At 43.1% G+C, this 60,948-nt stretch overlaps 1 pseudogene; it reads left to right on the top strand.

Moving 5' to 3' along the window:
* The first annotated feature begins 650 nt into the window (after positions 1–650).
* LOC122037431 lies at positions 651–39,851 on the top strand (annotated as a pseudogene).
* Positions 39,852–60,948: the final 21,097 nt, after the last annotated feature.

Genomic DNA, 60,948 nt, shown 5'->3' with positions numbered 1-60,948 from the left:
AAGAATGTGCCTTAAATGTTACCTTAAGGTTTGCCTTAGCTCCCCCTATCGACGTGCTCGCTCTCTTGTCCTTGTGAGATTGCCTCCCCCTTGGACATTGACTCCGATAATGTCCCCTTCGCTTGCATTGAAAGAACACCACGTGCTCTTTGCCTTTGCGTATCGGGACTCCGGCTTTCTTGACCTTTGGTGCCGGTGGAGTCTTCCTAACCCTCTTTGGACATTTACTCTTGTAGTGCCCAAATTCCCTACACTCAAAGCACATTATGTGTAATTTGCTAGAAATTAAAATGCTTGAGTTACCTAGGTTTGAGGATGGATGAACGCTCTCTCCTTCATCCCTTCCGGAGGTAGAAGCTTCTTCTTCTTGCTCCGAACTTGAAGAAGAACTCTCCTCTTCTTCTTTAGATGTTGAGTGGCCCTCAACTTCTAAATCCATTCCTCCATGATGTGAACTCCTTGGCTCACTTGACTCCTCTTCATGACTTGAAGTGGAGTTCTCCTCATGGAACTTTGCCAAGTTATTCCACAACTCCTTGGCATCGTTATATCCACCTATCCTACACAAAACATCATTAAGTAAAGAGAATTCAATGATTTTCGTTACCTCATCATTTCGTTTATTCAAACTTAGCTATCATTTTGCAACGATGGACTCAGTTTCACAATCTTTTCCTCAAGCTGCAGTGGCCATGGACAAGGATAAGAGCAGCCAAGGAGCCTTGAAATGGGCCCTCGATAATGTCGCAGTCAGGGGCCAAACCCTCATCCTCATTCACGTCAACACTCATGCCGTTTCACGTAAGCTGTTTGTCTTATTGCTTCATTCCACAACTTCTCTAGAAACTAAAAACAGAGTAAGATCTAATGCCAAAATTCAACATAATTAATGCAGCGGATAGCATACGCAGGGAAATACTTACTCCTTTTCGATGTTTCTGCACCAGAAAAGATGTGAGTCACTAACTTCATATATTCCTCTAAATGCATGAACAGAAAAAGAATTTGCAATTAATCATCTCTGCTGATCAACAGATCAAAGTCATGGATATGATCTTGGAGGGCACTGACGTAGCTAAGGGCGTAGTGGAGTTCATCTCTCAGTCGGGGATCAACAAACTAGTCGTCGGAGCATCGAGAGGAGGCTTTGTGAGGTATCTTAAAATTCTTCTAAAGCACTGCTCGAACGAAGTTTCTCACTGTCTGCATACTACTACCAGATCATTCAGAAACTTGGACATCAGCGTTGATACGGTTGGTAATGGAGGGGCCCATGAGGAAAGGGTTAGAAAAGTCAAGGCTATATGGCGGTCAAAAGTCAAGAGGACGTGGTGGTCAATAGTCAAGATGATGTGGCAGTCAATGGTCAGACTGACGGGGCAGTTAAAGGCAAGCAGGTGTGATAGTCAGAGGTCAGGCAGGCTGGTCGATCAAGGGGGCAAAGCAGCCGGAAGACGAGGAAAGACGTCAAGCGGAACACAAGTCACGGGTCGGCATCGGTAGGGCTGTTTAGGGGAAGTCCGATCTATAGGCCGGCGATTCAAAGAACGGGGAGTATAGGCCAATGGGTCGGAAGCGGCAGAGCTGATCAGAAGCAGCCCAAGCTACAGACCTGCGGTTGAGGACCAGGAAATACAGAGCGCAGGATACAAGTCGGCATCGGCAGGGTTGTTTAGGGGAAGTCCGATCTATAGGCCTGCGATTCAAAGAACTGGAAGTATAGGCCAATGGGTCGGAAGCGGCAGAGCTGATCAGAAGCAGCCCAAGCTACAGACCTGCGGTTGAGGGCCAGGAAATACAGAGCGCAGGATGCAGGTTGAAGATCAGCGTAGCTGTGTCTAGACAACTAGGGCTGCAGGGCTGCGATTTGGAGGCCCGGAAATGCAAACCACGGGTGTAGGCCGGTGTAGGTCACAGTGAATCGGGGGAGCTAAGTAGTACGGGTGCGGAGAATCTCAACGGTCCGTCAAGGAGAATCATTACATATCAACAATGCGGGCGAAGGCGGAGGTTCCTAAGACGAAAAGATGCCCTCATAACCAGTAGTAGCCTGCCAGCTGTCCCTCACTACAAGACAAAATCCATGTACGAAGGCGGAGGTTCCAAAAGGAAAGATGCTTGCACAACAAATGGCAGTACGACAGGTGTCCGGAACTAGGCGACAAAGCCCAGCGTCTAACGTTTTTTCTGACAGGATGGCAGGCTCCAAAAGGAGGAGGCATAAAAGGCGAGAAATCCCTCGTATGCAGGTACGCGCACACACTCCCTCGTCACTTTTTTCCACAACTGTCTTTTCTTCTTCTTCTCTCTGCTTTTTTCTGGGGAAAAAGGACCTGACTTAAGCGTCGGAGGGTCTGATCCGGGGACTTTTTCCCTGGGTTTCGGTCTCTAACGTGAAGGGGGAGATCGTCTGAGTGTGTGCAGGGTCCTGCGGCAGCGTCAGCCACCCGTGGGAGCCGAGTCATCTTCTACGACCTTCCGTCAACCATCGGGACACCTCGACCAGCCTCCGTCCGACTCAGCCTCCGGACGGGATCAAATTTGGTGCCGTCTGTGGGATATCATCAGATACCCTTGGCCAGGGAGGACCAGGAGAAAGTCAGCTTCATAACGGCCGACGATATTTTTTGCTATACAGTCATGTCATTTGGACTCAGGAACGCTGGGGCTACCTACCAAAGGATGATGGACAAAGTCTTTCGGAGTCAGATCGGGCGGAACGTAGAGGTTTATGTTGATGACATCCTGATCAAGTCCCCCCTGGCGTCCAGTCTGATAAAAGATGTAGAAGAAACCTGTGGGACTCTGAGGCAATATGGGGTGAAGCTGAATCCCCTGAAATGTTTGTTCGGGGCCAAAGGAGGGAAGTTTCTGGGCTATCTGGTGACCGGACGAGGGATAGAGGCCAACCCTGAGAAGGTGCAAGCACTTCGGAACATGCAGATCCCTCAGAATCTGAAGGAAACGCAGAAGCTGGTCGGCAGGATAACAGCACTGTCCCGATTCATCTCTAGATCTGCAGATAGAGCGGCGCCCTTCTTCAAAGTGCTCAGGAAAGCGGCCAAGTTTCAGTGGACGGAAGAATGCACATAGGCCTTTGAGGAGCTAAAGCAGTACCTGGAGTCCTTACCATCACTGTTCAAGCCTGTTGTGGGAGAGCCCCTTTGGGTCTACTTGTCAGCTACCCCCGAGGCCGTGGGGGCCGTGCTGGTTAAGGAGCAAGACAATGTACAACGGCCAGTGTATTTTTTCAGTCATCTATTGAAGGGGGCTGAGTCTCGGTACACGGCCCTGGAAAAGTTGGTTTACGGACTTGTTCTCATGGCTCGACGCCTCCGACCCTATTTCTTGGCACATCCTATTACTGTCTTGACAAACAGCACAATGGGGCGGGCTCTCACCAAAGTGGAGGTAGCAGGTCGGCTTATCAAATGGGCAACTGAGCTAGGGGAATATGATATACAGTATCAGCCCCGAACCGCGATCAAAGCACAGGCTCTGGCGGATTTCTTGACAGAAGTTTATCAGGCCGACTCGAAGGAGGTCTGGAAGATTTATGTAGACGGATCAGCTACCCATCGGGGAAGTGGTGTAGGCGCACTTCTAATATCTCCACAGGGAGATATTATGCAGCTGGCTGTATGGCTGAATTTCAGAGCCACCAACAATGAGGCAGTATATGAAGCCCTATTGGCAGGTTTGCAAGTAGCTCGGCATGTGGGGGCGAGCAAAGTCGTAATACATTCAGATTCGCAGCTAGTAACTCAGCAGGTGACCGGACACTTCGAAGCAAACAACGAAAAGATGCAAGTTTACAAGGAAGCCTATGAGAAGATGAGGAAAGATTTCAAAGAAGTCACAGTTACCAAGATTCCCAGGGCTGAAAATGAAAGGGCGGATGAACTAGCTAAAATGGCCAGCTCCCTGACTACTTGGGTACTGGATAGATCTATAGCGCAGACCTTCCTTATAGCTCAGCTCAACCTGCAAAATAATCAGGGAGGAGTAATTGATTGGAGGGTGCCCATAATGAGTTTCCTCCAGCAGGGGATTATACCCACCAACCTAGAAGAGGCACGTATGCTCAGGAGGCAAGCCCATTCTTATATCATGATTGGAGATCAACTCTACAAAAGGTCTTTCTCTAGACCTCTGCTCAAGTGCTTGAATATGGAAGAAGCGGATCAGGCCTTACGGGAGATACACTTGGGATGCTGCGGTAATCACACGGGTGGGAGAACGCTGGCTCGGAAAGTACCATTGGCCGGATATTTCTGGCCTACCTTGCAGAAGGACGCACAGAAGTTGGTGAATACTTGTCTGTCATGCCAAAGGTACCAGAATCTGACGCACCGACCTACAGAGCTGCTGAGAACTTCTATAGTATCTTGCCCGTTTGACCAGTGGGGTATGGATATAGTAGGTCCTTTCCCGATGGCTACGGGGCAAAGGCGTTTCTTGCTGGTAGCAGTGGATTACTTCTCCAAGTGGGTGGAAGCGGAAGCTCTGGCCAAAATCACCGAAGATGCGGTGATCCAGTTCCTATGGAAAAATATCTTTTGCAGATTCGGCTTGCCTCATAAATTGGTATCGGACAATGGCAGACAATTTCAAGGACGCAAAATACAAAAGTGGTGCGAAGGGTTCGGCATAACTCAGGCCTTCACTTCGGTGGCTCATCCGCAAAGCAATGGTCAGACAGAGGTAGTCAATCGGGAAATAGTGCGGGGGCTCAAAGTCAAGCTGGATCACATGGGAGGCAGTTGGGTGGATGAGCTGCCGAGCATCTTATGGGCCTATCGTACGACACCCCGAGAAAGTACAGGTCTGACACCTTTCCATTTAGTGTATGGCAATGAAGCAGTGGTGCCTCTGGAGGTCGGGATACCGTCCGTGAGAAGAATGATGTACGATGAAGGGAACGCGGAGCGACGGATGGTTGAGCTAGATTTTATCAGCGAAATCCGTGAACAAACAGCGGCCAGGTTGGAGGCCTATAGACAGAGAATGAGGCAGAACTATAATAGAAGGGTGACCCCCCGATTCTTCGGAGAAGGAGATCTCGTTTGGAAGCAGATAAAGCCCTTAGGAGAAGTGACGAAGTTGGCTCCTCAATGGGACTGACCGTACAAAGTTATCAAGAAATTGGCATCGGGAGCCTATTAATTGCAGGATGCTCAAGGAAGGAAGCTGGATCGACCTTGGAGTGCTAACTACCTACAGCCCTATCGAGTTTGAGGGGGCTGGCTCTGTGGACGTAGGCCGGATCAGACGAAGGGCGTGGAGACAGTAGGACAGTTAAGTGAAAACTCAAAAAGACATGTGTACATGTAACAATTTCCCAGTTTAAGTGACTAGTACAGATCATTTGAAAGGAGCAAAAATCTCATCCGGAAAGCCTTGAATGATTTGGTCGTGATTCAAGAAGTCTGCCGGGGGGATAGAGCTCAAGAAGCCCTGTGCGTGCAGTTGCCTGATAACTCCAGCCGCCGTATATGGCACGGTCGTAGCAAAGCGTGTTAGGATCGATGATCGCGGCTAGAGAGGGGGGTGTGAATTGCCGCCCCAAATTCTTTCGTTTTCTTCCTACGATTAGGGTTAGCGCAGCGGAAATAACTAAATAGAAACGAAAAAGGAGAAGCAAACCTCAACACGAAGATGTAACGAGGTTCGGAGATGATACTCCTACTCCTCGGCGTGTCCGTAAGGTGGACGAGCCCTATCAATCCGTCGGTGGATGAGTCCCCGGAGAACCGGCTAATAAATACTCCTTGTGGGTGGAGAAACCTCGCCACAATATCTTTGCAACAGCAATAAGGAGTACAACAGAAGAGAAAGCAAACAAGAACAATCGAAATGTAAAACCCTTTGCTTGCCTTCTCGTTGTCGACTGGAATCCTGATGAAGCAGCAACTTCTCGGATCCAAGCTCAGCTAGAAAACCAGCAGGGAAGCTCACGCGAAGCTTCAAGAATAAGGAGCTCAGCAAAGCTCAGTAAGTACAGAAGGAACCAGGAAGAAGAAGAGCGAGAGCCAGCCTTGGTGTAGAAGCCCTCGATCTCGTTTATATGGCCTCTGATATCCTGAGTCAACCTGCGAACCTGCAAGCAAAAAGGCCAGAACACAGAAGCCCGAAATAGCCTAGCCGTTGAGTCACAACGGCTAGGCCTGGACCGATTAGGCTCCACCCTGATCGGTCCAGAGCCTATCTGATCGGTCATGGGGACCGATCAGGCCCTAGGTTGATCGGTCCCCAGACCGATCAGCTGTTCCTTCCCGAGCCTGTTGCCTCCTTCTGATCGGCCTTCTGATCGGTCTCCAGACCGATCAGATAACACACAGAAGCTCACTGTGTGGTTACTGATCGGTCACCAGACCGATCAGCCGTATCACTGGATCGGTCCCCAGATCGATTCAGAGCTTGGTTTTTCCCAATACCAAGTCCCAAGTCTCCCTCACCAACATCCGGTCAACCTTGACCTGTTGCTACATCATGCTTAGCGTCCGGTCACTCCCTTGACCTGCTAAGACTCCCCACCAAGTGTCCGGTCAATCCCTTTGACCCACTTGGACTTTTCTCTTCGTGCCAAGTATCCGGTCACTCCCTTGACTTACTTGACCTTCTCAACACCAGATGTCCGATCACCCTTGATCCATCTGAATTTTCCCTTGCCCGGCTTCACTCACCAGGACTTTCACCTAGCTTCACTCACTAGGGTTTTCACCTGGCTTCACTCACCAGGATTTCCAACTGCCTGGCTTCACTCACCAGGACTTTCCAACTGCCTGGCTTCACTCACCAGGACTTTCCACATCCGGTCCAGAGAACGAGCTACCGAGCCCTCTCTGACCACAGTCCGGAGAACGAGCTACCGAGCCCTCTCCGACTTCCATCCGGTCCAGAGAACGAGCTCCCGAGCCCTCTCTGACCACAGTCCGGAGAACGAGCTACCGAGCCCTCTCCGACTTCCCATGTGCCAAGCTTCCATACTTGGACTTCTCCGTGCCAAGTCTCCATACTTGGACTTTTCCCGTGCCAAGCTCCCTGCTTGGACTTTTCACCATGCCAAACTCCCTGCTTGGACTTTTCCCATGCCAAGCTCCCTGCTTGGACTTTTCCCGTGCCAAGCTCCCTGCTTGGACTTTTCCGAGTCAGGTCAACTCACCTCGGGTCAACCAGGTCAACCTTGACCACGGGTTGCACCCACAATCTCCCAAGCTTGTTCTCGTCAAACATCAAAATACAACTCGAGTCAAGTCAACTCGAGTCTGGTCAACCAGGTCAACCTTGACCTAAGGTTGCACCAACAATCTCCCATCATGTTCTCGTCAAACATCAAAATACAACTCGAGTCAGTTCAACTCGAGTCGGGTCAACCAGGTCAACCTTGACCTAAGGTTGCACCAACAATCTCCTCCTTTTTGATATTTGACAAAACCCATAATCAAACTCATAATCAAGTTAGCTTAACCCGATAACCTAACTTAGGTTTTCTAATGTTCTTCCCTGAATATTCTCTATTCTCCTCAAACCTACACTCTCCCCCTTTTTGACACACATCAAAAAGAGTGAGTCAAGGTCAAGAGTTTCTTTCTAATGAAAGTCTCATACCTTTCATTAAAACTCTTAATTTCCCCCTTGATACTAAGGTCAACAATTAATTTAGTGATAATCTCATATCACTCAAGTCTTTAGGAGTAGAAACTCCCCCTAAAAGTCAACTCCCCCTTGACTAATAGGTAAAACTCCCCCTAAAGGTCAACTCCCCCTTGACCATTGCACCAACAATGTCTTGGAGAGTTTCAAACCTTTAGAACTCTAAAACACCACTTCCATAGCTGCAATTCAGCAACTTGGCACGCCCTGATCGGTCACCAGACCGATCAGGGATTCCCTGGATCGGTCACGGTGACCGATCTAGGCACCCCTGGACCGATCAGAAACCCTTCTGATCGGTCCACAAACCTGATAAAGGTCTGATTTCTCTCCACGAAATTCAGAAACCTCTAGAAAATTACAGAAAATTCCAAAAATTGTGAAATTTTGAGGATACATTCCTCATAACATATACTATCATGGAAAAATAGTTTTCTATGAAAATAACTTCCATTTTTCAATCTTGATACAAAGTTCACAAGTCTTTGAAATACCTCAAAGTTAACTTATCTTTGTATCAACTTGTTCAATGATGAATGCTATCACTAGAAAAGCTTCATCAAGGTTTTTCAAATCAATTTTGAAATGATTTTAAAACATTTCAATTTAGGACCATAATCTTTGGGCTAAATGTACATTACTTGTACATAAGCTTTCCCTATGATCCCCAATTTCGAATTAGGCTCATCTAGGTACACGAACTATGCACCTTGATCCTAACTCATGATCCTAATATCTCACACACATCTAAGGTGTATCAAACACATCTAAGTCAATTTTGATGTGAGATATGGGTTTAGGTTAGCTTATTCTAAGTTCTCATGCATTTTTCTAAACAACAATTTGATCTCCATATCAAATTGTGTTTCTTATCCTTAAATCAAGTTAATTGATCATTAATGCACAAGATGATGACATGGCATATAATTGTATCATAAATGGAAACATGTGCCAATGTCATGATGTCATGGCATAAAGTATGAAACTTAAATAAAGCATGACATTTGACTAACCTAAGCATTATCATGACATTTTAAATTATCATAAAATAAATATGATGTCATGACATGGCATATGGCAAACAATATATGGCAAATAGCACATAAAGGTATAGAAAATACCTAATTCTAGCCTTAGTTGCCATTTTTGATAATTTCGATCATTTTGCCATAAATTCTATATTCCTAAGTGTGATAGACCTCAAATCATATACCAAAGATGTTTAGATCACTATGTGCCAATTAGATTGACTCTAGACAACTCCTCAAATTTGATTGGCACATTCTAATCACCTTAGGAATAATTTTCCATTTCATTTTCAAGGCTTGATTACACCTTGAAAATTCCCAAAGTGCCACATTTTGCCATGATTAGGTTAACTACCTATTCAAGTAAGGTTGGCACACTCTAATCCATCTAGCGTGATGGAATCATGCTCTTAGGAACCCAATACCTATTGGAGCTCATTGGGTTCACTAAGTATTCACTAGGGATGACTTCCCTAGCAACCCTTCTAATGACCCTCCTAGGCTTTGAAGCCTTGGTCATTTGGGACTCATCAAGATCAACTCTAGGGGTGACTCCCCTTGTGACCTTGGTGATGGTCTTCCTAGCCCTAGATTTTGTTCCATAATCGAATGGAACATTGTGATAAGTGGGCTTGACCATTTGGGACTTAGGTTTGTGACCTAAACCTTTCTTGTCCTTGGACATTGGTTTTTGACCCTTAAACCCTAGAGATGACTTCTCCAAGTTCTTAAGAGTCTTTTCCAAAGTATCAAGTCTTGACCTCAAGACTTGATTCTCCTTCTCTAATACCTCAATTTTTACTTTTTCATTTTTCTTTGAGGTATTCCTAGGCATGTGTCTAGTTGTTTTGGGATTCCTACCTAGGTTTTCCTTAGCCTTAGATGAGTTAATCCTAGGGTTGACTTTCCTAGTGTTATCCTTATCTAGGCTCACATGTTTGGCACCTAAGCATGTGTATCGATTTCTATAATTATCATGCTTATCATTATTGTCAATTGCAATCAAACTACTAGCATGCATCTTACTAGTATTGCAATAATATACCTTAGAGATTACCTTAGGGTTTGCCTTAGCTCCCCCTATTGACGTGCTCGGTCTCTTGTCCTTGTGAGGTTGCCTCCCCCTCGGACATTGACTCCGATAATGTCCCCTTCGCTTGCATTGGAAGCACACCACGTGCTCCTTGCTCTTGCGTATCGGGACTCCGGCTTCCTTGACCTTTGGCGCCGGTGGAGTCTTTCTAACCCTCTTTGGATATTTACTCTTGTAATATCCAAATTCCCTACACTCAAAGCACATTATGTGTAATTTGCTAGAAACTAAATGGCTTGAGTTACCTAGAGTTGAGGATGGATGAACGCTCTCTCCTTCATCCCTTCCGGAGGTAGATGCTTCTTCTTCTTGCTCCGAACTTGAAGAAGAACTCTCCTCCTCTTCTTCTTTAGATGTTGAGTGGCCCTCAACTTCTAAATCCATTCCTCCATGAAGTGAGTTACTTGGCTCACTTGACTCCTCTTCATGGCTTGAAATGGAGCTTCCCTCATGGAGCTTGGCCAAGTTGTTCCACAACTCCTTGGCATTGTTATATCCACCTATCCTACACAAAACATCATTAGGTAAAGAAAATTCAAAAATTCTCAATACCTCATCGTTGACTAGGGATTGGTGGACTTGTTCCTTGGTCCACTCCTTCTTCTCTAGGGTTTCTCCTTTCTTGTCCATCGGAGGCTTGAAACCTAATTGAACACAACTCCAATTTTCAAGGTTAGTCATAAGAAAGTACTTCATTCTTACCTTCCAAAACGCGAAGTCGTCGCGATCGTAGAAGGGTGGAATCGTGACATCTTCTCCAAATTGATCCATCTCTAGCTTGTGCTCCCTCGGATGTTAATCCGGCGAAGAGCGACCTCGCTCTGATACCACTTGTTAGGATCGATGATCGCGGCTAGAGAGGGGGGTGTGAATAGCCGCCCCAAATTCTTTCGTTTTCTTCCTACGATTAGGGTTAGCGCAGCGGAAATAACTAAATAGAAACGAAAAAGGAGAAGCAAACCTCAACACGAAGATGTAACGAGGTTCGGAGATGATACTCCTACTCCTCGGCGTGTCCGTAAGGTGGACGAGCCCTATCAATCCGTCGGTGGATGAGTCCCTGGAGAACCGTCTAATAAATACTCCTTGTGGGTGGAGAAACCTCGCCACAATATCTTTGCAACAGCAATAAGGAGTACAACAGAAGAGAAAGCAAACAAGAACAATCGAAATGTAAAACCCTTTGCTTGCCTTCTTGTTGTCGACTGGAATCCTGATGAAGCAGCAACTTCTCGGATCCAAGCTCAGCTAGAAAACCAGCAGGGAAGCTCACGCGAAGCTTCAAGAATAAGGAGCTCAGCAAAGCTCAGTAAGTACAGAAGGAACCAGGAAGAAGAAGAGCGAGAGCCAGCCTTGGTGTAGAAGCCCTCGATCTCGTTTATATGGCCTCTGATATCCTGAGTCAACCTGCGAACCTGCAAGCAAAAAGGCCAGAACACAGAAGCCCGAAATAGCCTAGCCGTTGAGTCACAACGGCTAGGCCTGGACCGATCAGGCTCCACCCTGATCGGTCCAGAGCCTATCTGATCAGTCATGGGGACCGATCAGGCCCTAGGTTAATCGGTCCCCAGACCGATCAACTGTTCCTTCCCGAGCCTGTTGCCTCCTTCTGATCAGCCTTCTGATCGGTCTCCAGACCGATCAGATAACACACAGAAGCTCACTCGATCAGCCGTATCACTGGATCGGTCCCCAGATCGATCCAGAGCTTGGTTTTTCCCAATACCAAGTCCCAAGTCTCCCTCACCAACATCCGGTCAACCTTGACCTGTTGCTACATCATGCTTAGCGTCCGGTCACTCCCTTGACCTGCTAAGACTCCCCACCAAGTGTCCGATCAATCCCTTTGACCCACTTGGACTTTTCTCTTCGTGCCAAGTATCCGGTCACTCCCTTGACCTACTTGACCTTCTCAACACCAGATGTCCGATCACCCTTGATCCATCTGAATTTTTCCTTGCCCGGCTTCACTCACCAGGACTTTCACCTAGTTTCACTCACTAGGGTTTTCACCTGGCTTCACTCACCAGGATTTCCAACTGCCTGGCTTCACTCACCAGGACTTTCCAACTGCCTGGCTTCACTCACCAGGACTATCCCGTCTGCCTGGCTTCACTCACCAGGACTTTCCATATCCGGTCCAGAGAACGAGCTACCGAGCCCTTTCTGACCACAGTTCGGAGAACGAGCTACCGAGCCCTCTCCGACTTCCATCCGGTCCAGAGAACGAGCTCCCGAGCCCTCTCTGGCCACAGTCCGGAGAACGAGCTACCGAGCCCTCTCCGACTTCCCATGTGCCAAGCTTCCATACTTGGACTTCTCCGTGCCAAGTCTCAATACTTGGACTTTTCCCGTGCCAAGCTCCCTGCTTGGACTTTTCACCGTGCCAAACTCCCTGCTTGGACTTTTCCCATGCCAAGCTCCCTGCTTGGACTTTTCCCGTGCCAAGCTCCCTGCTTGGACTTTTCCGAGTCAGGTCAACTCACCTCGGGTCAACCAGGTCAACCTTGACCACGGGTTGCACCCACAATCTCCCAAGCTTGTTCTCGTCAAACATCAAAATACAACTCGAGTAAAGTCAACTCGAGTCTGGTCAACCAGGTCAACCTTGACCTAAGGTTGCACCAACAATCTCCCATCATGTTCTCGTCAAACATCAAAATACAACTCGAGTCAGTTCAACTCGAGTCGGGTCAACCAGGTCAACCTTGACCTAAGGTTGCACCAACAAAGCGTGCCCCAGCCTGGGATAAAAATTCGGGAGAAGTCAGATACGGCATTCGGCTTCGCAGGCAACGGTCCTCCTCTCCTTCTTGATAGACAGTCAAGGCGGTGGATACTCCAGTTAATGCTGCCCGGGACTGTGACAGTTCTGCTTTCAGCGCCCTCAATTCTACTGCTTGAGTTTCCAGTTGAGCTGCCTGAACTTCCAATTTCTCGCTCCTCTCTTGCATAAGGGTATCTCGGGACTGTATCACCTGAGCTTGATGGGCAAGTTGCTGCTGATACCCTGCCTCAGATGCAGCTCTCTCCTCCCTCATAGCTCGGAGCTCATCCTTCACCTGTATCAGGGACCGTTTCTGTCGGTCGGTCTGATTGGTTAGGGCCTGAATCTCCGCACGCAAGGCATAACTGGCTTGGGCGGGATCGTTCAATTGCAACTCTAATTCGGAGACTCTCTCCTGGAGTTCCTTGCTTTCATGATGAAAGGTGTGGAAAGATTGGTTCAGCACTAGGGATTCTGCATGAGTCTAGAGGAAAGATATAACCCTCAGTTAAGGCCAACCACTACCCAGTATAAGGTGAAGAGTACTTACTTTAGCCCAGGACTTCGAGAACCTGTCCATCTGGGCTAATGGAGGTGCGTCACCCATTTGGTCCATACTCTCTGCCCACAAATTGCTGAGGCAGCCTTTCATCATCAAAAGGCTTGTAGGGGCATCAGGCCGCCGAGCTAGAGCAGCTTCAGAGGGGATGGTGGTCCTGTAACGACGGCGGGCGGAGAAGGAAGGTTGAGAAGGGCCGGAGTCAGCACCAGGAGGGGCCGCAGGTGGTTCGGGAACGGGCTCAGTGGGCACCGGGTTTTGATGATCGCCGGGGCTGTCTCCCTCTGCAGCAGTAGGAGCAGAGCGGAACGCAGCTGGTCGCCCCCTGTAGGGGTTAGAGCATCCACATCAATTACCCAAAACTTAACTTTTACCTTAAATTTTACATTTTGCATTAAAAAAGCATCCGCATCAGCTACCCCTACCCATTCCCTAAATATACATTTCATGAATAGTAGTTCTTTAAATTTAGGAAATGGATTCCATTCCCTAAACATTAAAATGCTATTTCTCTCTCCTCCCTCTAATAATAAAAAATTTCTCTCTCCTTCATCTCTCCTCCATCTAATAATAAAGAATATGGAGGAAAGAGAAAAAATAATAAAAAAATAAATATATGGTAAATTATAGGGAAGCTGATGTATTATATAGTGAAAAATGGATATCTAAATTTAATAAAGTAGTTCTTTTACCTTAAATTTTAGATTTTGGATGAGGATACTGATGTAGATGCTCTTAGGAGAGGCTGCCAGATAAGGGGAACAGAAGTAAAGAGGGAAGTAATGTCAGAGTCAGTCACGACAGTAGCAGGAGGCAGCATGGTCATATGAAAAAACAGAACCAAGCATTAATGAAGTCAGACCTGGTCTTCGGCGCTGCCTGTGAAGCAGGGGCTGGTTATCCGAGTCAGAATCATTAGAGCGAGGCTGACCCTGTGAAGAGGCCGCCGCACCCCTATCTGTGGCGCCCCGGCCGGATGAGCTCGGACCTGCGCGATGAAGAGCTGCGCGACCATGTCCGGATGCCCGCGAGGCTCCTCGGAAGGCGCTTCTGGCCGGGCGAGTAGCTTGGCCCCGACCTCGACCTCGGCTCGAGGCGGCAGGGGAAGGAGAAGCGGCGTGTGAGGCAGGGCTGGGAGTAGGCTGAGTCGCTGCCCCGACTGAGGCAGACCCAAGGTGAGGGAGTAGCCTCCTGCCCAAGATTGCCCGACCGCGCCACATTATCTCCAGGTCATCGAGGGGCAGAGGCAGAACCTCTGACGCACGATACAAAACTTCAGCTGAAGGCACCAACACGAGAAGTCACTCTCACAGGGAAAGTGATCGAAAAGGAGGCATTCAACACGGACTTACCTAAGGAGCGCGGTGTGTCAGAGGTACAGCGGCTTAGCCTAAAGAAAGAAAGTAGATCTTCAGATAGTAATCTCGTCAGATTCAAGCGCCAATCCTCCAGTCGATCAGCAGCTGTGGCATAGGGGAGGTCCATGTGGAATTCGTCCAGCGCTGGAGTCAGAGGCAGTTCAGGTTGCCAGTGCATGGGCCAGTCAGTTTCCTCCGGAAACCGGAGAAAAAAGAACTTTTTCTTCCAGTTAGCACTGGGAGGAGGAAGAGGAGAAAAGAAAGCGGTTTGGCTGCGGGCTTGGAAATCAAAGAGACCATCGGCACGCCGAACGAGAGTGAAGAAGCAATGAAAAAGGGGAGCTGACCAGGAAACCTCACAAACTTCGCAGAGTACTACAAAGCCACATAAAATCTTTATGGAATTGGGGGTTAGCTGACCTAAGGGAATCTTAAAGTAGCGGCACACTCCAGACAAAAAAGGATGCAGGGGTAGACGAAGGCCAGATACGAATTGCTCAGTAAAGAAAGTACAAGAACCCGACGGGGGATCGAAGTACAAGTTCACACCAGTAGGAATGACGGGGCGAAAGCTAGTAGGGATTTCGTAAGTGTACCGTAGGTCATCCCAATCTAACTCAGCGAAAGTTGAAGCGCCTGGGAAATGCTCCGCTAGCAAGGAAGCCCAAGAAGGAGAAGCCATTGCAAGGAAGATTATCTCAGGCGGAAGAAGGAACAGACGAAAAGGGGAAGCTTGGAGAAAAAAGAAGAAGCGCGGCGCAGTCTCAGAAACGATCAGTCGGCGGCGGCGACGTTTGAGTACTTCGTGGCGATGGCGAATCATAACAAAAGGGAGAGAGGAAGAAGATACTTATAGGTATGGTGGAGGAAGGATATTTTCGTAAGTCCGCAACGGACGGTGGATGCAGGAGCGGAGGCAGGCAGGGAGCGCTCTGTGATGAGCCCCGAAAATATAACCAGAGGGCATTATGGGAAATGCGAGGGCTCGAAATATGAAGCGTCTCCTAAAGGAGTCGCTCCAACCAAGACAAAAGTGTACGGAAGAGCCAGTAAAGAAACAGGCAGTGCAGGTCAGCAGGCTTCAGGGACATGCGAGGCAAGAGTTGGCCCGGGCCGGGCTAGGTACAAAGGCAGCTATCGGAGGAAGAGCTACATAGTCGAACAAAGCGTGCCAGATAAGCAAGGGCAAACAAATTAGCGGAGATCTAACAAGGACAAAGGCGACCTACTAAAGAAAGAAACAAGCTAAGGACGTATAAAAGGGAAGCGAGATAATTTTCCGGAGTTCAGAACGACCATAGCAATAATTACAATCACAGAAGGTTCGGCGTCAACACATAGAAGGAGAATATGGCAGTACATCACTCATCATACTACATCCGGGGGAGAAGGCACTGAGTCAACGGAAGCCGAAGGAAGGAGCCCGGGGTCGGCTGGTGTTGTGTCGGGAGATGCAGGATCAGCAGACGTGTCAGAGGCAGCAACGGAAGGGGCCTGGGCAGAGATACCCTCGGGAGCTGGATCGGCCACAGGGGGAGGAGCCTCCAAGAGGAAGAGTCCCTCATCCGCTTCGAAGGAGGGGAAGGTTTCCTGCGGCAATTCTCTGGTTAGGCGCGCTGTGTCCAAGAAGGTGGCAGGAGGTGCCGAGCGTAGGAAACCCTGCTCAAAGGCTTGTCTGACCCCACCTGCGGCCCCATGACAAAGCAACAAGACCATCCAGCGTCCCAGCTTATGGAGGAAGAAAGAAGAACGGACGTAGGCCAGCCTGTAGGCCTTCAGCCGCTCTGATTCGCCAGCCCGGTATTCCTCCAAACTATTTTGGGTCGCCATAGCCTCTGCTCGCGCCATAGTTAAATCGCCCTGGCCTCGAGACACTGCTTCCTGGGCCTTCAAGAGATCCGCTTGCAAGGATTGAAGAGTGGCTTGGCACACTTCCCATTGAGCCCGCATGGTTGTTTCTCGAGCAGCAGCAGCACTAGCCAGGGCCTGGGCATCGGCCAACCTCATTTGCAAGAGCTCCTGACCTTGCCGTAGAAGCGTTAACTCCTCCGAGTGGGAGAGCAGCTCTGCCTCTTTGGCTTTCAGCTCAGAAACTGTCGCTTGGCGACGATCCACTTCAGAAGCCAGGGTAGACTCACTTGTCTTCAAAGCCGCCTCCAGCTGTTAAAGTTTATCAAAGGCAGCATGGGAAATGGTCCGAGCAGAGGCCGCCGACTCCCCGATGGCACGCAAATAGGCATCCAAGCTTCCCAGAGAAGGCTCAGGAGGAGCGGAGGAAGCCGCAGGGTGCTCTAGTTCTTGAAGACGTGCCTTGAGCACCGCGTTCTCTCGCTGAAGCTCGGTCGCTCGTTGCACGGCACTCAGACTCGCGGAGCAGGTCTACGAGTGGCCGGAAGAGGAGAAAGGGGGTTACGGAAATACACGGATACCAAGGAAAAGAAGAGAAGGAGCTTACCGCCACCAGGGAACGAGCAATTTGATCGAATTCCCCCAAAGGGGAACTGCTCTCCCAGAACTGCTGACTGGCTGATTGCCAGGAGATGGCCAGGTCCCCATAGAAGTTGACCCTACCAAAGATAGGCGGGGAATCGGCAGCGGGCGTGTGGGCCGGGTCGGTCTCCGAAGGGAGCCTCCATAGCGCTTCAAAGGCTGGGTCTGTAGAGGGCAGGTTCAGGATCGGCGTGGCCGAGCTCGGAGGCGCGTGAAGAGGAGAGGCGGAGGGAGTCAGTGAGTCCGGGGGCTGGTCGCCAGAGGGCGCAGGCGGGGCAGGGAGCATACTCTGGATTTGCGCCGAAGCAGTCAGGTCCAACGGTGGGTCTGCCACCTCCAGATCAGAGGCCTTCTCCTGGACCAAGCTTGCCTCTTGAACCGAGCTCGTATCCGAGGACCTGGTGGGGGAAGAAATGCTCACTACGCGTTGACGACGGAGAGGTGGAGGAGAAGTTGTGGTGGCTGGGGCTGTTCTCTTGCCCTTGCGCGTAAGGCGCAGCTTCATAGTTGGCGGGAGAGAAGACACTGGCTCTGCGAGCGATGGCTCGGCCACAGGTTGATCAGCGATGCGGGATAGGGCTGAGTCTGCAAGGCTGAGAGCTGGTGGCTCAATAAGCAGCGGGGCGTCCTCTGCCTCATAAGTCTGGGGTTCCGAAAGCGGCGAACCGGAGGCGACAGCGGGATCAGAAGGTAGACCTTGCGTCAGCTCTTCGTTCAAAGCTTGCAGAACGGCCACCGCAGGTGTCTCTTTGCTAGCAAAGGAGCGGAGTAGGGCGGCCACTACAAGAATAAGGGGGAAAAAGCACCTCAGTTAGCGAAGAGCGGCAAATAAAAAGTAACATCTTACCAAAAGGAGCTCTGATTTCTGTGGAGACAGGACTAAGACCAAAAGCGTGCAGAATGCCTTCCAGCATCAGCACGGACAGGCGAACAACAACACCTCTTAGCTTGTCCGCAGCTGCGGAGCAGGCAGGTTCGTGGACATGCGAAGGGAAGTCCGAAGCGAGGAGAGAACGCCATTGAGAAGGCCCTGTTAAGGGGGCAGGGGGCTTAAGGAAGAAAAAGCGAGATCTCCAGCCTTTATTGGAAGAAGGTAGGTCGTCAAAAAACTTAAGGCCCGGCTTGGCCTGAACATTGAATACCCTCGCCTCAGCTCGCCGGAAGGAATAGAAGTGATGGAATAGTCTTGCGGTCAAGGGGATTTGGTAAATGCGGCACAAGATGATGGTTCCGCAAACCGCCCGGAACACATTGGGGGCAAATTGAGAGATACCAATCCTGCAATACTGACTCAACTCAGAGAGAAAAGGATGTAACGGGAAGCGGAGACCGCCTACGACCTGATCCTTAAAGACTGTGATAAACCCTTCAGGGGGAGAGGAAGGATGTTCGTCTGTCGTGGGGAGGCGAAACTCATATGTCGGGCCTACCCCCAGGTTGGATTGCAGTGCAGACAGGTCGTGGTGGTCTAAATCGGAAATGTAATGTGAATACCAGAGGGGGTCCTTACCATCCATGGCTGCGAAGAGCAAGCAGGTGAGGGGGACGAAGACAAGAAGGGTCACAAGTCGGGCGCAAGCAGGAAGACGAGGAGCTGCACTGCTAAAAACGGCTGCAAACGAAGGGAGAAAGAAGGCGAAGCATCGGGGTAAGGAAAGTGGATTGCCTTTAGGGTTTATAAAGCCCGTTCATTCCTAGGAAACATCGAGAGTTGAGCCGAATATCTTTTTGGGGCAACGTGCCTCAACACCGTCGGATGGGAAATAAGCGTCGAAGGGTGCAAAAGGGGGGCAGATGCTGGCGTCAGGAGGCGTGCGCAGTAAAGGCGCCGGACAGGTGTCATCGCGAGAAGGAACGCATTAAAGGTCGACAAGGCAAGGTAATCATGAAAAGGCGTGGCCTCAAAGAAGAAGCATTCTTCGTGAGAGGCTCGAGGCTAGGCGGGAAGTTTCATGAAGCTACAGAAGCCAAGCAATTCAAAAGGGTCATAGGTAAGACGGGGCAGCAGAAGCGATTGCCAGACCAGAAAAGTAGCAAGTAGATCTGTGGGGATGTTCCTCGATCGAGCAAGCAGCTCTGCATAGGTAGCCCTGATCCGAACAATTGACCAGGCGCGTCGCGAGGACTGCGAGGTCACCATAAGATGCAAGGGCACTGTGGCCCAGGGGTTGAGTAAGGGTTTTTACGCTCCCTCTTCCATTCTTAATTCTATACTGTGCGTAATACAATTGCAGGAAGAAACGCGACACAAATGAGTACGCCCAAAGCTAGCAATAGCGACCAGATTAACTAAAGCAATGAGGCCGGCGTAGGCGGCACGGATGGAGGCGAAGAAGAGTGATGCATCTAGGCCTTTGCCGTTTGGGGGTTATTACTGGTCTCGGACCAGTGCCATCGCCACCGGTCTCGGACCGGAGTATCATTACTGGTCTCGGACCAGCGCCATCGCCACCGGTCTCGGACCGGAGTATCATTACTGGTCTCGGACCAGCGCCATCGCCACCGGTCTCTGACCGGAGTATCCAGACTCTCGCCTCAGTGCGAGTTATAAGTGAGCTCTGCTCTCACGCCCAAACGACCTTTCAGGTCGACTCCCAAGCGAGAATTATAAGTGAGCCTCGTGCTCACGCCCAACGACCTTTTAGGTAGGTAGCCCCAGACTCTCGCCCCAGTGCGAGTTATAAGTGAGCTCTGCTCTCACGCCCAACGACCTTTCAGGTCGGCTCCCATGCGAGAATTAAAAGTGAGCCTCGTGCTCACGCCCAACGACCTTTTAGGTCGGTAGCCCCAGACTCTCGCCTCAGTGCGAGTTATAAGTGAGCTCTGCTCTCACGCCCAACGACCTTTCAGGTCGGCTCCCATGCGAGAATTATAAGTGAGCCTCGTGCTCACGCCCAACGACCTTTTAGGTCGGTAGCCCCAGACTCTCGCCCCAGTGCGAGTTATAAGTGAGCTCTGCTCTCACGCCCAACTGTTGGTTGCTACTCGAAAACCTATAGGTTCCACTGTATAAAATTTTGAACAAAGGTCTGAACCTTTTCCTAGCTACTATGTGTTCTTTTAAATTAAATTTTGGATCGCCTGCGGAACTTAACACATTTGATCCAAAACTTAATCTATTTGTTCTTTTAGGTTTTGACTTGGATCTCCTGCGGAACTTAACACGTTCGACCCAAGTCTCCTTAAGTTATTAATTCCATTAAATATTAATTTCCATAATTGGTTCCCAGTACTGACGTGGCGAGGCACATGACCTTCTTGGATATGGGAGCAACCACCACCGACTAGACAAAACCTTTTATAGAAAGATAATATTTAATTTCCTAAAATAACTTTAGGTTAACCAAAGAGAACAATCAAATCACAAGGAAAAGAAAAAACAAAAGAACACAACTTCGAAAAACATATTCGAAATTCTAGAACGTAAGCCTCTTGTATTTGGTATTATTTCCATAAATAACTAGCATGATGCGGAAAGAAAAATTACTAGTTATACCTTGTAGAAAAACCTCTTGATCTTCTACCGTATTCCTCTTCTAACCTCGGACGTTGTGTGGGCAACGATCTTCCGAGACGAGAAACCACCAATCACCTTCTTCTCCTCCTAGCTAGGTTCGGCCAACAAAGAGGAAGCTTCACCAAGGAAGAAAATCAAAACACTAACCAAGCTCCAAGAGATGCTAGCTTTCTCTCCTTCTTCTTCTTCTCCGAGTAGTATCCGGCCACCACAAGAGCTCCAATGGAAGAGAAGGGTTCGGCCACCACAAGAGGAAGAGAGGGAGAGGATGGCCGGCCACACCAAGGAACAAAAGAGGGAGAGAAATAATAGATGTTGTGTCTCATGAAGGCACCCTCACCCCTTCTTTTATATTCCTTGGCCTAGGCAAATTAGGAAATTTAATTACAATAAAATTTCCTCAATTTCCTTGACATGATTTAATTGAGAAAAATAAAATAAAATTTCCCAAATTAAAACCAATGGCCGGCCACATCAATGAAGGAAAAATTAGACAAGTTTTAATCAACAATTAAAACTTCCTAATTTGTTTCCGGAAATTTTAAAAATAAAATTTCTCTTTAAAAATCTCTTCATGGTTGATAAAAGGAAATTTCTATAATTTTAATTTTATCAACATGTGAATAATTTTAAAGAGAAAATAAAATATCTCACCAATCTACAAATAAGGAAAGAGATCTAATCTCTTTCTTTAATCTTTTGTAGATCTTTTACAAGAGAGATATTTTAATTTTAATTCTTTTTAATAAATTATTTCTTCCACATAATAAAAATTAAAATCCCTTTTAAATCTAATTTGGTCGGCCCCCACTAGCTTGGGTTCAAGCTAGGGCCGGCCACCCAATATTATACCTAGGCCGACCCTAGCTTGTTCCCAAGCTAGCTTGGCCGGCCCCTATTGGGTGGGTATAGAAGGTGGGTATAGGTGGGTATAGAACTCTATAAATAAGAGGCTATGATAGGGACCGAGAGGAGGAATTGGTTTTGGTCTCCCGATAAAATTAAGCATCCCGTGTTCGCCCCGAACACACAACTTAATTTTATCAATAATAATTCATTCTACTAGAGAACTATTATTGAACTACCGCACCAATCCCAAATTACATTTTTGGGCTCCTTCTTATTATGAGTGTGTTAGTCTCCTTGTGTTTAAGATATCGAATGTCCACTAATTAAGTGAGTTACTGACAACTCATTTAATTAATATCTAAGTCCAAGAGTAGTACCACTAAACCTTATTATCATGTCGGACTAAGTCCACCTGCAGGGTTTAACATGACAATCTTTATGAGCTCCTCTTGAGGACATTATCAACCTAGTATCTCTAGGACACAGTTTCCTTCTATAATCAACAACACACACTATAAGTGATACCATTTCCCAACTTATCGGGTTTATTGATTCATCGAACTAAATCTCACCCATTGATAAATTAAAGAAATAAATATCAAACATATGTGCTCGTTATTATATTAGGATTAAGAGCACACACTTCCATAATAACTGAGGTCTTTGTTCCTTTATAAAGTCAGTATAAAAGAAACGACCTCTAATGGTCCTACTCAATACACTCTGAGTGTACTAGTGTAATTATATAGTCAAGATAAACTAATACCTAATTACACTACGACCTTCTAATGGTTTGTTCCTTTCCATTTTAGTCATGAGTTACTGTTTATAATTTATAAGGTACTGATAACATCATCTTCTGCATGTGACACCACATACTATGTTATCTACAATATAAATTATATGAACAACTACAAACAAATGTAGACAATTTGACCAAATGTGATTTTTTATTCATAATGAATGTTTACAAAGCTTAGGCTTTCAGTATACACTCCAACAATCTCCCACTTATACTAATGACTAAGCTGCCATATCTTCTACCATACATCTGATTCTCATTCCCTCCACATGCCGATCGAAAGCTTTCGCCGGAAGGGCCTTAGTGAAAGGATCTGCCAGGTTATCCGCTGATGCAATCTTGGCGATGACAACTTCTCCTCGCTTCACGATATCTCGTATCAGGTGGTACTTGCGCTCTATATGTTTACTTGCCTTATGAGCTCATGGTTCCTTCGAGTTTGCAACTGCACCGCTATTATCACAATAAATTGTGATGATTTTGGGCAAACCAGGAATCACATCTAAGTCCATTAGAAAGTTCCTGAGCCATACTGCTTCTTTAGCTGCCTCAGAGGCTGCTACATACTCAGCTTCCATGGTTGAGTCCGAAACGCATTTCTGCTTAACACTCCTCCATGAAATGGCTCCACCTCCTAAAGTAAACACATAGCCTGATGTAGACTTACTGTTATCCCTATCTGATTGGAAATCTGAATCCGTGTAACCCACAGGGAGCAAATCGTCTGCTTGGTAAACTAGCATATAATCTCTAGTCCTTCTCAGGTACTTTAATATATGCTTTACCGTAGTCCAATGTCCTTGTCCAGGGTTACTCTGATATCTGCTGACCATGCCCACGACAAAACAAATATCAGGTCTCGTACATAGCATTGCATACATTAGGCTTCCTACAGCTGAAGCATAAGGAACTGCTTTCATGTCCTCTATCTCTTTCAATGTCTTTGGAGACATCTCTTTAGATAGAGCTACTCCATGTCTAAAAGGTAAGAAACCTTTCTTGGAATCCTGCATGCTAAAACGAGCAAGGATTGTATCTATATATGAAGCTTGGGACAGACACAACATTCTTTTCTTACGATCCCTTATAACTTTGATCCCAAGAATGTGTGCACAATCTCCTAAGTCCTTCATATCAAATTGTTTGGACAACCATACCCTTACGTCTGATAATACCTTGACATTGTTGCCAATTAACAAAATATCATCTACGTATAGTACAAGAAATACCACCACGTTTCCGTTACACTTCTTATATACACAAGACTCATCCGGACTTTGAATAAATCCATATGACTGAATTACTTCATTAAACCGGATGTTCCAAGATCTTGAAGCTTGCTTTAGTCCATAAATGGACCGATTGAGCTTGCACACTAGATGCTCTTTGCCTTTTTCAATGAACCCTTCTAATTGCTTCATATGGATGTTCTCTTCAAGACTTCCATTAAGGAAAGCTGTCTTGACATCCATTTGCCAAATCTCATAATCCATATGAGCGTGATGGATAAGAGTATCCGGATAGACTTAAGCATGGCTACCGTGAAAAGTTTCCTCATAATCGATTCCCTCTTTACGAGTGTACCCTTTCGCAACAAGCCTAGCTTTGAAGGTTGCTACCTTCCCGTCCATCTTTTCCTTCCATAGATCCACTTACATCCAACGGCTTTTATACCATCAGGTGGTTCTACAAGCTCCCTGACCTTATTAGAGTACATAGACTCTATTTCAAATTCTTTGCCTTTTGCCAAGATGTTGCATCTATATCTTGGAGTGCTTCATATGTTCGTGGATCAGGTTCATGTTTACCCGGATCAAACCAAGACTCTCCCAAAACATGAATCTTTCAGTGTCTTACAACCCTCCCACTACGACGAGGCATTCGTGGTTGTGTATCATGTGTGACACGTGTTGCGTCTCTTGTGGTACTTCATCTTGCACTGTTGGTATTGAAGTAGGCATGTCCTCTCTAAGTTCTTCTAAAACAACTTTACTCTGGGCTTGTGATCCATTATATAGTCTTCTTCTAAAAGCGGGCATTGGTGCTAACAATGACCTTCCGTCTTTAGGACTATAAAATAAACCTCCTTTCGTTCCTTTGGGATATCCTACAAACACGTGAACTTCGTATGAGATTGTAACTTATCAAGATCTGGTTTTAGCACATGTGTTGGACTACCCCAAATCCGAATATGTCTTAGACTGGGTTTCGCCCATTCCACAATTCTATGGGAGTAGAAGAAATTGATTTAGAAGGTACTAAGTTCAGCATGTACTGCTGTTTCAGAGCATATCCCCAAAACGAATTTGGTAATTCGAATAACTCATCATCGATCTAGCCATCTCCATAAGAGTCCTATTCCTTCGCTCGCTACACCATTCTTGGGGTGTTCCAGTGCGAGACAATTGGGATTGAATCCGGCCTCCGATAAGTAATTCCTAAACTCTCCTAAGAGGTATTCGCCACCACGATCGACAGTAGTGTCTTGATACTTTTACCTAATCGTTTCTCCACATCGCCTTGTATTCTTTGAACTTATCAAAGCACTCGGGCGCATTAGGTAAATGTATCCATATCTTGAATAATCGTCATGAAAGAGACAAAATATTCAAACCTCCTCTCGCTTGGACAGACATAGGACCACACAAATCAGAGTGAACCAATTCTAACACTTCTTTGGCTCTATACCCCTTGGCCTTGAACGGCCTTTTGGTCATTTTACCTTCTAAGCAGGATTCACAAGTTGGAAAATTTTCCAACTCTAATGAACTCAAAAGTCCATCGGCTATAAGCCTCTGAATCCTACTTAAGTTAATATGACCAAGCCTTAGATGCCAAAGATATGCTTGGTTCATTTCCGAAGGTTCTTTTCTCTTTTTTGAATTAGAAGATGAGTTATAAATTTCCATGTTTTGCTTTGTGGAAGAAATTGGATTTAAAGTATACAAATTGCCAACTAATGCACCAGAACAGATAATCACTTTATTTCTTTTAATAACTACATCGTTACTGAAAGAAACTGAATATCCATCTAAAAACAGTTTAGAAACCGAAATTAAATTCTTTCTAAAATTGGGTACATAAAGATAATTTCTTAAAATCAAACTTTTATTTCTACTAAAAGATAAGTAGACGTCTCCCACTGCAACAGCTGCCACCTTAGTAGCATTGCCCATGTAGACGGTAATCTCCCCTTCAGATAGTCGTCGGGTTTCCTGGAACCCCTGCAAGGAATTGCAGACATGATCAGTGGCTCCCGTATCTACACACCAGGTGCTGGTAGATAACACCGCTAAACATGTTTCAACAACTAGAGCATGAGATATACCTTTGTTTTGGTTCCTACGAGGACAGTCCGCCTTCCAATGTCCTGCCTGCTTGCAGATGAAGCACTTGCCCTTGGGCTTCTTCACTCCAGCTTTAAATCCCGTACTCTGAGATTTATTCACTTTCTTTGCTGAGCCAGCTTGTTTCTTCTTCTTCTTTCCTCTCGGTTTAGAAGTAGAACCATTTTCAACAAAGTGAATTTGAGAATGTTGACGAAATAATCCTTTATGTCAGTAGTTCCCCTAATGAATAAATCCTTTTATTCATATTATAGTTCAGGTGCTCAAAACTTCTAGGTAGCGTTTGGAGGATCATATCGATCTGGGTTTCCCCATCAATTTCTCCTCCAAGGATCTGTATCTCGTTCAGATAAGCCATCATCTTTAGGATATGATCCCTTACAGGAGTACCCTCTTGCATGGTGGCTGTCATTATCTTTCTCATAGCTTCTTGTCTAGAAGCCCTATCCTGATGACCAAAGAGCTCCTTGAGATTGTTCATAATATCATAAGCTCTTGGTAAATCTTGATGTTGATGTTGCAATACATTTGACATTGAAGCCAAAATATAACACCGCGCCATCTCATCTGCCTTTACCCATCTCTTATGATATTCAATCTCCTCTTGGGTAGATTCACCAGTGGGTGCATCAGGACATGGTTCAGTCAGTACAAATTTATAGCTTTCAGCAGTCAGCACAATGTCCAAGTTCCTTTTCCAATCTATGTAATTAGGTCCAGTAAGTCTATTTTGTTGAAGTATGATGGACAGTGGGTTGAAAGTCATCCTAAGAATCACAAATAACTTTTGGTCAGAACTCTAAATTTAGAATAAAATTGATTCCTCAAACAATACTATTTTAAATTAACCAACACCTCATAACACCGTGAATTTTGTATGTCACGTTAGTGTGGACGTATACAAATTCAACATTTGTAAAAGGAGGGTTTTAACCCATTAATTTTATTATCTTGTCAACCTAACTTTTTGACAAATAAAATTAATAGTTGGTATTATTTGGTCACACAAATAATAGTAGTGACTCCGTTGGGGAGGATACTATTAGATGTGTCTAAGTGTATACCATTACTTGACACTAAGTCCATTAATAAGATTATGCCCCTTCCGTTGGGGAAGATCACACGCTCTTAATTAATTTCCTATAGTCATCCAAAAATGGAAGTCTGTTCTAGTGATCCACAAACAAGCTCATCCGTTATGGAGGAAGGCACTCAGAGCCAACGCGCAAGCTTGTTTGTATCACTTACAAACCAGTAATGGAGACCATGGGATTTATTTAAAATCCCTCTCCCACTTAGTTATTTATAAATGAGGAATTTTAACTATGCTAGCCTACTAAACTTGTAAACTAACATGCATACACAGCACAATATAAAAGCAATAAATAGAAAATTTAATTTTCAACTATTATGGCTTTTATCTCTAGTTGTTCTCCATGTGTTGTCATCCCAAGCTGCTGTCATATTTGGCCACCGCCACCGGGTCTAGCTGTCGCATCCATCTTGCCCTTAGTTCCGCTGCGCCTCTGGTTCCTAGAAGGTTCCACGCTTTACAAGATTCGATCCACGACATAAATAGAATTTTACATTTTTTGATCCTATATTCCATAAAAGGAATGTACATGTATCTAGATCAAAAATAAAATCCTAATAAAACTAAATACAGCTCCTGCTGTATTTTAATACAATCATGCACACACATATAAATGCCCTTGACATGTCCAAGGGTCCAATCACACACATAATAACTAAAAGTCATAATAGTTGGATCCTGCATCCACAAAGTTAGCACATCCTACTATTAACCTGCCTAAAGTATGTATGACATGTGCATAATTAAACTAAATACCAAATACACAGAGGCAAAACCCTAGCTCTGATACCAATTTTTGGTTGCTACTCGGAAAACCTATAGGTTCCACTGTACAAAATTTTGTACAAAGGTCTGAACCTTTTCCTAGCTACCATGTGTTCTTTTAAATTAAATTTTGGATCACCTGCGGAACTTAACACGTTTGATCCAAAACTTAATCTATTTGTTCTTTTAGGTTTTGACTTGGATCTCCTGCGGAACTTAACACGTTTGACCCAAGTCTCCTTAAGTTATTAATTCCATTAAATATTAATTTCCATAATTGGTTCCCAGTACTGACGTGGCGAGGCACATGGCCTTCTTGGATATGGGAGCAACCACCACCGACTAGACAAAACCTTTTATAGAAAGATAATATTTAATTTCCTAAAATAACTTTAGGTTAACCAAAGAGAACAATCAAATCACAAGGAAAAGAAAAAACAAAAGAACACAACTTCGAAAAACATATTCGAAATTCTAGAACGTAAGCCTCTTGTATTTGGTATTATTTCCATAAATAACTAGCATGATGCGGAAAGAAAAATTACTAGTTATACCTTGTAGAAAAACCTCTTGATCTTCTATCGTATTCCTCTTCTAACCTTGGACGTTGTGTGGGCAACGATCTTCCGAGACGAGAAACCACCAATCACCTTCTTCTCCTCCTAGCTGGGTTCGACCAACAAAGAGGAAGCTTCACCAAGGAAGAAAATCAAAACACTAACCAAGCTCCAAGAGATGCTAGCTTTCTCTCCTTCTTCTTCTTCTTCTCCGAGTAGTATCTAGCCACCACAAGAGCTCCAATGGAAGAGAAGGGTTCGGCCACCACAAGAGGAAGAGAGGGAGATGATGGCCGGCCACACCAAGGAACAAAAGAAGGAGAGAAATAATAGATGTTGTTTCTCATGAAGGCACCCTCACCCCTTCTTTTATATTCCTTGGCCTAGGCAAATTAGGAAATTTAATTACAATAAAATTTCCTCAATTTCCTTGACATGATTTAATTGAGAAAAATAAAATAAAATTTCCCAAATTAAAACCAATGGCCGGCCACATCAATGAAGGAAAAATTAGACAAGTTTTAATCAACAATTAAAACTTCCTAATTTGTTTCCGGAAATTTTAAAAATAAAATTTCTCTTTAAAAATCTCTTCATGGTTGATAAAAGGAAATTTCTATAATTTTAATTTTATCAACATGTGAATAATTTTAAAGAGAAAATAAAATATCTCACCAATCTACAAATAAGGAAAGAGATCTAATCTCTTTCTTTAATCTTTTGTAGATCTTTTACAAGAGAGATATTTTAATTTTAATTCTCTTTAATAAATTATTTCTTCCACATAATAAAAATTAAAATTAAAATCCCTTTTAAATCTAATTTGGCCGGCCCCCACTAGCTTGGGTTCAAGCTAGGGCCGGCCACCCAATATTATACCTAGGCCGGCCCTAGCTTGGTTCCCAAGCTAGCTTGGCCGGCCCCTTATTGGTGGGTATAGAAGGTGGGTATAGGTGGGTATAGAACTCTATAAATAAGAGGCTACGATAGGGACCGAGAGGAGGAATTGGTTTTGGTCTCCCGATAAAATTAAGCATCCCGTGTTTGCCCCGAACACACAACTTAATTTTATCAATAATAATTCATTCCACTAGAGAACTATTATTGAACTACCGCACCAATCCCAAATTACATTTTTGGGCTCCTTCTTATTATGAGTGTGTTAGTCTCCCTGTGTTTAAGATATCGAATGTCCACTAATTAAGTGAGTTACTGACAACTCATTTAATTAATATCTAAGTCCAAGAGTAGTACCACTCAACCTTATTATCATGTCGGACTAAGTCCACCTGCAGGGTTTAACATGACAATCTTTATGAGCTCCTCTTGAGGACATTATCAACCTAGTATCTCTAGGACACAGTTTCCTTCTATAATCAACAACACACACTATAAGTGATACCATTTCCCAACTTATCGAGTTTATTGATTCATCGAACTAAATCTCACCCATTGATAAATTAAAGAAATAAATATGAAACATATGTGCTCGTTATTATATTAGGATTAAGAGCACACACTTCCATAATAACTGAGGTCTTTGTTCCTTTATAAAGTCAGTATAAAAGAAACGACCTCTAATGGTCCTACTCAATACACTCTGAGTGTACTAGTGTAATTATATAGTCAAGATAAACTAATACCTAATTACACTACGACCTTCTAATGGTTTGTTCCTTTCCATTTTAGTCGTGAGTTACTGTTTATAATTTATAAGGTACTGATAACATCATCTTCTGCATGTGACACCACATACTATGTTATCTACAATATAAATTATATGTGTAGGATCGAAAAGAATTTAGATATCTCCACAATGACATGATATTGTCCACTTTTGGCCTAAGCCCTCATGGTTTTGCTCTTGGGCTCTACCCAAAAGGTCTCATGTCAATGGAGATATCTTTCTCTTATAAACCCATGATCTTTTCCATGTGTTTTCAATATGGGACTATGTTTGCAACCTTGCAACCCCAACAATCCCCCCCTCAAACAAAGGACCATGGGCTTCCCACGTCCGATCCTTGACCCACCAGGTCTTCCTGCCCCTCGGTCTACCTGACCTACTAGGACTTCCTGCCCCTCGGTCTACCCGACCTACTAGGACTTCCTGCCCCTCGGTCTACCCGACCTACTAGGACTTCCTTGCCTAGCCGCAACTAGGACTTCCTGCCCCTCGGTCCACCCGACCTACTAGGACTTCCTGCCTGGTGTCTGGTCCTCTTAATCCGAATATAGGAGCCCCCACTTTCTTTGTTCGAGGTCAATATTGTACTCACATGGTTCAATTATACCATAGCTCTTGTGCACAGTCGGCGGTTAAACCTTCTGGCAGTCCGGGATCTGATACCAATTGCCTTGAGTTTGCCGTTGTTTCCAAAGGCAACTGTTCCTAGGCTTTTGTAAGTGAGTTGAGTGAATTTAGTGTGATCTCCAGTCATATGTTTGGAGCAACCACTGTCCAAAATCCACTTGGTTTCCTACAATAAGTATGATTTAAAGTTAGTCTTTTGAGCATGCATTATTTAAGTTTAAAATTAGCTTAAGTTTAAAGTTTTGAAAAATAATTTTTAAGTTTGAAATTAAAATTTTGAAAATAATTTTTTAAGTTTAAAATTAGAATTTTGAAAATAATTTTTTAAGTTTAAAATTGGAATTTTGAAAATAATTTTTAAGTTTGAAATTAAAATTTTGAAAATAATTTTTAAGTTTGAAATTAAAATTTTGAAAATAATTTTTTTTTTTAAGTTTGAAATTAAAATTTTGAAAATAATTTTTTAAGTTTAAAATTGGAATTTTGAAAATAATTTTTAAGTTTGAAATTAAAATTTTGAAAATAATTTTTAAGTTTGAAATTAAAATTTTGAAAATAATTTTTAAGTTTGAAATTAAAATTTTTGAAATTAACCCTTATTCATCTCACCCGATCTATATTATCAATCAGGGAGTCCTATGATTTTGTGAGATGAAATTAGATTTTTTACTTATGGAGTTTTGGTTTAACTTGTGTTAGATTCAGATTTAGCTTTGGTCTCCACAAATAGGCATTCTTCGGATAAATTTCTAAGCTTGGTGAGTCACATGGACATCATTAGAAGTAACCAACCTTTCGAGATTTTCCGAATAGTCCTATCCACGGAGCTTAGTACTAAATCTTGGTCTAACTGATTAGGATCCATTTAAGGGTAGATTCGGTCAGTTCCACTTGGCCAAATGCACCAGATCGAAGCCATATCTTTCTAGACATGCGATGCCCAAGCTTCCCTAACGTACTATCATCCAAAAATTTCACCAGTACCATGATTCAAGTTAAACTTGGTCTCTAATCCTAATTACCCTGCCGGGTTAGTTTGTTTTTGGGTTACCCTATCGGGTAAGTTAGTTTTGGAGGTGCCAGCTATTCTGGAGCCTCCCCCTGAATTATTGGCCATTCATTTAAATTTTGGTTTTAGGTTTGTGTCGATTCTTTTTATAGTTATGGTTAACTTGGTGATAATTTTGTTGATTTTTAAGGTGTTTAGATTTTGAATTTGTTTTAGGTTTGTATTTTGGATTTTGGTTTGGTTTATTCGATTTTATATAATGTATTTTTTCTTTAGGTATATAATATTGATTAATTCCTACTTGCGTGGTCAGACACGCTTTCGGGACCCAAGCTTGATTAGTTGATTTGTATTGAGTTATTAACGACTTAAAAGTTTTATTTGAGTTTGACTTGTATCCGAGTCCGGTTTTATTATAACATGCCTTTTGATTATTTAGGATTAAGTCTAAATTTTTTGATCTTGTTGTGAACTTTTCTAACATTTCCTTTAAATTGTTGATCTCATTTTTTAGTGATAAATTTTCTTCCTCAAGTGTTGGATCTTGAGTTAGATTTGAATTTATGATTTGTTCCTTGAGGTTTTGATTTTCCTCAAGAAGTGATTTGTTTTCATTTTCTAAGTTAGTTAATTTACTATTTAAACAAGAAATAATTCTAAAAAAATTTTGTTTAAATTAAAGTATACCTCATTCGGGCCTTCGGAAACGAGTACGGACTCGTGGCTTGTTTTGGGTTCAGACCCGTCTTCATCTTCCGATTCATTTTCTGTTTCAGCTTCGCGGGCCATCAGTGTGAGGTGGCTCTGATGTTTCTGCTCTTCTTCCTCTGATTCGTCCGAGGAGTCGTCCCACGTTGCTTTGAGTGCCTTCTTTTTGGTTGGCTTTGATTTGTCGAACTTCAGTCTTGGGCATTCGTTCTTGTAGTGTCCCTTTTTATTGCAGCCGTAGCAGGTCACGTTCTTTTGTTCTGAGGGAGAGCTGATCTTTTGAAGGTCCTTTTTGCTGAAGCTCCTCTTTCTTCTGGTGAACATTTTTCTTACCAAGTTTACCAGGTGTTCTTCATCTTCAGAGTCTTGGTCGGAGTCTTCTTCAAATTCAGGTTTGCTTCTCTTTTCTTTGGAGGACCCTGCAAATAGAGCTATACCTTTCTCGGCTCCAGCATTAGTTTGTTCGTGTAATTCTAATTCACAGAAAAGCTCATCTAATTTTAATTTAGAAAGATTCTTAGAAATTTTGTAGGCATCCACTATTGATGCCCACAAACTATTACGTGGAAAGGCGTTTAATGCGTACCTTATCAAGTCTCTGTTCTCCATCTGGTGGCCTATCGCATGAAGCCCGTTGAGGATGTCCTTGATCCTCACGTGGAGTTGATTCGCTGTTTCTCCTTCCTGTATTTTTATATTAAAAATTTTATTTAAAAGCAGGTCTCGTTTTGTTACCTTAGCATCGCTTGTTCCCTCGTGCAGCTCGATCAGTTTGTCCCACAGTTCTTTAGCGTTTTTGTGTGGACCAACTCTGTTTAGCTCTTCTCTTGTTAGTCCGCACTGTAGAGTGTTGATCGCTTTGTTTTCTGTTGACGCCTTCTTCTTCAAGTCAGCTGTCCATTCTTCAGGATCCAGTATATTTCCGGAGGTGTCTGCCGGAATTTTGTAAGGTCTCGTAATGCTTATCCACTGGTCAAAGTCGGTTTTGAGGTAGACCTCCATGCGCTTCTTCCAGTATGGAAAGTCGTCCCCGTTGAAGAGTGGAGGTCGTACTGTGCTGAATCCTTCTTGTTGGGACATTCTGTGATGATCTCACTTGGTTACCAGGATTCATAAACTCTAATACTTAAGCCTGGAGGTCTAGAGTTCGAATCCTGGGGGAGGCAAAAATCCACTGGCCAGGGATGGAAAGTCCTAGTGAGTAACGACACGGCCAAGGGTCGTCGGTCGACGACATAAGGGCCGACGGTCGACGATATGTGAGGTCGCCAATGGGCCGCCAAATGGGCCAAGAGGGTCGGGTCGTTACAATCATCTCACTTGGTTACCAGGATTCATAAACTCTAATACTTAAGCCTGGAGGTCTAGAGTTCGAATCCTTGGGGAGGCAAAAATCCACTGACCAGGGGTGGAAAGTCCTAGTGAGTAATGGCACGGCCAAGGGTCGTCAGTCGACGACATGAGAGGTCGCCAAATGGACCGCCAAATGGGCCAAGAGGGTCGGGTCGTTACAGTGTTGCACTAATATAAATTGATTAAGTTAACGAAACACCAGTTTTTAAAATTAATTAAAAAAAACAAAGGAAATTCACCCCTGTCTGATTGGTGGTTGCACCAAATCAGAGCGGTACTTGCTCTGATACCACTTGTAGGATCGAAAAGAATTTAGATATCTCCACAATGACATGATATTGTCCACTTTGGGCCTAAGCCCTCATGGTTTTGCTCTTGGGCTCTACCCAAAAGGCCTCATGTCAATGGAGATATCTTTCTCTTATAAACCCATGATCTTTTCCATGTGTTTTCAATATGGGACTATGTTTGCAACCTTGCAACCCCAACAATATGAACAACTACAAACAAATGTAGACAATTTGACCAAATGTGATTCTTTATTCATAATCAATGTTTACAAAGCTTAGGCTTTCAGTATACACTCCAACACCAACGACCTTTCAGGTCGGCTCCCATGCGAGAATTAAAAGTGAGCCTCGTGCTCACGCCCAACGACCTTTTAGGTCGGTAGCCCCAGACTCTCGCCCCAGTGCGAGTTATAAGTGAGCTCTGCTCTCACGCCCAACGACCTTTCAGGTCGGCTCCCATGCGAGAATTAAAAGTGAGCCTCGTGCTCACGCCCAACGACCTTTTAGGTCGGTAGCCCCAGACTCTCGCCTCAGTGCGAGTTATAAGTGAGCTCTGCTCTCACGCCCAACGACCTTTCAGGTCGGTTCCCATGCGAGAATTATAAGTGAGCCTCGTGCTCACGCCCAACGACCTTTTAGGTCGGTAGCCCCAGACTCTCGCCCCAGTGCGAGTTATAAGTGAGCTCTGCTCTCACGTCCAACGACCTTTCAGGTCGGCTCCCATGCGAGAATTAAAAGTGAGCCTCGTGCTCACGCCCAACGACCTTTTAGGTCGGTAGCCCCAGACTCTCGCCCCAGTGAAAGTTATAAGTGAGCTCTGCTCTCACGCCCAACGACCTTTCAGGTCGGATCCCATGCAAGAATTAAAAGTGAGTCTCATGCTCACGCCCAATGACCTTTTAGGTCGGTAGCCCCAGACTCTCGCCCGAGTGCGAGTTATAAGTGAGCTCTGCTCTCACGCCCAACGACCTTTTAGGTCGGCTCCCATGCGAGAATTAAAAGTGAGCCTCGTGCTCACGCCCAACGACCTTTTAGGTCGGTAGCCCCAGACTCTCGCCTCAGTGCGAGTTATAAGTGAGCTCTGCTCTCACGCCCAACGACCTTTCAGGTCGGCTCCCATGCGAGAATTATAAGTGAGCCTCGTGCTCACGCCCAACGACCTTTTAGGTCGGTAGCCCCAGACTCTCGCCCCAGTTTGAGTTATAAGTGAGCTCTGCTCTCACGCCCAACGACCTTTCAGGTCGGCTCCCATGCGAGAATTAAAAGTGAACCTCGTGCTCACGCCCAACGACCTTTTAGGTCGGTAGCCCCAGACTCTCGCCCCAGTGCGAGTTATAAGTGAGCTCTGCTCTCACGCCCAACGACCTTTTAGGTCGGCTCCCATGCGAGGTTCAAAAGTGAGCTCTGTCCTCACGCCCAACGACCTTTCAGGTTGGCCCCCACGCGGGGATCAGAATTCAACTCCTCTGCGAAAATCATAAGCGAGCTCGGTGCCTATGCCTGACTACCTTTCTGAGAGATGTGCCTCACCTTGAGCGGAGCGTTTTCCATAATCAGGTCAGCTACATCTGGCTTTACTTTACGCAAATTTCAAATATGCAGCAAATACGCAGGGCAAAGGATGCGGAACGTCATCTACCCTACTCCTAGAGCGTCAGTATTAACTACGAAATCAGGTTTTGCGCGTTCATTACAGTTTTAAGTCTTAAGCACTATGTCGGTTTTATTATCCAAAATTCATACATGAAAAGGAATCATGAAGCGATTCTTGACTCTTACATACGGACCAGTTCCTAAAAAATACTTGCTAGATGAAAATTGAGCAGGAAAGACCATGTCGAAAGGAGACAGATGTACAAGCACCGCAGCACAGTCCAATAAGAAGGTGATACAGCCAAGGCCACAAGCAGGAATGCCGTATGACAAAGGAGCCACTGAGACAACTATCCCCCAGACCAGCTTTGACTCGGGGAAGGAATTGGCCCTGGGGAATGAACACTTCCGCGTGAAGACCTGTCGGGAGATTCAGGGGCGTTCACAGCTCGAGCCAGCTCCACGCGTAAAGATCTGATGACCGCTTACTGCTGAGTGATAGTGCGTTGCTTATCCTCGAGGCCCGCGCGGAGGAGGGAGAGCTCCTGTTCATGCTCTCGACGCAACTGTTCCTGAAGACCAAGTTGACGCTGCAGGCTAGCCTGGCACTGCTCCTTCCTCGTCTTCTCCACATCCACGCAGTACTTTGCAAGGCGATACTGATCTTCCATGGAACGCAGAGCAGCTACCTGGCGATCTTGATCCTGAGACACGCGATTTAGCTCGCGCTCTCTCGAGACAAGTAGCGTGGTGAGTTCGTTTACCTGCATTTGGGAGGGCGGCTGGTCAACTTCCTGAGAAGAGGGAGGAGAATGCATCGTGTGGGGAAGCGGGTGGCAGAACGCGAGTAAGACAGCGTAAAAAAGAAGGGATAGCATGGAGAAGCGACCTTAAGGCTCCTTATAAAGAGGAGTAGCAGCTAAGTCAAAGCAACTGCGTGGGCGCGGCGCCCCAAGCGACTGGCGATGCAATTAAGGAGGCATGGTATCCCAGGCGACACTACACAAAGGTTGAGGTGGAAGCCTAGGCGACGCGACACAAAAGTTGGTGCGTGACGCAGGAAGCAGAGCGCGCAGAGATACGCTGAGATCATAGGGATATGCTGAGATCACAAAGATGTGCTGAGGCAGAAGCACAGAGATATGCTGAAGTCTCAGAGATATGCTGAGGTCATAGAGAGGTGCGAAGGTCTAGTCAGTCAGACTGTCGTCCTCCTTCAACTAGACTTGTGAGGGAGGCTTGTGATACGGTTGGTAATGGAGGGGCCCATGAGGAAAGGGTTAGAAAAGTCAAGGCTATATGGCGGTCAAAAGTCAAAAGGACGTGGTGGTCAATAGTCAAGGTGATGTGGCAGTCAATGGTCAGGCTGACGGGGCGGTTAAAGGCAAGCAGGTGTGATAGTCAGAGGTCAGGCAGGATGATCGATCAAGGGGGCAAAGCAGCCGGAAGACGAGGAAAGACGTCAAGCGGAACACAAGTCACGGGTCGGCATCGGCAGGGCTGTTTAGGGGAAGTCCGATCTATAGGCCGGCGATTCAAAGAACGGGGAGTATAGGCCAATGGGTCGGAAGCGGCAGAGCTGATCAGAAGCAGCCCGAGCTACAGACCTGCGGTTGAGGACCAGGAAATACAGAGCGCAGGATACAAGTCGGCATCGGCAGGGCTGTTTAGGGGAAGTCCGATCTATAGGCATGCGATTCAAAGAACTGGAAGTATAGGCCAATGGGTCGGAAGCGGCAGAGCTGATCAGAAGCAGCCCAAGCTACAGACTTGTGGTTGAGGGCCAGGAAATACAGAGCGCAGGATGCAGGTTGAAGATCAGCGTAGCTGTGTCTAGATAGCTAGGGCTGCAGGGCTGCGATTTGGAGGCCCGGAAATGCAAACCACGGGTGCAGGCCGGTGCAGGTCACAGTGAATCGGGGGAGCTAAGTAGTACGGGTGCGGAGAATCTCAATGGTCCGTCAAGGAGAATCATTACATATCAACAATGCGGGCGAAGGCGGAGGTTCCTAAGACGAAAAGATGCCCTCATAACCAGTAGTAGCCTGCCAGTTGTCCCTCACTACAAGACAAAATCCATGTACGAAGGCGGAGGTTCCAAAACGGAAAGATGCTTGCACAACAAATGGCAGTACGACAGGTGTCCGGAACTAGGCGACAAAGCCCAGCGTCTAACGTTTTTTCTGACAGGATGGCAGGCTCCAAAAGGAGGAGGCATAAAAGGCGAGAAATCCCTCGTATGCAGGTACACGCACACACTCCCTCGTCACTTTTTTCCACAACTGTCTTTTCTTCTTCTTCTCTCTGCTTTTTTCTGGGGAAAAAGGACTTGACTTAAGCGTCGGAGGGCCTGATCCGGGGACTTTTTCCCTGGGTTTCGGTCTCTAACGTGAAGGGGGAGATCGTCTGAGTGTGTGCAGGGTCCTGCGACAGCGTCAGCCACCCGTGGGAGCCGAGGCATCTTCTACGACCTTCCGTCAACCATCGGGACACCTCGACCAGCCTTCGTCCGACTCAGCCTCCGGACGGGATCAAGCGTCAACATTTACAAAACCGTGCCTGATTTCTGCACTGCTTATGTGATAAGCAAAGACAAGCTCTCCTCTGTTAAAAATGCGATCCGACCAGCTCCGGTCGTTTCGCCTTTGAGAATCCAGCTCCAGAAACAAGCCAACGCAGATCAACCAAGTCAACAGGAGAAGAAAGGTACGATGATCGACTTAACTTGTCATTTGGCTCGACTAGTTTCACGAACAACTGAAGGAGGCATACATTTGTCAGGTGATGCTGCAGCTGCGACTCTCAATCTGAGTAAAGAAACAGAATCAATCAAGTAATTAAGATAAGCAACATGACAGACGTGTAGGTATCTGTTCGTCCTCTCATCTCGCCTCTCTGTTTCAATGCCTTCGAACAGGTCACCGTTGACGAGAGGGGCCTATGCATATAAGTCTGATGTAGATTTGACGTCGGGCAGTGACATATCGTTTGTAAGCAGTGGGAGGAGGAGCACTGATCAGGTCTTCCCTCCGAGGATCTATTGCCTGCCTGACAACGACCTTGCTCACAGCTTCGAGTCTCGACTATCGCCTCGCAAGTCTGTGGGTGTTCATTCCGCTATGAACGGGTACTCTTTTTCTCAGGAGAGCTTTGCATCTGACGCATCGGTACGTGAATACAGTTAGCAAAAGAAATCTAGAAAGCACAAAAAGTTTTGTGCATGATCGCTCGAATGCATGCCTTGGAACTTGCAGGAATATCAAGAAGCAGAGATAAATAGACTGAAACTGGAACTCAAGCAGACAATGGATATGTACAACGCAGCTTGCAAGGAAGCGCTTCTGTCTAAACAGAAGGCAAAGGAGTTCCATCACTCGAAGATGGAGGGGAAACAGAGACTCGAAATCGCCCGACTCGCGGAAGAAGCCGCCTTGGTTCTGGTAGAGAAGGAGAAAGCGAAGTGCAAGGCAGCATTGGAAGCAGCCGAAGCAGCCCAAAGAAAGGCGGAACTGGAAGCGCATAAAAGGAGAGAAGTGGAGATAAAGGTCATGAAACAATCCGTCGACAAGAATCCCTCGAATTCGTTTGTGCAAACGGACGCGAGGTACAGGAGATACAAGATCGAGGAGATCGAGGAAGCCACAGAGTACTTTGCGGCGGACAAAAAGGTTGGAGAAGGAGGGTACGGTCCCGTCTACAAATGCTATCTCGATCACACGCCTGTTGCCGTCAAGGTACTGCGACCGGATGCGGCCCAGGGGAGGTCTCAGTTTCAGCACGAGGTTGAGATTCTAAGTTGCATCCGGCACCCAAACATGGTCCTCCTCCTCGGTGCTTGCCCGGAGTACGGTTGCCTGGTGTACGAGTACATGGCGAATGGGAGCTTAGAGGATCGCTTATTCCGGCGGGGGAACACGCCGCCCATTCCCTGGCAATATCGGTTCCGCATCGCCGCAGAGATCGCCACGTGCCTTCTCTTCCTCCACCAAACGAAGCCGGAGCCTCTGGTTCACAGGGACTTGAAGCCTGCAAACATCCTGCTCGATCAGAACTACACCAGCAAGATAAGCGACGTCGGCCTGGCCCGCCTTCTCCCGCCCTCCGTGGCAGACCAAGTCACTCAGTACCGCATGACGACGGCGGCCGGGACGTTTTGCTACATCGACCCGGAGTACCAGCAGACGGGCATGCTCGGCACCAGGTCTGACATTTACTCCTTTGGAATCCTGCTGCTGCAACTGATCACTGCGAAGCCTCCCATGGGGCTGACCCATCAAGTGGACCGCTCGATCGAGACGGGAACGTTTCGACAGGTGTTGGATCCCTCCATCCAAAATTGGCCGATCGATGAAGCTTTACGGTTCGCCAAGTTAGCACTCACCTGCGCAGAGCTGAGAAGGAAAGACCGGCCGGACCTAGGAACAGTCGTATTGCCGGAGCTCAATTGGCTGAGAGCTTTTGGGGAAGAAAACACGCAGCAATTCGCAGTGGACAACAACGTCGGCACCTCATCGTCACACGATCGAGTTTCTGTGCAGGTAAGGCGTTCAGTCCCCTAAACTTGACCTGCATGTCACTAGATTGAGCTTCCATGACGTTCTCTTTTGTTTCCTTCAATCATTCAGGATATCAGGAGTGGCCCTTTGCATCAGCAATCAGGATATCAGAGCTCGAGCCAATTTAGCGGATCGTCGATCAACTGAAGAACGTCGAGCACATCATTGGAATATTTCAATATATCGTTGAACAAAATGCAAATATTGCCTCTCCATGCACACTCAGCAATCAGTTAGATGTCAAAAATTAAGTTGTGAAGATTGTAATATGTGCACAGTTCTAAATCTATGTTGGATCATTTTCACTGTTTGGCAATGTATAGCTGTAATAGTTGATAATTCTAAATGCATGAATTAAAATGAATTAATATGATAAAGATTTACAGTGATCTCCTATAGATCTGTAATCGATGATGGCAAGATTTGTTGTCGGAAGAACGATCACAGGATCGGAAAGTTCTCCGTAATTCCACGAACCAAATCTCACCGCCTCAGATGTTCTCTTTCTCTCTTTCTTATCTTTTTTTTACGTTGTCAAATGATCCTTGGACGCTCCCTTTATAAAGAGAAATAACTCAGGAGTATAATAGACTTTTCCATTAAGAGTAGTGGAGAAAATGGACATGTTTCCATGTTCTCATTTCCTACATCTCCCACTCGTCCAAGGTAAGTCACTAAGACAAGTTCATTCAGTTAAGTCACAGACTAGTTAGTCACAAACACTAAATAAGTCACATAGACTATTTGAGAGTTTAGTCACATAGACCATATTAGAACATTCAATCCATACTCAGAGAAAATGGTTCGTGTGACAGCAAACACACTGAGCGATAGTTGCTAAGAAGATTGTTACATCTTACATAGCCGCTCTCTGAGCAATCAATACTAACAAAGTTGTTACACTTTACTTATCCGCTCATATAAATTAGAGACACACTCTACATAGCACATAGCCTCTTTCCTGGTGGCACATAGCCTTTATCCAGGATCCATCCAATCTCCTAGTGGCACATGACCATTATCTTGGAGATATCCATGTCTTGCTATTTTACCCAAATTAAATCATTTTTATTTACTTCAATATGAACTTCTCTAATTCCTTATTATGACCATTATGTCAAGAGCATATTTCATATCCAATATTCACATTCATTTCTATACATAACAGAAATGGGTCGACCAGTGAATAACATCAAATGATGTAAATATATTTAATCTTCCTTTTTAGTTAGAATCTATTCATACTAATCAGTCGCTTTCCCAGTTATGTTCCATAGACCGAATCATACATAGTCATATGATACATGCTAAAGTAGCAGAAATTGATTAGAACTTCAAGTAAACAGCTAAACAGTCACTAAGGTAAAAACTGAGATTAACTTATAATCTCAAAGGTCTCACATAGTAGAGAAACAAGGATCCATTCTCTAACTACCTTTATTGTCATAATAGCACATGTGGTATGAATCATATATTACGATGTTATTCTCTTTACTAAAAAGAGCGCATGTTGTGTTCAAATTTGTTAGGACCGAAAAGTAGCTAGAGGGGGGGGGGGGGGGGGAATAGCTTCGCGTTTGCTCGTCGTGCTTCGTTGCTTGTTTCTTCAAAGTGATGCGCAGCGGAATACAAAGAAACAAACTACAACAATGCTAACAATAGGATTTTACTTGGTATCCACCTCACAAGAGGTGACTAGTCCAAGGATCCACGCACACACACACACCTCCACTAATAAACACTCCTTTTCGGTAACTACCGAAGGCGGAGAAGCCCTACAAGACTCTCAATACAAGTAGAAGAAAGGGTAGTAAAGAATAAGCAAAAGCTTACAAGAGATGCAGTAAAAACCCTAGCTTCTTCTTCTTCTCATTGCAACTCGCCTCTTGACTTGGATGAACCTCCAAGAACCTTCAAGAACTGGCGGTGAGGAGCTTAGAGAGTGCTGGGGAGGAGCTGTGATGAATCTGGAATGAATCGGTGAAGTTCTGCTGAAGGAAATGAGCGCCTGCGGCTTAAATCGACGCTAACGGTCAAATCCCGATCGATTGGAATGCTCCCAATCGATCGGGGAGGCTTTGGATCGATCCACGGATCGATCCAGAGCGCCTCTGTGCTCTGGAAAAACTTCTGGATCGATCCACGGATCGATCCAGCGCTTATCGCGCGAAGCAGCAGCGTCCCAATCGATCCACTGATCGATTGGGACCTCTGGATCGATCCACCGATCGATCCAGAGGGGTTCTGTTCGCGGGGACTCACCGGATCGATTGGTGGATCGATCCAGATCTTCTGGATCGATCCACTGATCGATCCAGATCTTCTGGATCGATCCACTGATCGATCCAGATCTGCTAGATCAATCCACGGATCAATCCAAACCTGCTGGATCAATCGGCTGATCAATCCAGATCTTGGTTTTTGCCCAAAACCAAGCCCAAAGCCCCCTAAACCAACATCTAGTCAACCATGACTTGTTGGTACATAAGACCTAGCATCCGGTCACCCTTGACCAGCTAGGACTCTCTCACCAAGTGTCTGGTCAATCCCTTTGACCCACTTGGACTTTTCTCTTCTTGCCAAGTATCCGGTCACTCCCTAAGACCTACTTGGACTTTTCTTCCTCGTGCCAAGTATCCGGTCAATCCCTTTAACCTACTTGGACTCTCACCAGATGTCTGGTCAACCTTGACCCATCTGGATTTCTCTTGCCTGGCTTCACTCACCAGGACTTTCCCAATTGCCTAGCTTCACTCACTAGGTCTTTCACCTGGCTTCACTCACCAGGATTTTTCTCCTGCCTAGCTTCACTCACTAGGACTTCCCAATTGCCTAGCTTCACTCACTAGGTCTTTCACCTGGCTTCACTCACCAGGATTTTCCTCCTGCCTAACATCCCAGTTAGGACTTCCCAGTCAAGTATCCGGTCATCCTTGACCTACTTGACTCTTCTTCAATCAACCTTGCATTGTCAAACATCGAAATCCAAACCAAGACTCAAGCTTGGTCAACCAGGTCAACCTTGACCTGAGGAATGTTGCACCAACAATCTCCTCCTTTTTGATGTTTGACAATACCAACACTATTACTTACAATACCACATGTAAGTTAGGCTAATCCCATAGCCTAAACCTTCTTCATGCCACTAGGTAATGAATGCATAAGTTAAGCCCTTCATTCTCCCCCTAAGAGGGCAAACTCCCTCTAGGTGATAAAAGCCTAACTTACTCCCTTTCATTCTCCCCCTATTGGCACACATCAAACCATGCCCCATTTTTGGGCACACATCAACAGATTCACTTGTTGAAAACTCTCCCCCTGAAGAGTTGTTTATCGTCGTTCACAACTTCACTCGTTGTGATCAGCACGATAATGAAGGTCCCATACCCTTCATTAACCTTAACCCTACATTCTCCCCCAATGTAGGTAAATGCCCATCCTTGAGCATTATCCACTTGAAACCACTTGAACAATGAGGATATCCACTCCCCATTAAAGTTCAAACGCTCAACCTTGAGCATGTTCTTAACGGAAGGTTAACCACCTTCCAAGGTTCATGAAAAATAAATTTTATGTCTTTAAAGAGTCCCTCCCCATAAAGACATGGTGGTAACTTCTGTCATTGCACCAACAATGACTTGGAATCCCCAAAACTTTAGGAAACCCAATTTTAGAAGTTTTGAGGTTCAAATATTCAAAATTTGAAACAAACCTCAGCCTAAACTTCAACTTAGTCTTCCTTAACCAATCCATCCTTGTTTTCCACACGAAAACACCTTTTTTTTATGTATACAAATGTATTTTCAGGGGTTTGGAATGGTTACCTAGACTAAAATAGGTTCAAAATGCTGAAAATAAGCTTTCCTAGCCAAAATCAGCATCTTCAATTGATTGGAGTTGGGTTCCAATCGATTGAACCCTGCTGAATCGATCCACTGATCGATTCAATCTTCTTGGATCGATCGGCTGATCGATCCAGTGCTCGCGAGAAATGCCTTCTCAATCGATCGGCTGATCGATTGAGGCACTCCAATCGATCCACTGATCGATTGGAGGCCTGAAATTGCTGAAATTCAATTTCAGCCAATTTCAGAAACCCCTAGAAAATTCTACAAAATTCCAAAAATCGTAAAAATTTGTATAGACATTATTTAAGGTATAATTTATCATGGAAAAATAGTTTTCTATGAAAATACATCATATTTTCAAAGATTGACACAAACTTGAGAACTTGCAAAAACTTTAGTGTTTTCTTCAAGTTTGTGTCTAACTATTCAATGGTGATTACTATCAAAAGATAGCCTTCACCAAGGTTTTCCAAAATCATTTTAAAAACATTTTCAAAACCAATATCCCACCATGTTCCTTGGGCTTAATGCACATGACTTGTACATTAGCTTTCCCAATGATGGGAAAACACATAACTATGTGTTTTGATGAACTTAAAACTCAAGGAAATGCACTAACTCAGCATGTTGAGTTTTGTTCATCTTCCTAACATCTCACTTGTATCTATTGTGCATAAAACACATACAAGTCATCTTATAGGTCTTTGTGAGATGTTAATTTTGATTTTGCTCTAACCTAGGGTTCATGCATATTTATCTAGGCATCTTGTGGATATTGACCATCCACCTAGGATGTCATTTGGTATGCCACTTGATGATAACTGCCATTTGTCCTTAATTTTAAGGAAATAACATAATGCATGATAATGTTATGGCATACATCAAAAAGAAATAATTTTCAGAAGAAAATTTCCTATAACTACATGATGTATGTATGTCATGACATGGTATTTTTGAGTTTTTCATAATAAGTCATGAATGCACAAATAAAACATGATGTCATGGCATATAATGGGCAACCAAACATGGTAAGATTTTGCATAATTAAAATATACCTAGATTATCTATCTAAGTATCCTTAACCCTTAGCTAATCCTAAAGCATAAACCCTAGATTGCCCAATTTCCTTAAGAAAATGTCAAAACCCAACTTGACATTTCTTTAATCTCTTGAATTAATTATGCCAATTTAAAATTTAAAACATTCCTCAAATATTGGCATATTTCATTTTCCCATAAGAGTAATCACTTTAAATTAAGGCTTAGATTTGCCTTAAATTCCTAAGACAATACCAAAGTCCCAATTTGGTATTTCTTAACACTTGATTTCTTGTGCCATTTAAAGTCATCTCAAATTTCTTCCTTTATAGCACATTTTACTCTTTCCAAGATTAACAATAAATCCATTTCATTTTCAAAGGTTAACAAAAACCTTGAAAATGCTCCTTGAGTGTCAATTTCTTCAAAGTTGGGTTAACTACCCTTCTTCTCAGAGTTGACACTCTCTAACCCATCTATGGGATAGAGAAAATACTCCTAGGAACCCAAAACCTATTGGTGCTCCTTGGATGCTCTAGGTATTCACTAGGGATAACTTCCCTAGATACCTTCCTAGTGACCTTGTTTGGTTTCTTAGAAGTCTTGGTCACTTTTTCTAAGTCAACTCTAGAGATTGCTTCCCTTGTAACCTTCTTTGTGACTTTCTTAGACTTCTTAGAAGTCTTAGTCACATTTGTTGCAAAAATACTCTTAGGGATAACTTCCCTTGTATTTTTGGCTTGACCACTAGACCTAGGGTTGGTTCCATAACTATATGGAACCCTATGGTAAGAGATTACATCCTTCTTAGCCTTTGGTTTGTATCCCAAACCCCTATGGCCATTAGATGACCTTTGTGCTCCTAGACCTAGGCTATGCTCATTTTGCCCTTTTAGGATATTTTCCATCCTTTTAGGGTCTTTTCCATTTTATCAAGCCTTGACCTCAAGACTTGATTTTCTATCACTAAGTCCTTAGTTTTTGGTTTTCCATTAAATTTATGAGCATTTTTATTTCTAGGCTTGTAGCTAAGGTCCTTAGTGTGATTGCCTAGATTTTTATCTACCTTCCTAATCCTAGGTGTGGTAGTTTTAGCATGGTAAGCTACATTATTTTCCTTAATTTTACCATGCTCTCTATTCTTATGGTAAATAGCATTAAAATGATATAAGTTAGAACTAGCATGCTTTTTACCATAATGTAAAGGAATAGACTCAATAAAAGTTACATTCCTTTTTACCTTAGAGGCTCCCCCTTGACTTGAGCTTCCTCCTTGAGCCTTGACCATCTTCTTCCCCTTAGGGCATTGACTCCGGTAATGCCCCTTTATATTGCAAGAGAAGCACACAATGTGCTCCTTGCTCTTCTTTGTTCCGGGGATGGTCTCCTTTGGCTTCTCCTTGCCCTTAGGTGCCACTTGGCCCTTCTTCTTGGCCAATTTAGGGCACTTGCTTTTGTAGTGCCCATGTTCCCTACATTCAAAACATATAATATGATTCTTATTATTAATTGAACTATTTATACCTTCTTGTGTAGGGGTGGCACTTGCTCCTCCATTTGATATGAATGTAGAGGCTTCCTCTTGATCCGAAATCAATTTCCCTCCAATTGATTTATCTTGACTTGTGGAGGTGGAAGCTTCTTCATCCTCTTCTTCTCTTGACCCGGATGTGGAGGATTCTCCTTCTTTTTGATCCGGTGTCACCAAGAGTTGCTCCCCCTCAATCCTAGAGGTGGAGGCTTCACCTTCTTCTTCATCCTCTTGTACATGAAACAAGGAATATGCTCCTTCCTTGCTCTTTTGATTACACTCCCTTGAGAATGAAGCTTCTTGGATTTCCTCTTCTTCGGAAGTTGAGCATCTCTCAACTTCGGAGTCCTCCTCTTGATCTTGCTCCAATGAGTCACCCTCTTTGGATTCTTCTTGGTTAGGTACAGTGGAGGGGATCTCATGAGCCTTTTCCAATTTTCTCCATAGCTCTTTGGCATATTCAACTTCTCCAATTTTCTCCAAGATGTTGCTCGGCAATAAATTGACCAAAAGCTTGGTCACTTTGTCATTGGCCTCACATCTTTGGATTTGTTCTTGGCTCCATTTGCTCCTTTTGAGAACTTTGCCCTTTGAATTCCTTGGAGCCTTAAAACCTTCCATTAGAGCAAACCATTGCTCTATCTCCATCATCAAGAAATTTTCAATTCTTGATCTCCAAGAATCGAAGCTTGTGGATGTGTATGGTGGAGCCACCCTTGTATCAAATCCAAGTCCATCTTGGAATTGCATCTTGAAGTTGAGCTTCTTGAATTCTTTGACTTTGATGAATTTGCTCCAACTTCTTCACCCTCTAGCTTTGCTTGTTATGTTTGCCCCTTCCGGCGGTGATTCCGGTGAAGAGTAACCTTGCTCTGATACCACTTGTTAGGACCGAAAAGTAGCTAGAGGGGGGGTGAATAGCTTCGCTGTGCTCGTCGTGCTTCGTTGCTTGTTTCTTCAAAGTGATGCGCAGCGGAATACAAAGAAACAAACTACAACAATGCTAACAATAGGATTTTACTTGGTATCCACCTCACAAGAGGTGACTAGTCCAAGGATCCACGCACACACACACACCTCCACTAATAAACACTCCTTTTCGGTAACTACCGAAGGCGGAGAAGCCCTACAAGACTCTCAATACAAGTAGAAGAAAGGGTAGTAAAGAATAAGCAAAAGCTTACAAGAGATGCAGTAAAAACCCTAGCTTCTTCTTCTTCTCGTTGCAACTCGCCTCTTGACTTGGATGAACCTCCAAGAACCTTCAAGAACTGGCGGTGAGGAGCTTAGAGAGTGCTGGGGAGGAGCTGTGATGAATCTGGAATGAATCGGTGAAGTTCTGTCGAAGGAAATGAACGCCTGCGGCTTAAATCGACGCTAACGGTCAAATCCCGATCGATTGGAATGCTCGCAATCGATCGGGGAGGCTTTGGATCGATCCACGGATCGATCCAGAGCGCCTCTGTGCTCTGGAAAAACTTCTGGATCGATCCACGGATCGATCCAGCACTTATCGTGCGAAGCAGCAGCGTCCCAATCGATCCACTGATCGATTGGGACCTCTGGATCGATCCACCGATCGATCCAGAGGGGTTCTGTTCGCGGGGACTCACCGGATCGATCAGTGGATCGATCCAGATCTTCTGGATCGATCCACTGATCGATCCAGATCTGCTGGATCGATCCACGGATCAATCCAAACCTGCTGGATCAATCCACGGATCAATCCAAACCTGCTGGATCAATCGGCTGATCAATCCAGATCTTGGTTTTTGCCCAAAACCAAGCCCAAAGCCCCCTAAACCAACATCTAGTCAACCATGACTTGTTGGTACATAAGACCTAGCATCCGGTCACCCTTGACCAGCTAGGACTCTCTCACCAAGTGTCTGGTCAATCCCTTTGACCCACTTGGACTTTTCTCTTCTTACCAAGTATCCAGTTACTCCCTAAGACCTACTTGGACTTTTCTTCCTCGTGCCAAGTATCCGGTCAATCCCTTTGACCTACTTGGACTCTCACCAAATGTCTGGTCAACCTTGACCCATCTGGATTTCTCTTGCCTGGCTTCACTCACCAGGACTTTCCCAATTGCCTAGCTTCACTCACTAGGTCTTTCACCTGGCTTCACTCACCAGGATTTTTCTCCAGCCTAGCTTCACTCACTAGGTCTTTCACCTGACTTCACTCACCAGGATTTTCCTCCTGCCTAACATCCCAGTTAGGACTTCCCAGTCAAGTATCCGGTCATCCTTGACCTACTTGACTCTTCTTCAATCAATCTTGCATTGTCAAACATCGAAATCCAAACCAAGACTCAAGCTTGGTCAACCAGGTCAACCTTGACCTGAGGAATGTTGCACCAACAAAATTTAACATCGTATAGATTTTAATCTAGACATACTTAATGTCTAATCCTGAATTCAACATATGAATTCTAATCTGGCCTTCAATAGGTTCAGTAAATGGTGGGTGCATTTACTTCGACCATTATTAACATATAAATGATCTCATCTTGACACAATTATCAAGGCGACCTCAACTTATGGATCTGTCTCTAATTTCAGCTACATAAGTTGTTCCATAAGTAACGGTCTTACTCCTATTTGTACTTAACAAATAGAGATGATTGCCCATGTGAGTGGACCAATCTCTACTTGCCAACATGTTCACTGAGATCTTATAAGAATGTAACAAATACAACATATACACTGAATAGATTATGACAAATGACAAAAACAAATCACAAAGTTTGATTGTTATTTCAATATTATTACATTCTACGAAGTCCCAAAGACTTTACATGTTCTTTAAATGACTCTTTAGTCATTGGTTTAGTAAAAGGATCTGCAAGCATAGCACGTGTAAGGACATACTCAAGAATTACTTTTCTTTTAGCCACAATATCCCTCACAAAATTATATTTAATTTCTATATGCTTGTCTTTGCTGTGATATTTAGGATCCTTGGAAAAAGCTATTGCAGCTTAACTGTCATAGTAGACAGTTATTGGACTCCCATTATCCTCAGTAATTTTCAGATGCTTCAGGAACCTTATCAACCAGACTACTTCTTGCACAGCCGCTGAACATGCCACATATTCAGCTTCCATAGTCGACAAAGCTACACAAGCTTGTTTCTGTAGGACCGTGATCGTTCGATAGAGGGGGGGTGAATATCGATTCGAAAACTCGAGTGTAAAAGTACGCAGCGGAAAAGTAAATGAACACAATTGATTTTACTTCGTTCTGAGCCTGTGACGACTCCTACTCGAAGGCCCGTGGTCCTTGACCACTTTCGTTGGGTAATCACTAGCAATTCGAATGTGATTATAAAAAGAGTGCAAGAAATGCTAATGAAACAAAACATAAAGCTATACCGACAGAAAAGAAAGCTTAAAGAGCAAGGGCGCGTTGTCGGAGCTTTGTTAGCGTCGCTGGAGCACAGAGCAGCAAAGCAATCTGGGAATTCTGAGATGATATCGAAGCTCCACCCCTGGGGCTTCTTTTATATGCTGCTCCGGGCGCCTGGATCCCTTCCGGGCGCCCTGGTGCGACGTGGCAAGTCCAGTCAGGATGCTCCACGTGGCGAGGTGACGCAGAGGATAAAAGTTGCCTCCGGGCGCCCGGACCACCTTTTTCCAAAGATTCCTTCTCCTGCAAAACAAGGTTAGTCCGAGGCAAAATATATCCTGCAACACAGATTGTGTTGGAGTGTATACTGAAAGCCTAAGCTTTGTAAACATTCATTATGAATAAAGAATCACATTTGGTCAAATTGTCTACATTTGTTTGTAGTTGTTCATTTAATTTATATTGTAGATAACATAGTATGTGGTGTCATATACAGAAGATGATGTTATCAGTACCTTATAAATTATAAACAGTAGCTCACGACCAAAATGGAAAGGAACAAACCATTAAAAGGTCGTAGTGTAATTAGGTATTAGTTTATTTTGACTATATAATTACACTAGTACACTCAGAGTGTATTGAGTAGGACCATTTGAGGTCGTTTCTTTTATACTGATTTTATAAAGGAACAAACACCTCAGTTATTATGGAAGTGTGTGATCTTAATCCTAATATAATAACAAGCACATATATTTGATATTTATTTCTTTAATTTATCAATGGGTGAGATTTAGTTCGATGAATCAATAAGCCCGATAAGTTGGGAAATGATATCACTTATAGTGTGTGTTGTTGATTATAGAAGGAAACTGTGTCCTAGAGACACTAGGTTGATAATGTCCCCAAGAGGAGCTCATAAGGATTGTCATGTTAAACCCTGCAGGTGGACTTAGTCCGACATGACGATAAGGTTGAGTGGTACTACTCTTGGACTTAGATATTAATTAAATGAGTTGTCAGTAACTCACTTAATTAGTGGACATTCGATATCTTAAACACAGGGAGACTAACACACTCATAATAAGAAGGAGCCCAAAAATGTAATTTGGGATTGGTGCGGTAGTTCAATAATAGTTCTCTAGTGAAATGAATTATTATTGATAAAATTAAGTTGTGTGTTCGGGGCGAACACGGGATGCTTAATTTTATCGGAAGACCAAAACCAATTCCTCCTCTCGGTCCCTATCGTAGCCTCTTATTTATAGAGTACTATACCCACCTATACCCACCTTCTGTACCCACCAATAGGGGGCCAGCCAAGCTAGCTTGGGAACCAAGCTAGGGTCGGCCTAGGTATAAATTGGGGTGGCCGGCCCTAGCTTGAACCCAAGCTAGTGGGGGCAGGCCAAATTAAATTAAAAAGGAATTTTAATTTTTATTATGTGGAAGAAATAATTTATTAAAGAAAATTAAAATTAAAATATCTCTCTTGTAAAAGATCTACAAAAGATTAAAGGAAGAGATTAGATCTCTTTCCTTATTTGTAGATTGGTGAGATATTTTATTTTCTCTTTAAAATTATCCACATGTTGATAGAATTAAAATTATAGAAATTTCCTTTTATCAACCCTGAAGAGATTTTTAAAGAGAAATTTTATTTTTAAAGTTTCCGGAAACAAATTAGGAAGTTTTAATTGTTGATTAAAACTTGTCTAATTTTACTCCTTTGATGTGGCCGGCCATTAGAGATTAATTGGGGAAATTTTATTTTATTTTTCTCAATTAAATCATGTCAAGGGAATTAAAGAAATTTTATTGTAATTAAATTTCCTAATTTGCCTAGGCCAAGGAATATAAAAGAAGGGGTGAGGGTGCCTTCATGAGACACAATCTCTATTATTTCTCCCCCTCTTTTATTCCTTGGAGTGGTCGGCCATCCTCTTCCTCTCTCCCTCTTTGTGGTGGCCAAATCTCTCAAAGGCTTGGAGCTCTTGTGGTGGCCGGATACTACTTGGAGAAGAAGAAGAAGAAGAAGAGAAAGCTAGCATCTCTTGGAGCTTGGTTGGTGTTTTGTTCTTCATCCTTGGTTAAGCTTCTTTTGTGGCCGAACCTAGATAGGAGGAGAAGAAGGTGGTTGGTGGTTTCTCATCTTGGAAGATCGTTGCCCACACAACGTCCGAGGTTAGAAGAGGATTACGGTAGAAGATCAAGAGGTTTTTCTACAAGGTATAACTAGTAATTTTTCTTTCCGCATCATACTAGTTATTTATGGAAATAATACCAAATACAAGAGGCTTACGTTCTAGAATTTCGAATATGTTTTTCGATATTGTGTTCTTTTGTTTTTTTTCTTTTCCTTGTGATTTGATTGTTCTCTTCGGTTAACCTAAAGTTATTTTAGGAAATTAAATATTAGATTTCTATAAAAGGTTTTGTCTAGTCGGTGGTGGTTGCTACCATATCCAAGAAGGCCATGTGCCTCGCCACGTCAGTACTGGGAACCGATTATGGAAATTAATATTTAATGGAATTAATAACTTAAGGTGATTTGGGTCGAACGTGTTAAGTTCCGTAGGAGATCCAAGTCAAAACCTAAAAGAACAAATAGATTAAGTTTTGGATCAAACGTGTTAAGTTCCGCAGGCGATCCAAAATTTAATTTAAAAGAACACATGGTAGCTAGGAAAAGGTTCAGACCTTTGTACAAAATTTTTGTACAGTGGAACCTCTAGGCTTTCCGAGTAGCAACCAATAGATTGTTAGCACAATTTATAAAGTATGAATTAATAGAAAAAGTATGACTTAAATTCCGTCTTTCCGAGACCGGAATCTAGTCACATTCTCGACTTAGATATCCGAAATGGATCTAAGCCGGATCGACGCCTAATGTTCCCTTCCTGGGAACGCGTCCTCGTAGTCACTCCCCTCCAGTGACTTACCTTACTTACCTGCCAGACGTCCGGTCAGCCCGTCGACCCGTCTGGACTTCGTGCCAGCTATCCGGTCAGCCCGTTGACCTAGCTGGGCTTCGTGCCAGCTATCCGGTCAGCCCGTCGACCTAGCTGGACTTCGTGCCAGACATCCGGTCAGCCCGTCGACCTGTCTGGACTTATCCTGCACACTCGATCAGAGTGTTAGATGAACAATAAACCTAACTTAACATATTTGTCATTCATCAAAACCTGGGTTAAATCGTTAGTGCTAACCGCACCAACAATCTCCCCCTTTTTGATGGAATGACAACCTAGTTAAGTTAGTGAAGATATTTGTAAGAAAAACAGATAACATCATTATGTGGAGGTTTTTAAGTTAATTTTTATTTTCAATTGGTTTGGCTAATTTAACCCACCTAACCCTCCCCCTTTGGCATTCATCAAAAATAAGCATGTTTTAAAAAAATACAGACTTCAGACAAAGTAAGGAGTCATGTCAAGTTAATCTGGGGGAGTTAAATTTAGTAATTTATCTTTTGTAAAAGAGCTAAGTTTTGAGACAAGTTTAAAAGATCTATTTTTCAAAACTAGGTAAAATTGATTTTCTAAAACTGAGTTGGTAAAGGATTCAACTTTCAAGACTTAAGAACATAAAAGACTTGATTTTTCTAAAGCTAGTTTTCAAAAATAGGTGTATATAAAAAAAAATAGATTTAAAGGCTAAGTTTTGTGAAAAATAGCTAATTTTTCAAGTATAGCTTCTAAGGTTAAGGTTTAAGAATAAGTTCTAAATTTCAAGAGAAATTTTTTTTTTAAAACAGGTTTCAACTCTTTTCAAACATAAGCAAGATTTCAAGGCTAAGTTTTAAAATATATTTCAAGATTGATTGAAGTCTAATTTTCAATACTAAGTTTGTAAAAAATTTAAAAAAAAATTAAAAAGACTTAGTTTATAAACTTACGTTTAGTTTAATTTTTGCAGAATTAAGTAGAATTAAGTAAAGTCAAATTCTCAGAACTAGATTTTTAAATTCAATTTTCAAAACTACGTTAAATCTAATTTTGAAATTCAATAACTTAGTTTTCAAAAATAGGTTTAAGAAATTTTTAAAAAATGTTTTGAAAAATCGAAAAATTTTAATTGATTCCTCCCCCTGGACCTGACATCAAATCAAATGTCTAACCATTTAGTTACCGACTGACTTATCAAAAGATAACAGCTTTCACTTGGTTAGTCAAGTTAAGGTCAATCTTAACTTGATTAATATATATTTTATTTTTAACGCCCAGACTTATGTCGATGTACTGAAATAAGCATCTTAAGTCTTAGGCAAGTGACCTATGCATCTCACCCCTTTCTATTGTTTGGCAAACACAAGCAAGGTAAGCCTAGGGTTTTGGTGAGATGCTCAAAACTAGTCCTATGGGTACATATTTTCTAAGGATTCAAAAACTAGTCTAAGGCCAAAACTATTTTTGAAAATCTAAAAATGGAAAGGTTTGAAAACTGACACATGTTTGAACCTATGAGTTAAAAACAATCATCTTTGAAAATATTTCTGAAATTCAAAATTCCTAGGCTATCAAGATAGAACATAATCAATGCAAGTCTGAAATATCACTAGATAGATCCAAAGTATTTTACAGGTAGTTTAGCTACAGAAATGAGTCATAACTAGAGCTACTGAGATGATGAAGGGGGTGGTCCAGATCCCAAGGATCGAAGAAGCGCCATCAGCTCAGTGTGTCGGGTCTCCCCGGCAGCTCGTAACTCAGCAACCTCTCGACGTATGTCCTGATGAAAATTAGAGTTCTCCTGTTGGAGACTCGCCATAGCTCTCTCTAGTCCGGTCATACGGTCGGCTAGAGTGCGGGGAGCGTGACGTGGTGCTCGAGATGGGGGTGGTGGTGGAGCAGGTGCGGCTTCCTCTGGAAACAGTGCAAGCATGAACTCGCCCCCCTCTGCGTCTGGATCGGGCTGGTGCTGTGCCCCCCTCCGCCAAGACATAGTCCCGTCATCCCTATCTATGTGGATACCCACTAAGGAGAAGTTCCTAGCTGCTATAACATCGAACTCGGTCATATAGGCAATGTCTCCTCTAGTGACATCAATGTGCAACGAGGACATATATGCTGTCAGAATGTGACAGAACGGCATGTGGACTCGTCTATCAGTCACGTATCCAGCCGAGTAGATAATGGTGGAGAAGATATGTAGGTTGATGTCAATATCTAACCGATGACTCAAGGCATAGAGTAAAAATGAATGGAATGGGCGCATCACAGCGATGTCCCGAGTAGTCAGTGGTAAAATGCAACAGACTAAGACCCTATAAAGAGCGTAGTCCTGGACTCGGAGTTCTACCGACCTAAACTGGGTCACAGTGGGATCTCGCTCTCCCCCCAAAAAAATACGAATAAATCGTATCGAGAGTAATATGTGAGTAGGGATCTTCGAATGGTAGATCCCTGGGAGGATAGCACAAGAAAGGGCAAATAGATGGACGTAACTCTAAAAACTCTCGGATAGTCGTAGGGGAAAACGTGATATCAGTACCCGCTGCCCTAGTGGTATAGGTGAGATCGCCTACTTTCACTAGGTTATTGCAAAATTCAGCACACAGACTTATGTTTACTGGACTGGTACATTCGACAAGGTTCTTTAAGTTATAGTGGTTTATAACCTCTATAACGGAGGCACACGAACCTAGAAAGAACGATCTATTTATACATTTAGTCCTAATGGCCTTATAAATGGTTGACTCAAACTTAAGCCTCAGTTCATCTGTGGGAAACCTAGGGTCAGTGCTAGCATTAGAGGGTCCAGCACCAGTATTTGTTCGTTTCCTACTGTATATTAAAAAAAATATTCTAAGAAAAAAGATGAGAAGACAAATTCTAATTAATTTTCAGATAGGGGAAGAAGATTTACCGAGGAGCCATCGACAAATATAGATCTGACGACCTCGGTTGAATAGCAGCAGCGTCTTCACCGCAAGAAAAATTTGATTTAAAATACTCTCGCACTGAGGTTCGGAGTGAACCTTGGCAAAAGTGAAGATTTTGTGGGGCAAGGGTTGGGGGCGCCCGCTGCCCCTTATTTATAGGGAGCTCCGGGCGCCTGGAGCCATTCCGGGCGCCCGGAGTTGATTTTAGGTGGGGCGCCCGGATTCCCTCCCCGGCGCCCCGGAAGTGAATACCAGGGGCGCCCACTGTTTTTTTTTTTTTTTTATTACATTTAAGATTTAGAGATTAGGTTTAAAATTAATTTTTAAGTTTAAGATTAAAATTTTGAGATTAATTTTTAAATTAAAATTTTGAAATTAATTTTTAAGTTTGAAATTAAAATTTTGAAATTTTTTAAATTTTAAAATTAAAATTTTGAAATTAATTTTTAAGTTTGAAATTAAATTTTGAAATTAATTTTTAAGAAAAAAAATTTTGAAATTAATTTTTAAGTTTAAAATTAAAATTTTGAAATTAATTTTTAAGTTTGAAATTAAAATTTTGAAATTAATTTTTAAGTTTAAAATTAAAATTTTGAAATTAAGTTTAAAATTAAAATTTTGAAATTAAGTTTAAAATTAAAATTTTGAAATTAATTTTTAAGTTTAAAATTAAAATTTTCAAATTAATTTTAAAGTTTTAAAATTAAAATTTTGAAATTAAGTTAAAAATTAAAATTTTAAAATTAATTTTTAAGTTTAAAATTAAAATTTTGAAATTAAGTTTAAAATTAAAATTTTGAAATTAAGTTTAAAATTAAAATTTTGAAATTAAGTTTAAAATTAAAATTTTGAAATTAAAATTTTGAAATTAAGTTTAAAATTAAAATTTTGAAATTAATTTTTAAGTTTAAAATTAAAATTTTGAAATTTAGTTTAAAATTTTGAAATTTAGTTTAAAATTAAAATTTTGAAATTAATTTTTAAGTTTAAAATTAATATTTTGAAATTAATTTTTAAGTTAAAAATTAAAATTTTGAAATTAAGTTAAAAATTAAAATTTTGAAATTAATTTTTAAGTTTAAAATTAAAATTTTGAAATTAAGTTAAAAATTAAAATTTTGAAATTAATTTTTAAGTTTAAAATTAAAATTTTGAAATTAAGTTTAAATTTTGAAATTAATTTTTAAGTTTAAAATTAAAATTTTGAAATTAAGTTTAAAATTAAAATTTTGAAATTAATTTTTAAGTTTAAAATTAAAATTTTGAAATTAATTTTTAAGTTTGAAATTAAAATTTTGAAATTAATTTTTAAGTTTGAAATTAAAATTTTGAAATTAATTTTTAAGTTTGAAATTAAAATTTTGAAATTAATTTTAAGTTAATTAATTTAATTTTAAGTTTGAAATTAAAATTTTGAAATTAATTTTTAAGTTTGAAATTAAAATTTTGAAATTAATTTTTAAGTTTGAAATTAAAATTTTGAAATTAATTTTTAAGTTTGAAATTAAAATTTTGAAATTAATTTTTAAGTTTGAAATTAAAATTTTGAAATTAATTTTTAAGTTTGAAATTAAAATTTTGAAATTAATTTTTAAGTTTGAAATTAAAATTTTGAAATAAATTTTTTAAGTTTGAAATTAAAATTTTGAAATTAATTTTTAATTAAACAAATTTAAGCCTTGTTCATCTCACCCGATCTATATTATCAATCAGGGAATCCTATGATTTTGTGAGATGAAATTGGATTTTTAATTATGGAGTTTTAGTTTAACTTGTGTTAGATTCAGATTTAGCTTTGGTCTCCACAAATAGGCAATCTTCGGATAAACTTCTAAGCTTGGTGAGTCACATGGACGTCATTAGTAGTAACCAACCTTTCGAGGTTTTCCGAATAGTCCTATCCACGGAGCTTAGTACTAAATCTTGGTCTAACTGGTTAGGATTCATTTAAGGGTAGCTTCGGTCAGTTCCACTTGGCCAAATGCACCAGATCGAAACCATATCTTTCTAGACATGCGATGCCCAAGCTTCCCTAACGTACTATCATCCAAAAACTTCACCAGTACCATGATTCAAGTTAAACTTGGTCTCTTTTTAACTAATCCTAATTACCCTGCCGGGTTAGTTAATTTTGGAGGTGCCAGCTATTCTGGAGCCTCCCCCTGAATTATTGACCTTTAATTTAAATTTTTGTTTTAGGTTTGTGTCTGTTTCTTTTATAGTTATAATTAACTTGGTGATAGTTTATATTTTGTTGAGTTTTAAATTTTGAATTTTTAGGTTTGTATTTTGGTTTTTTATTTGGTTTAATCGAGTTTATATAATATACTTTTTCTTTAGGTATATAATATTGATTAAGTCCTACTTGCGTGGTCAGACACGCTTTTGGTACCCAAGCTTGATTAGTTGATTTGTATTGAGTTATTAATGACTTAAAAGTTTTATTTGAGTTCGACTTGTATCCGAGTTCGGTTTTATTATAACATGCTTTTTGATTGTTCAGGATTAAGTCAAGATTTTTTGATCTTGTTGTAAATTTTTCTAGCATATTTTTTAAATTGTTAATATCATTTTTTAATGATACATTCTCCTCCTCAAGTGTTAGATCTTGAGTTGGATTTGAATTTTTGATTTGTTCCTTGAGGTTTTGATTTTCCTCAAGAAGTGATTTGTTTTCATTTTCTATTTTAATTAATTTACTATTTAAACAGGAAATAATTCTAAAAAAAAATTTGTTTAAATTAAAATATACCTCATTTGGGCCTTCGGAAACGAGTACGGACTCGTGGCTTGTTTCGGGTTCAGACCCGTCTTCATCTTCCAACTCGTCTTCTGTTTCAGCTTCGCGAGCCATCAGTGCGAGGTGGCTCTGATGTTTCTGCTCTTCTTCCTCCGATTCGTCTGAGGAGTCTTTTTGGTTGACTTCGGTTTGTCGAACTTCAGTTTTGGGCATTCGTTCTTGTAGTGTCCCTTTTTATTGCAGCCGAAGCAAGTCACGTTCTTTTGTTCTGAGGGAGAACTGATCTTTTGAAGGTCCTTTTTGCTGAAGCTCCTTTTTCTCCTGGTGAACATTTTTCTTACCAAGTTCACCAGGTGTTCTTCGTCTTCGGAGTCTTGGTCGGAATCTTCTTCATATTCAGGCTTGCTCTTCTTTTCTTTGGAGGAACCTGCAAATAAAGCTATACCTTTCTTGGCTCCAGCATTAGTTTTTTCATGTAATTCTAATTCACAGAAAGCTCGTCTAATTTTAACTTAGAGAGATTTTTACAGATTTTGTAGGCATCTATGATTGATGCCCACAAACTATTACGTGGAAAAGCATTTAATGCGTACCTTATTAAGTCTCTATTTTCCATCTGGTGGCCTATCGCATGAAGCCCGTTGAGGATGTCCTTGATCCTCGCGTGGAGCTGATTCGCCGTTTCACCTTCCTGCATTTTTATATTAAGAATTTTATTTAAAAGCAGGTCTCGTTTTGTTACCTTGGCGTCGCTCGTTCCCTCGTGAATAGTGGAGGTCGTACTGTGCTGAATCCTTCTGTCTGAGACATTTTAGTCCTACGTACAGAAGAAAGAAAAGAAAAACAAAAATCCCAAGACTTGGTCTTGGATTAGTAGTGCGGAAGAAGAAAAAATAATAGAAGTATCTAAATTGGTGTTGCACCAATTTAGATTTAATTGCAACGAGAAAAAAAAATTCAAAACAGGTAAAAATACTAGTTTGAAATTAAACATAAAATTGAAAACCGAAAAAAAAGATTAATTTTTCACCCCCTGTCTGATTGGTGGTTGCACCAAATCAGAGCGGTACCTGCTCTGATACCACTTGTAGGACCGTGATCGTTCGATAGAGGGGGGGTGAATATCGATTCGAAAACTCGAGTGTAAAAGTACGCAGCGGAAAAGTAAATGAACACAATTGATTTTACTTCGTTCGGAGCCTGTGACGACTCCTACTCGAAGGCCCGTGGTCCTTGACCACTTTCGTTGGGCAATCACTAGCAATTCGAATGTGATTACAAAAAGAGTGCAAGAAATGCTAATGAAACAAAACACAAAGCTATACCGACAGAAAAGAAAGCTTAAAGAGCAAGGGCGCGTTGTCGGAGCTTTGTTAGCGTCGCTGGAGCACAGAGCAGCAAAGCAATCTGGGAATTCTGAGATGATATCGAAGCTCCACCCCTGGGGCTTCTTTTATATGCTGCTCCGGGCGCCCTGGTGCGACGTGGCAAGTCCAGTCAGGATGCTCCATGTGGCGAGGCGACACAGAGGATAAAAGTTGCCTCCGGGCGCCCGGACCACCTTTTTCCAGAGATTCCTTCTCCTGCAAAACAAGGTTAGTCCGCGGCAAAATATATCCTGCAACACAGATTGTTAGCACAATTTATAAAGTATGAATTAACAGAAAAAGTATGACTTAGATTCCGTCTTTCCGAGACCGGAATCTAGTCACGATCTCGACTTAGATATCCGAAATGGATCTAAGCCGGATCGACGCCTAATGTTCCCTTCCTGGGAACGCGTCCTCGCAGTCACTCCCCTCCAGTGACTTACCTTACTTACCTACCAGACGTCCGGTCAACTCGTCGACCCATCTGGACTTCGTGCCAGCTATCCGGTCAGCCCGTTGACCTAGCTGGGCTTCGTGCCTAAGCGTCCGGTCAGCCCGTCGACCCGCTTGGACTTCGTGCCAATTTTGGAAATTAATATTTATGGAATTAATAACTTAGTTAGATTTGAATCAATAGTGTTAAGTTCCGCTTGCGATTCAAATCTAAACCATTAAGAACAGATAAGTTAAATTTGGAATCAATTATGTAAAGTTCCGTCTGTGATTCCTAATTTAACTTCTAAAAAACACAATAGGTTATTTAAGGAAAGGTTTGACACTTGTACAAAAAATTTTGTATAGTGGAACCGGTATGTTTTCCTAGGACTAACCAACAACATGCTGATTTAGTGCATTTCCTTGAGTTTTAAGTTCATCAAAACACATAGTTATGTGTTTTCCAATCATTGGGAAATCTAATGTACAAGTCATGTGCATTGAGCCCAAAGAACATGGTTGGAAATTGGTTTTGAAAAAGTTTTTAAAATGCTTTTGGAAAACCTTGGTGACGCCTATCTGTTGATAGTAATCATCATTAAAAAGTTAGACACAAACTTGAAGAAAACAATAAAGTTTTTACAAGTTTTCAAGTTTGTGTCAATCTTTGAAAATATGATGTATTTTCATAGAAAACTATTTTTCCATGATAAAGTATACCCTAAATAATGTCTACACAAATTTTCATGATTTTTGGAATTTTGTAAAATTTTCTAGGGGTTTCAAATTGGCTAAAATTGAATTTCAGTAATTTTAGGTCTCCAATCGATCACCCGATCGATTGGAATGCCTCAATCGATCAGCCGATCGATTGAGAAGGTCATCCTCACGATCAGAAGCTCGCTGGATCGATCGATCGATCGATCCAGATGGCTGAATCGATCGATGGATCGATTCAAGCGGTAATCGATTGGAACCCAACTCCAATCGATTGGGGAACCTTATTTCAGCTGGGAAAGCTGATTTTCAGTGTTTTGAACCTAGTTTAG

This window comes from Zingiber officinale, unplaced genomic scaffold (genome assembly GCF_018446385.1).
Source record: "Zingiber officinale cultivar Zhangliang unplaced genomic scaffold, Zo_v1.1 ctg40, whole genome shotgun sequence".
In the NCBI taxonomy this organism is placed as follows: Eukaryota; Viridiplantae; Streptophyta; class Magnoliopsida; order Zingiberales; family Zingiberaceae; genus Zingiber; species Zingiber officinale.
This window is presented reverse-complemented; position numbering and strand designations above follow the sequence as displayed.